This window comes from Lycium barbarum, chromosome 6 (assembly GCF_019175385.1).
Source record: "Lycium barbarum isolate Lr01 chromosome 6, ASM1917538v2, whole genome shotgun sequence".
Lineage (NCBI taxonomy): Eukaryota > Viridiplantae > Streptophyta > Magnoliopsida > Solanales > Solanaceae > Lycium > Lycium barbarum.
In genome coordinates this window covers 8969704-9039718 of record NC_083342.1, presented here as the reverse complement: position 1 = coordinate 9039718, position 70015 = coordinate 8969704, and the positions used below count along the sequence as shown (strand labels likewise).

The 70015-nt window shown below is 35.2% G+C and overlaps 1 protein-coding gene, 1 long non-coding RNA gene and 1 pseudogene across 3 annotated transcripts; 2 read left to right on the top strand and 1 right to left on the bottom strand.

The window, feature by feature from the left end:
- Positions 1 to 9943: 9943 nt before the first annotated feature.
- On the top strand, positions 9944 to 13874 carry LOC132600706 (probable amidase At4g34880; annotated as a pseudogene).
- A 5692-nt stretch (positions 13875 to 19566) lies between these two features.
- On the top strand, positions 19567 to 23305 carry LOC132600704 (uncharacterized). Of its 2 annotated transcripts, none has more exons than XR_009567292.1 (3): positions 19567 to 20129; positions 20940 to 21165; positions 22733 to 23305. It is a non-coding gene; the product is annotated as an uncharacterized LOC132600704 (long non-coding RNA). The 2 variants fall into 2 exon arrangements; XR_009567293.1 differs by lacking the exon at positions 22733 to 23305 and adding an exon at positions 22097 to 22235 and having other exon boundaries at positions 19568 to 20129.
- On the bottom strand, positions 22033 to 24372 carry LOC132600703 (inactive protein RESTRICTED TEV MOVEMENT 2-like). The gene is made up of 2 exons (XM_060314031.1): positions 23706 to 24372; positions 22033 to 22846 (listed from the first exon to the last, which is right to left on the bottom strand). Exons 1-2 carry the CDS (start codon positions 23818 to 23820, stop codon positions 22206 to 22208), a joined length of 756 nt encoding a protein of 251 aa, XP_060170014.1. The 5' UTR covers positions 23821 to 24372; the 3' UTR covers positions 22033 to 22205.
- Between the last annotated feature and the right edge of the window lie 45643 nt (positions 24373 to 70015).

Here is a 70015-nt window from a genome sequence, read left to right as displayed (position 1 = left end):
ACTAAACGTACTAATTCATTAGGATTTATCTAAACTAAGAAAATGAAACAAACAAAGAGTTAGTTACATAATACAAATTAAATGCACAAAAATAAATAGAGGAGTAGATAATTTAAATGGGCTGAGCCCATTTTGGATCTGCTACGATTTGTTTGATGCTGTTGCTATTGGGCTTAGCCCAAAAATTCCTTTTTATTTTGATGTGGATGTAGATTGACCCGAGAGGAGGTAATGTTGGGCCTTGACCCAACACCGAATGCGAAAAAGGAGACAAGTCCCTCGGACTCGTATGCGATGGTCATGCAAAAAAAAAAAATAATAATAAAGGAAAAGGATTAGTATACACTCAACGAATAAGATAAAACATGTAAAATATAAACTCAAAATAGATCAGTAGATGATACATAATATGTATATTTTAAATATACTTCATGTATACATAGGTATATGAATTCACTGCTTCAACAGCATTAGAGTGTTTATAACATAATAAGGCATGCAATTTGCCCAGCTGTGCAGTGGGCATCGCAAGAACAACTACACAATACACCAAGGCAAATAGTATCTACACAGCAATAGAAGTTAACTTCACAAAAACTACCTAACCCAATACATGCTAAGGTACAGAAATTTGCCCAGCAGTGGCAGTGAACTTCACAGAATTAACTGAAAAATATGCTAAGATAGCAGAATCTGCAAAGCAGGGGCAATGGAATTCACAAACTGATCACAAAAATGCTTAAGACACAAAATCAGTGTAGCCAGGGCAGTAGCAAGGGTCTGCAGATTATGGGTAATTCCTGGATCATGCAATACCACACATGAGCATACAAACAGCAAAAAGCGAGGCGGGATGTTAAATCCCTTGGATAACCGGTCGCATAAAAGTTAAGAAAAAATGAAACTAAATTGTATTCATGTGTGATAGAATCAACAAACTCAATGTTTCCAACAACCTCAATTATACATGATAAGACACTCAAACAAAGCCACAATTTCCTAACTTGAAACAGGGCAAGCATTTAGCACATAAGACTCCGATGTTTTAGCCTTAAATAAACTGCCGAAGAGTCAAAACAAGTATAAAGTAGTTCAAACAACACGTAGGATCACACCACACCTTCAACTACTATTGATGTATCATAAACCATGAAGAAATCAGATAAGTGCACAGATACTAGTTAATCGTTTGAATTTGAGGCAGTTTTATGCTTAACTCCAGATTGACATAAGATAAGGGATATAGAATGTTTTGTTAAGAGACTAAGGCATATTATCTTAATATGAAACAACTCAATGCAATTTCTATATCAAATTGAATGAACATAAGCTTGAATAATCATACTAGAGTCTTTAAATGCTAACTCAAATTCATTTTTTACATGTGAGAACTTCATGCAATTGATTTGAAACCTTTTCAGCCCCTTTAAGCATGCCTCTACTCAAATGTCTAAATCATTTAGTATACAAATGACGAATTATACCGCACAACCTTATTCATGATTTCTTTAGGTCAACGGAACAAAGTGTGTGAAGGCCTTATTTTCATGAACCGAATAGAAAATTGAATGTCTCAACCCAAACTCTAATACATGACATTGAAACTAAATCCAAGACTGACTTGATTATCACATTTCTCATGGAGCAGAACTGAAACCAAAGTTACACCTTTAAAAATTGTCATCAGTTTGAAGTCTCAGCAGTAGCTCCCAACCATTTTAAAGTTACACCATATGCTAATATCTTGAATAGATATATATTACAACAATGACCCAATTTAAAATGGCAAAAGGGAAACAGGCTAATGTTTAAACTTAAACTAATACACACTCAACTAAGTAGATCAGATGAGCTTATGCCAATGCTAAACACTTATCAAAATTCTCATAGAACAAACAGGGACTTTAGTGTATGAACTCATATCCAGGGGCTTCAAACAATATAAAACAAAGGCTGGCATTTCTAGTGTAGATAGATGAGATTCAGAATATAGGTTTATGACTTAGTCCAACATGTTAGAAGCTCATTTTTTTTTTAATTACCAGCTGACCTTGACAACATATTTTAGTCAAATAAGGAAGGCAATTGCCATATTTTAAATTAGGTTACCATGACACAAATGACAAACAAGGCTCAAGTCAAACCAACCACTACAGAGGCACAAAATGTAAATATGCTCATGCTGAGCTAATATGAAAGAGACACCATACTGAAACAACATTCACTTTTATATTAAACTACTAAGCATCTAAATAAACATATACAATTGTATCAACAGGATTTCTGCTAAACTAGCACATGGAATAAGAATAAACCTAAACTAATATGTGATATCATATAAAGGCATAGCCAGGCAAAACCACAGGTCAATCTGATGCCCAACTAGCCAAAAGCTGGACATGTATAGCACAACTAAGCAGCTGAACTAATCTGTGACCAATCATTATTGAGCAGACAAACCATACTTAAGCTAAATAGCATAGGGCTAACCAAAACAAGACATAAAGTGAACCACTGCAGAACAACTAAAATGGTAAGCACATTCACATAATTAACAAACTACAAACTAATATATAGAACTAATCAAATGAAGACTAAATAATCAATGTAGACCTAACTAACACCTGATTAACTCGAATTGATGCAGAACATAGAGCTGAACAACTATGGTACTAGAAACGGGATTACCCTAGGCTTAATCATACATAATGCAACTGAAACCACTACGAACAGGAACTGAAACATAACTAACCGAACAAATCACATAAGTAGTTTAAAGCGCTCAAACAATTACCGAAAATTAACTAAGGGGAGGTGAATTACCTTCTTCGGGTGCAGCGAAGTGAGGCTTTGAGTCTCCGATCTACCTCGAAACACCACGAACTTCCGAGTTGGTATCACTTGGATTCGAAGCAGTAAAAAAAAAGGAAAAAAATGTCTGGTATGTTTTTTTTTTTCGATATTAATCGATATTATGACTGCTAAAAAACAAACTAACTCAGCGGCTGAAGAACTCAATATTACCTAGTTCTTGGGAAATTTCATGAATCCAAAAAAAATCCCCCCTTTAAGCAGATTAGGAAGCAAATATTTATAGGGGGTTAACTAGCGTTTTGCTTGTGAAGAAGAGAGAGAAGAGCGTGGGGGACATAGGGAAGTGGAAAGGAGCGGCGCGGGCAAACGGCGGTGGTGGGGACGAAGAGATGGTGGAGAGGCGCGGATCAGAGAGAAAAGGGGAAGGGGGAGGCGCTGTATGGAGGAAAAATGAGGGAAAGGGAAAGACGATTAGTGCAACTTAAAAAAAAAAAAGTAGATTGGGCCGGGTCGGGTGAAAATTAAAACAGGTATGGGCTGCTGATGTTGAATGAATAGTGGGCTGGGTATTAAAATGTAGGCTGAGTAGTGAATTAAAGTATGGACTGGTTTCACGAATTAGGCTTTAGCCCAAATAGTTTTAGGATTTAATTATGGACTGAATTAACACGGACTAAATATTACTTAATATAAAATATGTAATTATTAGTGCTTAGATAAAAAATAAAATGGCGCCGTAATAGCCGTGCAATAATATTTCGAAAATCCACAGTAAATAAACACTATTATTTAATTATGCGAAGATAAATGCGATGTGTGTGCGTAAGCTGGTAAAAATGTGCTGAAATGATAAAAATGTGAATTATAATAATATTGGTAACATAATAATAATAATAATAATAATAATAATAATAATAATAATAATAATAATTAGTACTGTAATAGAATAGTGAAACGCCGGTATTGATAAGAAGCTAATAATTATAATAATTTTTTTTTTAATTTTCCAAAAAATATTAGAAGCGCAAATAGGTATTTCGGAGGAGAGGCGGGACAAAATTGGGTGTCAACAGCCGCTTGATAACCGGGTTTATATTTATATTCTTGTAAAACTCTAGCTATTTCTGCTAAGTAGGCTAAAATTCCGGGTCTATCGTCATTTGAATACCCCCACATTTGAACCCGTTTGCTCTCCCCAAACATCCATATGTTTCTTTCTCATATGACCATTTAGTGTACCCGTTCCACCATCCTTACTAGTTTCTTGCTTAAAAGTAAATATTTGTCCACATAGGGTACATTTAGCTGTTTGGCTTTCCCTATCCTTAGTCATAAATTTTCAAATTTTAGCGGTTGACTTACGAGTTCTAGGCGGTTTGTCTTGTGTATGTGATTGTGCAGGACATGTATCTCCTATGGGATTTTCGGGGGGTTGTGTTTCATCATCATCATCAATTTCATTAAAAGTATCGGTATAATGTTGTTGCATTGCCTCATGACCTAAAAGTGGATTATTTCCACCAATATCAATACCTAAGTTAGGCGTTTCTTCCACAAATGTTTCCTCATTAAGCCCACGCCTAACAATACCACTACTACCGGCACCACGTCTAAATCTCTTCGCCATTATTAAATAGAATTAATTTAAATCACACTCAAATAAATCACAAGAAAATGAATTGCAACAAATTAAATTGCTAGAATTAAATTGCGTAAATTAAATTGCGAAAAATAAAGATAGAGTTGGAACGAAGGTACCAAATTGCCGGACTAATTTCCAACAAATTGAAGGCGACTATAATTGCAAATCCACCAAAGCTACTTCGGATTGTTGCAAAATCACCAACTCCACCAATAATATTATAATTGCAACTATAAAGCATGCATGAGAGCCCAATCAAAAGCCGCAACTATATCGGAGCGACGTAAGGTCAGTAGCTTCCGATTATATTATGGATCAATCATCATCGTTTATCCCACCTTGAAGGAACAAGGGTCATAAGGTGAGATTACCAACAACAAAGGAAACTAAGAAATTGTAAAGTAAGCTCAATCATCTCATAATAATATAAAGCTCATGCACTTGGAAATCTCTATGAATAAAATCATCTAATAATAACATGAAATCCGTATGCCTTGGAGCTTAGATAAATAAATCCCTCATAATCATCGTCATGGTTATCATAAAAAAAAATTATTCATCTTTAGCATCATAAAAACTTTAAGAGTCATGAACCTCTAAGATTCTTGGAAATAAGGATTTTTATGGAATTCATGCATGGGTTGGTAGGAAAAGAATCATGCCTTTAGAAGCTCAATAACATCATAAGGATCATGAGATTCATGGACTTCTAGAATTTGTGGAACCAAGGATATTATGGGTACGACACAAAGGTTTATAACAAAAGGATCATGCCTTTAGAAAGAAAGGGACTAGCCTTAACATACCTGAAGGCTTATTTCTCGACTTTCCAACTTACTCCTTGTCTTGAAATTTACTTAACATCATTTGCAATCCCATAATCTACATATAAAACAATTCACACTATTATTAGACTCATCCTCACATGTTCGTCTTAAGCCTTTAATTTGAATCCATTTAGAATCTGCCGAGATTCGGGCAGCATCTCCCCTGTATATATGCCTAGCCCGAAATCACAATACCAACAACCAACAACAACAACAACCATACCAACATCAACAACAATATCATCAATATTCTACAAGATAAATATGCACAATTTCATCCAAAACTTTCTTCAAACCTCAATCCATACGCCAACAATGCCAACACAATAATTATAACTCTTATTCTCGTAAATATTCCTAAATCAATATTAATAAAAAGAGATTCATACCTTACTTTTGCTAGAATGGCAAAATATTCAATGTTTACTTGAATCCAAGTCAACTCCAACACAAAACAAAACTATAATCGCGACTATACGTTAACCGGACCTCGATTAATATTCCGTCACTTAAAAATTATGTAAAATCCTTACTTTGTGGTGTATATAAGCTCTCCTATGTTGGCTGAGCTTTCTAGAATATTTGGGAAATTTATTACGGAGAAAAAGATTTATTTTAGCCCTTATATAGTGGATTAGAGTCGGTTGGCACTGTAGCACAGTAGGAACGTGCGACACTGTGCGTTCGCACAGTACTGTCCCCTGCTCTGCCTTCCTAACTTGTAACGTCCATAATTCTCTACTCTGACGTCGTATCGATGAGCGGTTTGTTGCATTGGAGACTAGACTTCATGAACTTCAATTTAGGCTTTTGCTTTGCTTCAAAACTCCTAATATACTAAAAGTTATTCTTCCTCAAAGTTGGGCCAAAATTGCTCCTCATATTGTTCTCCAAAATTTCAAAAACTTAATTCCCTTAATTTACTTGCTCTCCAATCCTCCCATAGCTTACTATATGAACTTAAACCCTTATAACCAAAAAAAAAATTAGTGCACATGTTCTCGTATATCTTTGAAAGTAACTCCAGTAGCCAGACCTAAAACATCCAATACTTATAAATCTTAACGTACCGAACTACGGGGTGTATCATCCTCATCCCCTTAAAAAACATTCGTCCTCGAATGTTGAAGTAAAGTTCGCTTTGAGGTGGATGTCAATGTTCTTACCTGTATTTGCTAGTATTTACTTTACTTACGTGTAATCTGACTTGCTAATGAAGACTGGACCTAGTGGAATTGCTCCACTTATCCTTCTTTTTTCCTAGCAAAATTTTATGCTCGTACTCAAGGTCGCTAACTCTTCGTGCTTAGTCATTCTCGTTATCTCTTCACCTCCATTGTCTACACTTTTGTTACATACTTTTATCCAATTTTTGATCCCACCTTCATTTTATTCAGGGATTCTTGTTCTCTCTCTTTAGAAAATGAGTTTCCATGGTGCTTCATGTCAAATAGAACCAATTTAGTATTACATACTTCGTATTTTGCATCAATTGGTTTTATTACTACATCTTTATGTCATGAACCTTGGAGGGATTAACTTCTTAATACCTCATGTGTGCCAATGTGATTCATGATTGTATTGATGTGTGGTTGTACCACAAATTTGTCCATCCTTGGCATGTATGTGTGGTTATTACTTTGTGTACTAACCCTCAATTCTTGAGGAGTATGTTTTCGTATGTCTTCCCTTGGATTTTGATAGGATCTAATTCGAGGACGAATCCTTTTGAAGAAGGGGAGGATGATATGATCCTACTTAGCAGACTTCATTTCAAGACTTACATTTAAGGACGAGATATGAGACATCAAGCTCTACAAGCTACATGGAAGATGAGGAAGTCGTTTGAGGCCTTTGGAGGCTCCTACAAGCCACACAAGTTGGCTTATGACATATGGAAGGTAGCTTGGGCAAGAAAAAAAGCCAACACTCAAAAGTGGCTAGATGTGCAAAGGGGTAGAAATGCAAAAGTGGCCAAACATGCAAAGAAGTGACATACATGCAAATGGTCGCAATTGCAAGCTTTGAGGATTGGATGATGGCTATTTGTGCAAGGGAGAGACATTTCGGATTCCAAGCTAACATCCAACTAGCCAAACAAGGCCCTTACCTCATTAAGGGCAAATATGTAATAGCTAGCTTTCTTCTAATTTCTGGGAATATAAGTATTAGACTTAGCCTTCATTTTACATTTAGATTTGATGATGAATATTTGAGGGATACTCATATTTTGAGTGATAGATTGTTAGGTAGATTCTAGGGTTATTTTAGTCAATATAATGGTGGAATCTATTGTTGGTTTGTGAACCTTTTATTTCCAATGAATTCATAAAGATTGTTCATTTGTGAATTTCAAGTGAACTTCTTGCCTTGATTCATATTGCTTTGGTTCTTGTAGATTCGAGTTCATAGTAGAAGGATTTAGTTTTAATATATCTAGGTTTGTTTATAGAATTCTACCATTCGGGTCAAGTATTTATCTCTATTTCTCATCCCTTTTCTTCGTATCCTTTTGTTTTTCCGCGTTTGAATTGATTTGGCTTCATCCCCAAATCGATAACGCAAGAAGTTCACTTGAAATCCACAAATGAACAATCTTCATGAATTCATTGGAAATAAAAGGTTCACAAACCAACAATGGATTCCATCATCATATTAACTAAAATAACCCTAGAATCTACCTAACAATCTATCATTCAAAATATGAGTATCTTTCAAATATTCATCATCAAAATCTAAATGTAAAATGAAGGCTAAGTCTAATACTTAGCCCCCGTTTGGCCATAAGAATTATTCACTTTATTCCAGAATTTTTTTTTTGGTGTCTATGGACAAACGGGGCCTTATACTCCTAGAAACATATTTGCCCTTAATGAGGCAAGAGCCTTGTTTGGCTAGTTGGATGTTGGCTTGGAATCCGAAATGTCTCTCCCTTGCATAAATAGCCATCATCCAATCCTCAAAGCCTGCAATTGCGACCATTTGCATGTATGTCCCTTCTTCGCATGTTTGGCCACTTTTGCATTTCTACCCCTTTGCACATCTAGCTACTTTTGAGTGTTGGCTTTCTTTCTTGCCCAAGCTACCTTCCATTTGTCATAAGCCATCTTGTGTGGCTTGTAGGAGCCTCCAAAGGCCTCAAATGACTTCCTCATCTTCCATGTAGCTTGTAGAGCTTGATGTTTCATATCTCGTCCTTGAATGTACGTCTTGAAATGAAGTATGTTAAGGAGGATCATATCAACTACGAATACCAGACACGGGGCGAGAAATAAAAAAAATGCATCTAAAATAGATCTACTCCTCAGCAGTTTGGCATATAGATAGCCCAATGGCATATTTATGTAAGTTTCCCAAAGATAATAAGACAAAAATGGCTGGTCATTTGCACTTATGTTTGTGTTGGTCTTTTTTCGCGGGACATAAGTTTATATTTTCGCATCATAATATGCCACGAGTTATGCCCCACGATCTTAAAGAACTTATATATCTATAAAGGGTCCATCTGAAAAACGGTAAAGGGACTGTTTACAAGTGATTTATTATTGCTCAAGTACCTCACTTTTCTATAATGGGTATTTCCTTGTTTACTATTAAGACTGAATCATGATTTGTGCTAGGAAAAGTAACCAACAACATCTATTGCATTAAACTGTAAATGTGACTGTTGAATATTCAATTTCTTATCTTAGCAATTAGAATGTAGACTTACCAATTATGATAATTGCAATTAATCAAATCTTCCAGGTTGGTTACTCTGTTTGAATCCTATACCCGCCTAATCAGTGGAATATTTTTCACCGGAATAGAAGACAGGTCCAAACCCATTTATAAAATGAGACTAGTGTTCAGTCTTGCAATAATAAAATAACAAAAAGTGTTGAACAGCTAAAAGAGACGGGGAATATGTTTTTGATTTTTTATTTGTCATGTGCAACACATTCTTGTCCACATTAAAAAAAGTTTGATAGTGATTAGTGGACCAACAAAGGCGTTTGGACTTTCTAGGAAAGTAGTGGTCTTCCTTTGACATCTATAACATCTTGTTTCCCATCAGTCAATGCTCCTCATAAACGATATTTTGATTCATATTATATGTCTTTTACCATTTTCGCACTCTTTAAAAATAACATTTAATAGCTTTACTCATAAGAGTATTTGTCAAAACCAACCTTTATCATTCCCTTAAACGTCTCACTTAATTAACACTCCACTTATTGGAGCGTTGTGGGTAAATTTGAAATAAGAAAAAAAAGTAAATGACTTCTTATTTTCTAAAACGTCGAACACTTGGAACTAATGTAGTTGTCAAAATGACTAATATTTAGGATCAGAAGGAGTATATCCCCTTGAGCCTAGGGTCTACCAGAAACAACCTCTCTATCTCTCCAAGGTAGGGATAAGGTCTGCGTACACTCTACCCTCCCCAGACCCTACTTGTGAATCACACTGGGTATGTTGTAGAAGGTATATCCCCTAGGACTAAGGTGTCTGACACCCCTAGAATTTAAACTTGTGACCTAAAATAATTTTTAAACCCCCTTTATCACTATACTATACTAGAATTTTTTCTTATGTCAAGGGTCGGGACTCAACAATTCATATATAACCAAAAAAATTTGTTTTTATCCTCAATGAGTATAACTTTATGGGCAGCTCTAAACATGTTATATTTACCTTATGTGCCTAATATAAAATCAGCTACACACTAAGCATATACCTTCATCACTTTGACCAAAAAAATGTCAATTCTTTCCATTCTCTTCATTTTTCTGTGCATCATAATGTCCAACTTCGGTGTAAATACTAAGGCAAAAACATTCTCATTCAAAGAAACAACTATTGATGATATTCATATAGCTTTCAAGCAAAACAGACTGACTTCTAGACAACTTGTTGAGTTCTATCTAAGTGAAATTTAGAGAGCTAATCCAATTCTAAAAGGAATCATAGAAGTGAATCCAGATGCACTCTTTCTTGCAGATAAAGCTGATAAAGAACGAAAAGAGAAAACGCGCAAATCAGTATCTCTTTCCAGGCTACATGGTATCCCAATTCTTGTCAAGGACAACATTGCAACAAAAGATAAGCTTAACACAACAGCAGGATCATTAGCACTTGTTGGATCCATTGTGCCACAAGATGCTGGTGTGGTCAAGAAGTTGAGGAAAGCTGGTGCTATTATACTTGGCAAGGCAACTATGACTGAATGGGCTGCTTTCAGATCTTCGAACTTGCCTAATGGTTGGAATGGTAGACTTGGCCAAGCTCTGGTAAGTCATCATTGATTTGTCAGAGGTGGTAAATGTGCGAGTTGGGTCAAATTTGGGCGAGTCAAATGCGTCTAATGAATAAACATGTCATCATGAGCCAAATAACGGGTCATAAACTAGTCTGCGTAACATGACCTAATTAACTTTCTTCTCCTTTTTTATTTTGATTTTTTGAAAAAGAAATATATGAAGACAATTTTTTCCCCCTTAAATTGTTAGTTAAGTTGTTGCAAAAATGAGGATTCATATAGCCGACTCCAATTTTTTTGGGATTGAGGCGTAGTTGTTGTATTAGTTAAGTTCTTGCAAATTAAACCTGAATAAATTCTGATCTTCAAATTTGACTATGATGAAACCTGTTTGGGTTTGGGTTCTATTTTGACCTGCTGGGGTTACACTATTTTCATCCAGTAGTTTGATGGATTGTTTCAGAGTTCAACCACTTAGGTCAAGTCAACAAAATGTATCATGACTCAACTTGTTAAACTTGGATAGATTAAGCAGGTTGGCAAAAAAAAGATTGATTTTGCCACCTCTATGACTAGTTCTTAAAAGTAGTAACATGAGCAGCGAGGATTCATATAGCCCACCTTAACTTGTTTGGGATAGAGGAATAGTTGTTATCGTTATTGTGTGATTCGTTAAATGCAAAAAGATAGGAATGAAACAGGAACAAAGATTCAAAGTAGTATACAATTTGACTAAAAAGAGTTTAATATTTTGGTGTTTTTACAGGATCCTTATGTAGCAAGTGCTGATCCATCAGGATCAAGCACTGGTTCTGCAACATCAGTAGCAGCAAACATGGCAGCAATAGCACTGGGAACAGAAACAGCAGGCTCCATTCTATCTCCATCAAGTGCTAATTCAGTTGTTGGAATCAAACCAACTGTTGGCCTCACAAGCAGGGCAGGTGTTATCCCAATATCACATAGGCAAGACACTGTCGGGTGCGTAAATCTTCTGAATGTTTTTCTCCCTAGTAGTACTCCCGTCCAGTATATATGTGTCAAAGTTTGACTCTGCAAGTATTTTAAGAAAGAAAGGAAAGCCCAAGTATTAATTATAACATGACCTTGACTAACAACTATAGATTGGTTGATAGCCATAGTGTTGATAGCTAAAGCAGTAAACCAGATACGTACTATAGGCCGAGCAGCTAGGAAGATGTATAACGAACGAGAGTTGTTGAAACCAGCACAGATCAATCGGCTAATATAACCATGAGTGGCTACAATATTATAAGTTTCTTCCTCTTGACATAATATGTAACCTTCATTAACATATTCATTTCTATGGTTGGCTTTTGAAAGTTGTGGTGTTAAACATGTAATAATATTTGTGTGGCTAGAAAAGCTTATTAAGGGAAAAAAAGGAAGTTTAGAGTTAACTCCCAAATGTAGAAACATGTCTTTCTTTTTGGAACAGACTAATATGGAAATAGTGTCACATAAACCGGAACAGAGGGAGTAACTCTATTTTCTCTTTGCGAAACTATTTAATGCCATATTTTCAAACAAGTAGTGAAAATTTGACTGCACAAAATGGGATACTTGTTTTTAGTACTAAATCCTGAATTTAGGCATTGTAGGTTCTGAATTAAGAGAGTGAGTTGTGCAACGTACGTCTGCTTATACTTGTTTTTCACACATATCTATAAGGTTAGTCTCCGAAGCTCTATATTCTGACAAATTTCGCGAACCAGCAGTTGGGGCCTTTAATCTTTGGGGATCTAAAACTAAGGCTTTACCACTGAGCCGGCGCTGATTATAGATGCAAAGATGCAAAGAACTCGATAACAAAGATGAATGTAAAAGCCATTGAAATTTTTTTTCACACAATGTTTTTTTCTTTTGTTCTTTTGCATAGAACAGGCCAATCTGCAGGACAGTAACTGATGCTGTCGAGGTTCTTGATGCCATCGTTGGCTTAGATCAAGATGACTTGCCAGCAACTAAAAAGGCTTCTGCTTACATTCCACATGGAGGGTACCGGCAATTTCTTAAGGCTGATGGGCTCAAATACAAAAGACTGGGAATTTCAAAGCACCTTTTTGGTTTCAATGATATCAAAGTTTACCAACGCCATTTTAACACCTTAAGGTAATCTTTTTGTTTGCACCTGCATTTCTATAGTTTAATTTTACTTAGTATCCTAATAGAGATGAACTATTTTTCTGAAATAAAACTATTTGAAGGCAAAAAGGAGCAGTGTTAGTTGACAACCTGGAAGTATCTGACGTCGACTTGGTCGAAGATGCTATTTTTGTTGCTCAAAACATAGCACTACTTGCTGAATTCAAGATGGACCTAAATGCATATCTGAAAAAGTTAGTCCACACTGGCGTCCAATCATTGGCTGATGTTATAGCCTTCAACAAGATTTCAGCTTCGGTAAGTTGAGATCAGTTATACGGATCGTCATAACCATTCCCTCATATTCAGGCCAAAGTCATTCCAATACTATTTGTTCATAGATAATTGGTAAATAATATGTTCATATTGGTTTGCAGTACATTATTGAAGGAACTAAAAGCTTTCACTTGTTAATTGAAATTAGCTGAACTACGTATATCACTAGAAGTAGAACGAAATATATTTGTTTTCATTCTTTTTAGTGATATTTACACAAATAGCTGGCCAGATTCACTGTTTACTGTTACTTGCCGGTATACATAGATTATACACTGATTATACATGGTTATACACATATTATACATGGATTATACATATATTATAATCCACTGGCTATATTTAGTTTAAGAGGTTGGGTGGGCAGCTATTTAAGTTAGTTTTCCTTCTTTCTTTTTATATATCATTGCAGGAAAAAGTCAAAGAATATGGTCAAGATCTGATGTTGGATGCTGAGAAGACGAATGGAATAGGGAAATTGGAAAGGGAGGCATTGAGGAACATAACAAAAGCATGCAAATACGGGTTCGAGAAGACGATGAAAGATAATAAGTTAGATGCGTGGATGTCACCTGGTGCGGACATTGCTAGTCTTATTGCTATCGGAGGTTATCCAGGGATCAATGTACCTGCTGGTTATGATAAAAGTGGAGTTCCGTTCGGGATTTCATTCGTAGGACTAAAGGGTTCTGAGCCAACACTCATTGAGATTGCATATGGCTTTGAAAAAGCAACTCGTTTCAGGAAGCCCCCTCCTTCACATCCTCGATAGGAATCACATATATTCCATTCAATCTAGAATGTGGCCACATTCAATATGATGTGTTAATTATTAAGTATAAAAATTCCAAAACAAAATGTTGTCAGACGAAAATAATCATATAGTAACGTCGATGAACTTTTTATATCTTCGAACCACAAAAGTTAATGTCTAGCAAGATTCATACCTTCTCGAATTATTATGTTATCCACCTTCTCTTAATCCGTCAAAAACACTAGTTGTCTGATGGAAATGTGATTCTTCTATCGTGCTGACAACACATGTTCCTGATGCTCATGTATTTAGTAACTTGTCACAATTTCTTATTTTACTGAATGTTATGCCTAAAGAAATTCTTGTTTAGCCTCTATCATGGCATGATAGTTAGTCATGGGTACCGAAGAAGCAATGTCACTCGATCATTATCAAACTGACTGCAAGCTTTTTTTGTCCGTAAAAATCCCACCAGAGTGCCTTCTACTTCTAATAGGCCATGAACTAGATCAGAATCATTCTCAACGAGTTCAAACTTTGATCGTTAGATTTAAAGGAATAATCCAAGATTTGTGCTAGGAAAAGTAAGCACGAACATCTATTGCATTAAAGTTGAAATTCGACCGTTGAATATTCATTTTCTTATCTTAGCAAGTAACGTGTAACATGATAATTCACAAGGAGAATAGACTTACAAATAATGAAAGTGTTGAATAACAAAAAAAAATAAAAAAAATAAAAAGAAAAGAAAAGGGAATCTGCTTTTGAATTGCTTGTCATGTCCAACACATTCTTATCCTGAAAAACATTATTAGAAGTTTGATGGTGGACCAGCAAATGCATTTGGCTATTTTTGGGGAAGTAGTGGTTGTTCTTTGACATCTATAACATCTTCTTTTCCAATTGACTAAAAAAATCACAAAACACTCCATTATTAGAAGTTTGATGGTGGACCAGCAAATGCATTTGGCTATTTTTGGGGAAGTAGTGGTTGTTCTTTGACATCTATAACATCTTCTTTTCCAATTGACTAAAAAAATCACAAAACATTCCATGCTACTACATACTCCCTCAGTTTCAATTTATATGAATCTATTTGACTGGACACGACATTTAGGAAAGAGGAAAGACTTTTAAAACTTGTGGTTCAAAATAAGCCTTGAAAATTTATGTGGTTGTAAATAATTCATAAAGTGAATTTGTTTCCAAGAAAGAGGTCATTCATTTTGGCACAGACTAAAAAGGAAATAGGTTCAAATAAATTGAAACAGAGGGAGTATTATATTTGATTCATATTTTATGTCTTTTACTATTTTTGCACACCCTTTAACAAAGACATTTAATCGCTTTACTCGTAAGAGTATTTTGTCTAAACGAACTCTTATCCTCTCCCTACGTCTTACTTGATTAACACTCCATTAATTAGAATAGTAAAAGTTAAACTTGGAAGAAAAAAAAGTAAATAACTTTCTTATGTTTTAAACGTCAAGTGTCTGGAACAAATTTAATTTTTCAAAAATGACTAGTATTTGGTATTGGAAAGAGTATATCTATGCGGGTAATGTATCCATTTCACGTGTCTAATATAAAATCAGTTTGTTAAACCTTCTAATATTTCGAACAGGAAGGAGTATATCTTTATAGGCAGCTCTAAACACGTACCCACTTTTCTATAAATTAGTTATCGAACAAGTGTATTGCACGTGTATACCATAATAATCGATATAAACTTTTTAAAATAATACAAATAATGTTAATACAAGTGTCCAATAAGTAACGAACAAATTAGGAAGAGAAAAGTCGAAGTTCAATCTGATGAATGGTGAGCCTATTTCAGGGGAGAAAGAAGCTAAGTGTTTATTTAGTAATACCATTTTCTAATTACTTTGATCACTATTATACACAGACTCAGTCGACGAATTTGTATGACCTCTTCTTATTTAGTTCTTTCTTATCAAATTGTCACGACCCAAATGGAGGGCCATGACGGGCACCCGGAGCTAGCCCACCGGGCACCTCTCGTCATACTTCCCTAATCATATCTAGGTGAGCCACATGGCTAACTCACAATTCCTATGAATCAATAATACAAGTCTTATCGGGCAAGGACACTTTTATATCAACGTCATCAAATATGCCCATTTACATATACACAAGCCGACGAGGCTAACAAAATGATATACACAATACGAGCCGACAAGGCTAAGAGCCATCTAGCTATACACAACTGTCTACGAGCCTCTAAGATGAGTATGTAACATCATATAGACGGGACAGGGCCCTGCCATGCCCATATGTATATACACAATAGAATAGTACCAACAACTGCAGCTCTGAATTAAATGGAGCTCCTCTAAGCAGTCACTGGATAAGCAACCTAAGGATCAAATCTATCTCCCTGTCCACCTGCGGGCATGACACAACGTCCACAAATAAAAGGACGTCAGTAAGAATAATGTACTGAGTGTGTAAGGCATAATTAATAACATAACAAAGATATGAAAGATAACATTAGATAGAAAAGCCATGAGATAGGAGGACCATTTATACTTCTAGCGACGTTCATCATATTTACTTACCCTTTCTTTAACGAAAACCTTCCATTCCATACACATACATATATAGTAGTACTATACCCGACCATAGAGGTTCGGTGTCTCACATACCCCACCATGACAAGGCTCAGTGTTATACATACCCGGCCCTACCAAGGCTCAGTGTTATCCGTACCCAACTGCAGTGGTGCGCGCGCAATAGATATCATATCCGGGCACATAATGTCGGTGTTACATACTGGCCATATATATATATATATATATATATATATATACATACATACATACATACATATACAACTAGGAGTACATACGTTGTGTCAACATCATTATCGTCAATATATTTTCCCTTGGAGGATCAACAATATCATGAGAGTATCAAGAACCATGAGCTTTTGTGAGTCTAGGAATAAAATCATCATGGAAGATATTGTGGATTTCACATGAAGGGATACATCAATGGGATCATGCCTTAAGAAAGAAGGGTTAGCCTTACATACCTTTATGTCTTCTTAACTACATAACGTTCACTGCCAAAGCTTGAGAAATCTACATTTAGAAGGATTCATACCACGGTTAAGCCTTAAAGACACTCTTAAGTTCAAGCTAAAATAATTCATGAGCTAATGAAAATTGGGCAGCATTTCCCCTATTTCATCGACTCCCACCATATTGCCAAAACAACTTCCAAACAACTATAATAGCTCCACCATATCATAATCAAGTAGTCATATTCCATTTAGTTTCCAAATTCATTCTCATATTCAACTTATATTGATAGCTTCACGCCAACCCTTTGCACAATTGTATACAATACTTCCTTATCATCATTATTACCCTTCATAACAAGATTATACTCACAACATCCTAACAATGATAACCCAAGTTAAGTTACTACTCAAAATATCATGAAATCTACATTTGAACTTCATCTTCTACTTTCTTCCTTCACCCAAGTTTTTCAACAACTAAGCATGCTTAATATCATGAAATAAACATGAAAACTAAACTTTTATCACATAGGGATGAGCTTTGGATCAAGCTACCAACTTGAATGAAACCCTAGCTTCAACACCCAAGGTATGCTTGAATCCTACAAACCCTAGTGAGTCTCCCAACACTTGAATACCTTGATTCTTGCTATTTGATCTTTGATTTCTCTTGGGTTTGAATGGAATATACTTGGAAGAAGGTTCTAGAGCTTTTAAGAGTTTGGGGATAGTGGGAAATGAAAAATAAGACAAGGGTCGTCCATATATAAAAGAGAAAGACCTGATTATACGGTCCGTACAATTTTATACGGTTCGTATAAATATTCGTATAATCCCACCTTGGATTCACCCTTCTCTGGAAGGGTTCTACGGACAAGTATACGGGCCGTATAACTTATACGATCCGTATAAGTGACCGTAAAATCCATATTTTTTCTCCGAAACTTTCTCTCGTCGATTCGTTCAAGCTCCAATCCTTATGGAACCTCATTGACACTTATATAACACTTCATTAACCATCTAAGAGGCCCTATAGCTCCTCCTCAAGACATTACTAAATAAATATTAGCTCAATTATTGCGAAAACCTTTCCAAACACGTCTTGGGTTTCACTTCCTTTGACGAACTTAGTTCTATCGATTCATATGACTTCAAAATCTTGTGGTACGCTCTTAAGCTGTCAGATACTCTCCTTAATCTCATAAGGACTTCATGTTCATCTTAGGCTCGCGTTAGCCCACTCACAATACAACAATCCGGAATCTCCGAAGTGTAACACAAATATTCACTTTCACAATTTTTATGTTGATATTTCAATTACACACAATTTGAATATGAATATGAACAACGTCGAGCATGATAAAAAATTCTTCAGATCTTAAAGTTTGTAACAAATATTTTGTAGTACTATTAAATAGGTTTAAGTTATATACACTAATAATTTAACTATTTTTATTATCATATTAAGTGAACGTACTCAATTTTTAGATTATCCTATTGTTGACAATACATAACAGGAAATTAAAATATTTGGAAAGGAAAATTAAGAAAAGACTCAAATAAGATATGAAAATTAAAGGGAGATAGGATATTTTAACACTGACTAACCAGAAAGGTAAAACCGATTTGATCTTTTAGGAAACATATTTGATTTTGGCTCGATCGACACAACTTGCGGAGCTGCTTTTGAAAGACAATATTTCTTTTCTAGCTAGTTGATAAAATCTGGTTCCTCAACCTTGAGTTAATAATTGACGACTTGGATATATATAGTTATATAACAAAAAATGGAGTAGAAAATCATGAAAAAAGGCAGCAATATTTGATTGTGCAGGAAAAAGACCGACCTTGTCATTCTGGATGTAATTCTTATAAAACTATTTAGTGGAATCACTTGCAAGATCAAGGCAACAAACTAAAATTACTGTAGAAAATTTTAGTGGACATAACTTGTAAGAATGCTGCAGAAACACAGTTTAAAACGGTTAGTTGCGTAAGGAAAAACATAAGGAAAATAATTATTTCACCTGCAACAGATGTTGATGAGCAGCTTCACTATACAATAATTTTTTAAGGGAAAAAGCAATAAAAAATTAAATAATGAAATGATCTAAACATGTGCATCTTATAAAGTGGTAGAAAGAATATCAAAAGACAATATGGGTGGAAGACAAAGGAACAAAGTTAAAGATAAGACGTGCAAAGATTTACGTTAAGCAAAAAAATTTAACTGTTAACCACATTCAATTAGCTACTATTATTTAACATTACATAGGAGGTTAATGTTTAGTGATGAACGGCAAAGGCCAGGTGCCACGTTCATACTTCTTATAATTAAACAATTTATTATTATTTTTATTAAATGGATATGAATTAAAATATTACTATTTAATAATTAGATGTTTTATTACATTTTGATTTATTGCGGGGGTAAAATTGTAATCTAACTTTGAAGGTTAAAGCTTTCTACTTTTAGTATTATATGATGATATGATATGATATGATATGATGATGATGATATGATATGATATGATACATACAAAGGCAACTCGATGCACGAAGAATCTTGCGTTTGCACAGGATTCAGGGTGGGTACGGTCCTCCCTTGCATCAGCGAAGGATCATACCCCAAGGGAGCTAGGGTGTACTGTACATAGTCTACCCTCACGTAGTAAGTATTAGTAGTTGATTCCCTAACTCGAACACGTGACATGTAGGTCACAGGGGACAACTTTACCGTTGTTCCGGGCCTTCCCTATCCAACTTTATGTGCCTAATATAAAATCAGCTACACACTAAGCAAATATCCTCAATCACTTTGGAAAAAAAAAAGTTTGTTCTTGCCATTCTCTTCATTTCTCTGTGCATGATATTATCCAACTTCAGTGTCAATATTGAGGCAAAAAATTCTCATTCAAAGAAACAATTATTGATGATATTCATATAGCTTTCAAGCAAAACAGACTGATTTCAAGACAACTTGTTGAGTTCTATCTAAATGAAATTCATAGAGCTAATCCAATTCTAAAAGGAACCATAGAAGTGAATCCAGATGCACTCTTTCTTGCAGATAAAGCTGATCAAGATCAAGAACGAAAAGCGAAAACGCATGAATCACTGTCCAGCAGGCTACATGGTGTCCCAGTTCTTGTCAAGGACCACATTGCAACAAAGGATAAGCTTGACACAACAGCAGGATCATTAGCACTTGTTGGATCCCTGGTGCCACAAGATGCTGGTGTGGTCAAGAAGTTGAGAAAAGCTGGTGCCATCATACTGGCAAGGCAACTATGACTGAGTGGGCTGCTTTCAGGTCTGATAAGTTGCCTAATGGTTGGAATGGAAGATTTAGCCAAGCTCTGGTGAGTCATATGTTAATCATGTATAGTATATATACTGATTCGTCAGAGGTAGTAAATGTGCGGGTTGGGTCGAATTTGAGCGAATCAGATGGGTCAAATCAATAAATAGGTCACGATTAGCCAAATAACGGGTCAAACACTAATCCGCCTAACATGATCTAACTTTCTCTCCTAAAAATATGTAGGCTAATGTTTTTTTGTCCTAAAATCGTTTGTTAAGTTCTTGCTTAGTTGGAGAAGTGAGGATTCATATAGACGACTGCAACTTGTTTGGAATTGAGGCATAGTTAGTGTTGCATTAGATAAGTTCTTGCAAACTTATATAATTTCCGGTCTTCAAATTTGATTATAATGAAATCTTTCTGGGTTTGTGTTCAGTTTTGACCCATCGGGTTACACTATTTCGATCCGTTTTTGACCCAGTAGTTTGATGGATGTTTCGGGTTCAACCACTTAGGTCAAGTCAAAAACGGGTCATAACTCAAATTGTTAAACTTGGATAGTTGAGCAGGTTAGTAAACGAAAGATTGATTTTGCCACTTTGATTAGCTAAGATGCAAAATATAGGAATGAACGAGAAACAAAGCTTTAAAGTAGTATATAATTTGACTAAAAATTGTATACTACTTTAAGTTGGAGCAATCGTAAAGTTGGCTCTGTGTAGGTCACATGTTCGAGCCACGGAATCAGCCACCGATGCTTGCGTCATGGTAGGACTTACATCACACCCCCTCGACGTTTCGTGCACCGGGCTCATTTTTATTTACAATTTGACTAAAAAGAGTTTAATAGTTTGGTGTTTTTGCTCAGGTTTTTACAGAATCCTCATGTAGCAAGTGCTGATCCATCAGGATCAAGCACTGGTTCTGCAACATCAGTAGCAGCAAACATGGCAGCAATATCACTGGGGACAGAAACTGCAGGCTCTATTCTATCTCCATCTGGTGCTAATTCAGTTGTTGGAGTCAAACCAACTGTTGGCCACACAAGCAGGGCAGGTTGTTGTCCCATTTTCACATAAGCAAGACACTGTTAGGTATGTAAAAATTAAATCTTCGGAATGATTTTCTCCCTAGTAGTACGCCCCGCTTATGTGATATAGTTTGACTTGACACGGAGTTTAAGAAAGAAACAAGACTTTTGAAACTTTTGATCTTAAAGTACATATGCTATAATATTATGTGTGGCATTTAAACCTGACCTGGCCAAAGTGATTTTGCCATATTGTGAGACCCTCATCGCTATAAACCCTTAAGAGTACTACATTAGTGTAATAGTGTCAACAGGTCTGGGAGCGATTCGGGTTTTCCTTTTGGTTTTGGGATTATTTAAGTCCATGTGGACTGCCTATATATGCCAAATCAAGAGTTGGATGCCGGAAAATTCATAAAACCTACCATCTTCTCATAATCCATCAAAAACAATAGTAGTCTGATGGAATTGTGATTCCTCTATCCACTAAAAAACAACAAATTCTGTAGATAAACAATAAAATCCTTCGTTAATCCTACATAGCGACAGATTATCAGAAAATTCTGTTAGCTACTAGAAATTTAGCACGCATTACAGACGGATTAGTGACGAAGTTCGTAGCTAATTCCAATTCTTTTTGTATTGATCGTGCTCACTATTCCCAACTGTAACACATCTTCCTGATGCTCATGCAGTTAGTAACTTCTCCCAAATTCTTAACTTACTGAATGTTATGCATAAAGATTTCTTGTTTAGTGGCGTGATAGTTAGTCATCAAATACAGATATATTCTGCTTATTGATCTCATTTCTCGTTAGTATAGTCTTTCTGCTTAATCTTGAGTTGACCCTTTTCCTAGGACATGAATTCAGTTTTTTTCCCTTGCTTTCTTGTTAATAATAAGCACAGATCAGACATATATCAGAACACCTTAGTATAAGTCATATTTTATTCATATGAACTTTTGAATCGAATGTTTCATGTATACAATTCAGCAATGCTATGAGAAAGGGGAGTAGTCAGTGAGTTCTTCATTCAGACTGACATGAGCTGGGAGGAATGCAAATATCCCAACTTATAGTTTTAGATTAATGGACGAAAAGCTTAATTCGTGAACTTTGTAATGGCGGACTTCATCATATGGCTGACATAGAGGCCAATTCCAAGAACCAAAAGAGCAATCAGACTCATATTCATCACTTTCCTTGGCATCTTCAGCTTCTCAGCCAGCGCTGCAATTCCTCCCATGTTTGCATCATTTTCAAGTTTAGACTCATAATTTTGTCTATTTCTATCTTGTGCTGTGCTATTAGTGGCAGTTTTCTCAGCAGGTAATTTTTCTTGAAGATCTTTAGCTTCTTTTGTGTTTGGTTCTTCTATTTCCGGCTTGTCAGCATTAGCCTGCTGCTTAGGCAATTCTTTTGTTGTTGTTGTTGTTGTTGTTGCTTGTTCTTCGTCTTTCTTTTGAGGTTGTGGCTCGTCTGCTGGTTTTTTGGGCTGTTGAGGATTGGTGGTTGGCGTTGCCTGATCGTTTTTATCTGATGAAGTTATCAGTTTTGGTTGTTTAACATAAAGAATGCCATTTTCAAACTTTGCACTGATTTTTGTTTTGTCGCAATTTTCTGAAACAGGGAAGTCTTTCTGGAACCTAAGCGATTTGTTCTGCCCAACAACTGGCCTTTGTCCACTGATCTTCAGAATTCCTGTTCTGGTCAGTTGAACCCTCACTTGTTCCTTTTTGAAACCTGCAGAATTTTCGATGTTACTGTATTAACGTCAAACATGGCCCATGAATATGTCAAAAGGCCGTAAATAATCTACTCTTAAATGCTATGTTGCTCGAACTCTTCAAAACGATCGCCGGGTGTGTGTCAGATCCTCGAAAAACTATGCATTTTTGGAGGATTCGACGCGAGTGCAACAGAATTTTGAAGGGTCTAAGCAACATAGCTGAAATGTGACATTTCCGTCCTATTGTGACATCTGAATTGTTGTGATGTTCCCATGAAAATAATGACATTGTGTTGAGGACCCAAAAGTTTCTATTGCTCATACTCTTCAAAAATGCTACAAGGTATGTATCAGATCCTCCAATATTAGTGCATTTTCGGGAGACCCGACACAGGTGTGGCAACATTTTTGAAGAGTCAAGCAACATAGCATAAAGTATCTGCATTCCTTTTTTTTTTTTTTTTTTTTTCTTTTTCAAATATTACATAAAAAAGGTTATTGTATGATTCTCATTTCCTTGTTGTGATCTAATTTTAGAGAGTTACACTATGATTCTCATGTCTTAAAGTCACATAAACTTTACCCACAACAGGAAATTCAACCATATCTTACAACTTATGTTGCTCTGACTATTAAAAAATGTCGACTAGTGCGCGTTGGATCCTCCAAAAGTAGTCTAATTTTGGAGGATCCCATACATCTACGACAACAGTTTTTGGAGAGTCCGAGCAATATAACTTACGACGACAAGAAACTCTCAAGGAAATGGACCTCGAGGTCTGACTCAAACTCAAAAGCTAAAAGTCACTCAAAACACGATATAAGGAGGCAACAACTAATTCCCTCTAAAAAATAACAGTAAAAGAACATCACCTGTGAGATTAAGTAGAAGAGTATCAGAGTCTTGTTCTTGCACCAACTCTGTTGTTGGCACAAAATCTTCATAAACTTGTGTTGGTACAGCAGCTGCAGCTCCCTTTGAATCCATTGTTTTCTCGGTTTCTTTTGCTAATATGAGAATTTGTATGTGTTATAAAGGCTCTTTTCTTGTTTTTTGAGTTGTTTGTAGAGAAGATATTGAATATAATGGTTATATATACACACACAAAATAAAAATTGAGAAGAAACTTTTCTTGAGATGCTTAAGAGGCTGTTTTCTTTCAATTTAGATATACCTTAACTTATTTTCATGCCTTTCTTTTGTCTATAGACCCTTTTCTTTTGGTTATATCTAGAGTTTTCTTCTTGAATAGGTAACCAAATATGTGAGAAACTACTGTAATATCAAAGATAGTACTACTAATAAAAAGACTAATTTACTTAGCATAACTCGTACTTTGATTTGATTAAAAATGCTTGTGAGGGATTCAGCGTTTTTGATACTTGCACAATATATATTGAAAAAGATGAATAAATTCACAATTAAGTAAAGGATTGAACTACGTAAAAAGACAGATTCCTTATAAGCTATGAATCCACCAATTCCAAAATTCAGGATTATATAAGAAAGAGTTGTTATGACTAGTCCCCCCCCCCCCCCCCCCCCCCTGTTTTGCTTAGGAAGCAAAAATAGATAACCAAAGGAACCGGCTCCTAAAAAGAGTATATATATATATATATAAAAGGATTTGAAATTAAAATACGTCATAACTATTTGATAAATGATGTAAATATAGTTTTTTCCCTGGATAATTGTACTTTTGGTTCTTCAATTATTGATAAATTCAATTTAAATCACTTTACTACTTAAATTGTGATGAAAACTTCATAAGCACTGCTTAGAAAAATCATGAAATTTATGATTTATTTTTGAGAATTTGTGGTTTATCTAATTCTACATTTACTTATGGGGTGCATTTATCTATTGAAGAGTTTTTGTATTTTTTTTATTTTGATTGGTGTAATTCTCTTATTGAAGATGTTATTTTACTTGTGCAAATTCATTTTCTAATATAAATAAGAGATGCAAGTCCCTTGGTGAAAATGTTGATTTTACTTCTGTTGTTAATGAGTGTGATTCCTTGTTTAAGATGCTAATTATATTCGTTTCTTGATTTTTGAGATATAATTTTCATATTTGCAAATAAAAAAACCCTATTAAGTTGACCCGAATAAACTAAAAAGAGATGGATCCGATCCAAATACACGTTCTTAACAAAATGTTCCACCTTCAAATCCTAGATCCGCCTCTGCCTGTCACCATTGTTATTTTCCGACCTTTCTTGTACTTTGGCCTTAGAGTTGTTAGGGTGATTCTTTGATTTGGGTTTTGGGGTTTTGGCCCACCATAAACAGTGTTTTCTGGAACATTACTCAAGAATTGAACTTTCCTAAAGGGTATTTGTAGTTTTTTCTCAATGAAGAAGAAATGGTTCTTGAAATTGAAGGAAAAAACACCATTTTTTGAGTAAAGGGTATGTTTTGGATTAGCCCTTTTTTTAGTATGTACTAGGATATCAATGGATGTTATGTATATCTATACAAAATAAATAAATAATAGTGAAAACAGCCCTTTTTTTGCGCTAACCAACGATGACCAGAAAACTATCAAACATGTAGGGTATGTTTGGTACGACAGAAAATGTTTTTCAAGAAAATATTTTTTCAAAAAATAAACGATTTTCTTACTCAGTTGAAAAATGTTATTTTATGAGGTTTTTGAACTCGCGTTACTTCTTGCGGTGGGGGGGGGGGGGGGGGGGGGGATGCTTTGGTATGTTTTTACCGATTCGGAAAATGTTTTCCCTTCTCCTATTTTGAGAAAAATATTTTTCAAGGTATTTAACGCAATCAAACAAGGGAAAATAAAAAGATATTTTTCGAATTTCTATCACTACCAAACACACCCATTGAGAGTTTGGGAATTTCTGAGACAAGTTCGATTTTAAACTGTTGTTCCAGCGTTGGTGAAGTTGTTTATATCTATAGGCAGTTTGATATGGAGATTGAGTATACCAATGTGAGTTTTTTTTCCTCTTTCAAAAGAAGATGCGAGATTTTCAAGATTTTTGGAGAGGATATTAAGGCCCCGTTTGTCCATAGATACAAAAAAAAATCATTTTTTTTTGGATTTTTGGAGTTGGAGTTGGAGTTGTGTTTGGCCATAATTTTTAAAATTGTAGTTTTTGGTGAAATGTAGTTGTAAAAAAGTGAATCTTTTTTGAAAAACAAGTTGAGTTTTTGGTATTCCAGAATACAACTTCAAGTTGTATTCGGAATTTTCATGGCCAAACGCTGATTCCGGAAAAAAGTGAAAAAAATTTCCGGAATAAAGTGAATAATTCTTATGGCCAAATGGGGGCTAAGATTATACTCATATTAAAATAAGTCATTTAAGAAAAGATATTCTTGTCATCTTCAGGAGTTAGATTAATGATTATTTGGATAAACTTAGGGTGTATTTGGTATGCCGGAAAATGTTTTTTGGGGAGTTAAGTGATTTTTTCTACTCATTTTATTATGTGTTGGTACGTAAATCGGAAAATGTCATTTTAAGATCATTTGCATATATTCAAAGCAAAAGCACTATAAAGTTTTTAAATTTAGTGCAACTTTTGGTGGTATGAAGTAGGGGTTGACAGGTGGGGGTAGAGTGGGGGGTGGGTGTTGGGTAGTGGGGTGTAGGGTAGGTGGTGGAAGGGTGAAGCATGGGGGTGGGGGTGGGTGGTAGGTGGAGGTTGGGAGTGGAGTTGGTGGGGGGGGGGGGGGGGTTGAACGGGGGCGGTGGGGGTGGTGTGGTGTGGTGAGTGGAGGTTGTGTTGACATCGAAAAAAATTAGGGCGTCATGCAGAAGCCGATAATTGCAAGCCTAGAACGAGGATAAATCAGACGATAAAGAAAAACATACTAAAAGAGGCATAATATTCTAATTAAATGGTTTGATCAATTGATCTACATATAAAAAACTCATATAAAAGCATAAAAACTGTTGAGAGAAAAATCTTCCCCTAAACAAAATTTTCATTGTGTTATTGTATGAAAAGAAAGATCTTCTATTTATAGAAGTCTAAAACTTTTCCTCTAAGAAAAGGATATATGTGGTAGAATCATTTTTCACAAAGAAAATCTTTTCCATCAGGAATTTTTTTTGAAGTAAAACACAATTATAGTAAAATTCAAATAAAGTAGGAAATTTAAGACAAACCCTAACAGGTTAGGGGGTGGCGTTGATTTGGAAGATGGAGGGGTGGGTTGGGGAAGGTGTTGTTGATGCGTTTATATTAATCAGAAGGGAAAAGGCTCAAAAATACCCCTGACCTATTCGAAATAGGTCACTTATACCTTTCGTTAGTTTTTCGGGTCAAAAATACCCTCGGCGTTACCAGACGAGGCCACAAATACCCCTCTGGTTAATGGCCTTCCACTGAATCCGATGTGGCAGTACCACGTGGAAAAAATTATCCACGTGGACGGCCACATCAACTTTTTGAATCGTTCAAGGGTATTTTTGACCCAACACAAAATTAAAAAAAGTTTTGATTTTTTTTTTGTTTTTACACCAGCGCCCCTCCCAAAAAAATACATAACTTCTTTTCAAGATTTTTTTTTTGGGATGGGGGGTGGGTGGGTGGTGCAAAAAATAAAAAACAATTTTTTTTTAAAACAAAATTAATTTTTTTCGGTAGGTGAGGGGAGTAAGAAACCAAAAAAAAAAAAAAAAAAAAAACTTCTTTTGAATTTTTTTTTTTTGGTGGGGGGAGGGGGAACCAAAAACAAAAACTTTTCAAAACTTTTTTTTTTAAAACCAATTTTTTTTTTGAAACTGTTTTTTTTTTTTTTTTGATTTCTTACTTCACCCACCCACCCAAAAAAATTAATTTTGTTTTAAAAAAAGGTTTATGTTTTTGATTTTTTTCACCATCCACCCACCCACCACCTAAAAAAAAAAATTCTTGAAAAGAAGTTATGTATTTCTTTTTTTTTTTTGGGAACAAAAAAAAAATAGCAATTATTTTTTGTGGGGGTGGGGAATGGGTGGCTGGTGAAAAAACAAAAATAATATCAAAACTTTTTTTTAAAAATTTCAAAACTTTTGTTAATTTTTTTTTGTTGGGGGGGGGGGGGGGGTTTCAAAAATACCCCTGAACTATTCAAAAGGCTGATGTGGCCATCCACGTGGATAATTGTTTCCACGTGGCACTGCCACATCAGATTCAGTGGAAGGTCGTTAACCAGAGGGGTATTTGTGGCCTCGTTTTGTAACGGCGAGGGTATTTTTGACCCGAAAAATTAATGGAGGGTATAAGTGACCTATTTCGAATAGTTCAGGGGTATTTTTGACCCTTTTCCTTAATCAGAAAAATATTTTCTCCTATTTTAAGGAAAACATCTTTCAAGATATTTAATGCAACGAAATAAGAAAAAATAGAAAAATCTTTTGTGTAAAACATTTTCTGTCATGTCAACACACCCTTATAGTACGTCGGTTTGCTTTACTCCTTTCTTTTTTTTTTTTAAAATAATTTTGGTGTCCGACTGTCCGAGTCAACTCGAGTACATCTTGACTAATTTTATGGAGGACTTGCTATAAATCTTCCACCAGCTAAAGTATAGGGTAAGTTTGTCTACAAGGTTCCGAAAAAAAAAAAGACCTAATGTTTTTACCCATCTAAACATTAAACTTAGTAAATTGATTTGTTCTGTTAATACGCATTTTTTGCTTATTTTCATGTTTAGTGAACACCAAAAGTGTGGCCATAAATTGAAATTGACCAAAATTGGTAAGTTGGTCCAGTGGTCCTTCATTGCGTTTTAAGTAATTTTAATGTGATCGAAATTTTTACTGTTTTTATCTAATACTTTTTGTATTCCTTTTCAAAATAAACCCACAACTCCCTATTCATTCCATTTTAATAATCGTCATTCTCATTGTAAAGATGCATTTTTTAACTTATAAACGAAATAATCAATCGGTGATCAATGGAAAGAAAATAGAGACACACTAACTTAGGAGAAAGTGTAACAAAAAAATAGTCTCCTTGTATTTGGATGAATCTGGACGGGAAATTTGCAGGAATGCCCTTATTTTGGCCTGGTCTTTAATTTTTGTCTCTCAAATTAGTGGTCTTTAAATTTTGCCCTTCGTCTAATATCATGAGGTTTGAGGTTCAAACCTTGGCTTAGTAAAAAAAATAAAAAAAATCGCAATGCAGAGTTTTGTAGCAAAGTTAGGCCTCAGACAAAATTTTGAATGCAAAACTCTACCTGCAGAGTTTTGTTTTGAATGCAAAACTTTATCTTAAGGTAGAGTTCAAAACTTGCTTGCAGGTGGAGTTTCTTTTGTTTCTGTAAAAAGAAAAAGTACTTTTCTTTCTAAAAGAGTTCTTTTCTTCCCAAAAGGTTGCATCATTTCAGGTTTAAGGATTAAAACATCCCTATAAATAGAGGAAAATCCTGAAAATATTTCTATCCTTAAATACTAAAAGTATCAATATTCTTCCTTAAGAAAATCTGCATAAGTTTAGTAACCGCAACATTAATTCTTGTGTGTCCAGAGATTTGTTTACATTATTTCTTGGCTTTGCTTCGTTCTATCCAGGGAGACTATTTGTAAGGGATAAATATTCTCTTTGGAAAGCGATCCAAGAAAGGTACACGGCTGAAGTATATCTAGATTTTTCACCACAAACACACATTTTTTCTAACAATCAAAGAGAATTATTTAAGACATTTACTTCATGATCCCTTGAAGTTTTGCTCGTTCGCGCTCTTTTAAAGAGCATAGACTGCTGTAGTTGGTGAAGAATAGTTATAGGCTTTTGCAATGATTGCTTAAGAAAAGTGATGCCATAATTTGTCATCAAAGCACCAATATTTGGTACATCAAGAAAATTATCTTTGTCAATCCAAGATTAGAAAGAGCGTAGTAGTAAAAGGTATGATGAAAAGGCCGTGTCCGCTGAAATTCTTTACTTAGGGAAACAACAAATTGAGTTCCCTATGATAAATAGGATCAAATCAAAAGCAACTACTAAATTAAGATGAAAGCAGCAAATATCAGGTTCTTCTTTCTTAACTTCACTCATTTTTATTTATGAATTTCTACCTTTCTTTCTGCGAAAGGAAAAAAGAAGAAGCACTTTTTCCTTTTGCAGAAAGAAAAGTACTATTTCTTTTTGAGTGTTAAGGTAAAATTCAATCATTTTGATTGTAATCTTGTTTCTACACCGTATGATCCATGTTTTAAATTGGAAAGAAATGGCGGAAGGCCAATTGCTCAACTTGAGTATGCTAAGTTGATCGGGTGCTTGATGTACGGTATGACTAGTACGAGACCCGACATTTCATATGCAACAGGTAAGTTGAGTAGATATACTTGCAATCCGAGTGAGCGTCATTGGCATACTATAAGAAGTATCTCAAGAAAACGCTAGATTATGGCATCTGTTACAGTGGTGATCCCGCTGTACCAGAAGGCTATTCAAATGCAAGTTGGATTACTGATCAAGAGGATTATTCCTCAACAAGTGGATGAGTATACCTGTTTGGTGGGGGTGCGATATCTTGGGGATCTAAGAAGCAAACGTGTCTTACTAATTCAACTATGGCTGCAGAATTTGTAGCCTTGTCATCCGCTTCTAAAGAAGGGGAATGGTTGAGAAATTTGCTTTTTGATATTCCATTATGCCCTAAGCCCATGCCACCGATTTCTATCCATTGTGATAGTGAGGTCACTTTAGCCCGAGCGTACAATCATATATATAATGGAAAGTCTAGGCATATAGGGCTTAGACACAGTTATATATATCAATTAATTAAAGATGGAGTGATCACGGTTGACTATGCACGTTCACTTAATAATCTTGTCGACCCATTAACTAAGGGATTAGCAAGAGACTTGGTGTTGAAAACATCAAGGAGGATGGGGTAAAACTTATGAAGAAAGATCATTAAGGGTGAAGCCTCAACTTGATGCTTGATACAACGTCCAGTCTCAAGTTCAATGAGTGACAACATTCTTTATTGGTTGATAGCACTTGGTATTACCGTCCCAAAGTAAGTGCTTTGTCCTGCAATTTGTTAAAAAGAGGTTGAGTTTATAAATTATTAATAGAGCTTTTGGTGGGTGCTCTTGCAGGAGCACATTATTAAGGGTCTACCTATGTGGATGCGAAGTGGGCCGCTTCAAGAAACTCGGGTTTGGTTTCTATGAATTCGCGAGAGGATTGGAACACAAGGCCTTATGGTGTTGGTTATAAAGGAATAATGCAATAGAATTCATGTGTGAGATACATCTTATTTTACAATATAGTGGTCAGCTCAAAAGACTTGTCTTAACTGACTATTCAGTTTAATAGAAATTGTATTCCGCTAATGTAAAATTCAATCGCCAGATACTTTAATTATGCATGGATTCACTTGTCTCTTAATTTCTAAAGGAAGTATTGGGTTGTTATTTTCACTTGAAAATGGCAGGGAATTGTTGGAATTTTTAAGAGAAAATAAAAAGATTAGGGCAAAAAAAAGTACTTTTCTTTTCTGCAAAAAAACAAAAAGTATTTTTCTTTCTGAAAGAGTACTTTTCTTTCTAAAACAATGCATCTCTTCCTAAAAGGTTGCATCATTTCAGGTTTAAGGATTAAAACATCCCTATAAATAGAGGCAAATCCTGGAAATATTTCTATCCTAAGAAATACTAAAAGTATCAATATTCTTCCTTAAGAAAATGTGCATATGTTTAGTGACTGCAGCATTAATTCTTGTGTGTTCGAGATTTGTTTACATTATTTCTTGGCTTTGCTTCATTCTATCCTGGGGGAGTATTTGTAAGGGACAAATAATTCTCTTTGGAAAGTGATCCAAGAAATGTACACGTCTTGAAGTATATCCAGATTTCTCACCACAAACACACATTTTTTCTAACAAATTCTGTCTGCAGGTAGAGTTTTGTTTTGAATGCAAAAATCTACCTTAAGGTAGAGTTCAAAACTCTACCTGCAGGGAGAGTTTTGCATTCAAATTTTTGCCTGCAGGTAGAGTTTTCCATTGAAAATTCTGCCTGAGGTATAATTTTGCATGCAAAACTCTGCCTTGCGAATCCAAACCTTTGCCTTGCGAATTTTTTTTTTTTTTTTTACTAACCTGGGGTTCGAACCACGAACCTTGAGGTATTAGGCGAAAGACAAAAATTAAAGACCACCAATTTGAGGGTCAAAAATTAAAGACCAGTGCTTTTAAAGGGCAATCCGCACAAAAAAATGAATCGGGATATAGTCAGGCTCCATACTGATATGATCCTACTTAGCACACTTCATTTCAAGACGTACATTCAAGGACGAGATATGAGACATCAAGCTCTACAAGCTACATGGAAGATGAGGAAGTCGTTTGAGGCCTTTGGAGGCTCCTACAAGCCACACAAGATGGCTTATGACATATAGAAGGTAGCTTGGGCAAGGCTTGGGCAAGAAAGAAAGCCGACACTCAAAGTGGCTGGATGTGCAAAGGGGTAGAAATGCAAAAGTGGCCAAACATGCAAAGAAGGGACATACATGCAAATGGTCGCAATTGCAAGCTTTGAGGATTGGAGGATGGCTATTTGTGCAAGGGAGAGACATTTTGGATTCCAAGCCAGCATCCAACTAGCCAAACAAGGCCCTTGCCTCATTAAGGGCAAATATGTAATAGCTAGCTTTCTTCTAAAATTGTCCTCGTCCTCTTCGTCTGAAATCGTCCTCTTCATCTGAATCAATCTGCACAAAAGAGATTCAAACACGATCTTTCCTAGACTTTGACTCTATCGCACGATCTAAAATGAGAAGGAAGGTCGATCATTCCTAAATGCCCCCCAACCTCTTGTTTATAAGTGTGGCGCGCTTCACACCCATAAACAAGACTCTATTGGAAACGGTCTGTAGACAACCCTAGATCGGAACTGCTCTGATACCAATTTGTCACACCTCAACGAGGGGTATGACGGGTTGCGACCCATCGCCCGGGAACCACTTGACTTAACAGTTACCTTGAACAACATATAACATAACTCAAAGAATATCTGCACGTAGAAAGGGCTGATAACGTCCAAATTCACTCCTCAAAGAGAACAGTCGTATGCAATATAATTTACCTAACTATGAGTCAGGGTCGATCCCACAGGGAGCAATATACTAGGCAATTTAAACAAGTAAGGAATTATCGCTTCCTAAGCTACGCCAAACACTTGATAATATATTGGTTTTTGATTTAAAAACTAACAAAGTTAAAACTAATCTAGAACGCAAGTAAAATGATCAATGACCACAAGAATGGATACAAAGGAAACTACGCTCAAGTAACGATCCAATGTATTTCATGATTTACAAATAATGGTGACTTCATATTAGTTAGCCTTAGATAATGACTCTAAATTAGCTTCTTCCGAAGACTAACTAGACTACCTAATTGAATATCCCTAAAGAAATTCGGAGCATTAAGAGCACCCGAATATGGCTACAAATGGTGTCGCCTATCCCTAGGTCTATTTCCATTAGATGAGGGTTAACGCCCCAAATTCTTGTTAATTATTCTTTCGCAATCTCGAGTTTGCCTCTTCCAAGTTTAAACCGAAATAAATGGGCGAGTCCTAGGGTTAGCAATTCCCTTAAGAAACATTAAAGAACAAGAATAGTTAAAATAACATTAACTCACTTCTATTAATTATAAAATCATTCAACACATAAGCAAAACAAGAGATTCAATCCAAACTTAAACAATGTATACTTCCATAAACAAGGTTAAAGTATTGAAATGAAATATTACACGCATAAATATTCAATAAATAGCAGGAGATGAAGAAATGGGTAAATAATTTCTCATTGGGCGCCTCCAAATCTTCTCTTCCAAAGTGTGAGGATGAAACCCTAGCTCCAAAGCTCTCCAAGACTTGTGTTGAAATGCCAAAGATGCCAATATTTTCTCTCTTATCTTCCTTTTATAGTCCCACAATTTTGCAATAAAAAATATGTCCAAGCAGCCACTGATTTTCGGAGTTTGCAACTCTGTCCTGTTTTTGCAAAACTGTGTAGTTTTTGTCCAATTTGGCCTCTTTTTGACTTTATTTTCACTTGGTTTCTTCCGATCACATAAAACCTATAAAATAGATGTAAACGATATTAAATGCACTATTTTCTCAATCAAACATAGCAAAAATATAAGATTAAAGAAGATATAAGTTGGTAAAATACCAACTTATCAAGGGCCCAACATAAAAATATCCGATAATCCAACATATATGTGCATATGCGAACCAACAAGATCGCTACGACATCACGAGTATCATAGAGCCAGCAAGGCTACATAACTTGCTAACTACATACAAATGTCTACAGACCTCTATGGAAATATAAACTGTAGGAAGGACGGGACAAGGCCTCGTTATGCTCATATGTACAAATCAAAATATCATACAACGAGACTGTGGCTCCGGGTTAAGAAGAGCGCACTAACTGCAGCTGAACGAAAATCCTACTGCACAGGGCTGCTCGCCTGACTACGTGAATATGCGGGCATGAACGCAGCGTCCCAAAAAAAAAGGATATCAATACGAATAATATACTGAGTATGTAAGACAAGAATAGCAATATAACAACACAGGAAAAGTAATATGAAATCAATGAGATATAACCTCTATGTTTGAATGCCTCTGGAGGCGGATATCATGCAAGCTTAACTTTTTAAAAAATATTTCTATACAAATACATAGTATCATCATCATAACGTACCCGACCCTTTCGGGACTTGGTGTGTAAATAGTATCATACCCGGCCATTAAGGCTCGGTGTTATCATCATTAGCCCGCGTTCGGGCCTCCCGCGTCCCGGCCTCCCGCGTCTGAGGCAATATCATAACATGCCCACTGCAGTGGTGTGCACATATATGTGCGATTCCTGGCCGACTATAGCGCGGTGCGGTGTAAGAAAATACATGCATATATATAAAGCATGCATGAGAGCCCAATCAAAAGCCACAACTATATCGGAGCGATGTAAGGTCGGTAGCCTCCGATTATATTATGGATCAATAATCATCGTTATCCCACCTTGAAGGAACAAGGGTCATAAGGTGAGATTACCAACAACGAAGGAAACTAAGAAATTGTAAAGTAAGCTCAATCATCTCATAATAATATAAAGCTCATGTACTTGGAAATCTCTATGAATAAAATCATCTAATAATAACATGCAATCCGTATGCCTTGGAGCTTTGATAAATAAATCCCTCATAATCATCGTCATGGTTATCATAAAAAAAAATTATTCATCTTTAGCATCATAAAAACTTTAAAAGTCATGAACCTCTAAGATTCTTGGAAATGAGGATTTTTATGAAATTCATGCATGGGTTGGTAGGAAAAGAATCATGCCTTTAGAAGCTCAATAACATCATAAGGATCATTAGATTCGTGGACTTCTAGCATTTTTGGAACCAAGGATATTATAGGTATGACACAAAGGTTTATAAAAAAAGGATCATGCCTTTAGAAAGAAAGGGACTAGCCTTAACATACCTGGAGGCTTATTTCTCGACTTTCCAACTTACTCCCTATCTTGAAATTTACTTAATATTGTTCGCAATCCCGTAATCTACATATAAAATAATTCACACTAATATTAGACTCATCCTCACATGTTCTTCTTAAGCCTTTAATTCGAATCCATTTAGAATCTGCCGAAATTCGAGCAACATCTCCCCGGTATATATGCCTAGCCCAAAATCACAATACCAATAACCAATAACAACAACAACCATACCAACATCAACAATAATATCATCAAGATTCTACAAGATAAATATGCACAATTTCATCTAAAGCTTTCTTCAAACCTCAATCCATACGCCAACAATACCAACACAATAATTATAACTCTCATTCTCATAAATATTCCTAAATCAATATTAATAAAAAGAGATTCATACCTTACTTTTGCTACAATAGAAAAATCTTCAATGTTTACTTGAATCCAAGTCAACTCCAACACAAAACAAACTATAATCGCGACTATACATTACCCGGACCTCGATTAATACTCCGTCACTTAAAAATTATGTAAAATCCTTACTTTGTGGTGTATATAAGCTCTCCTATGTTGGCTGAGCTTCTAGAATATTTGGGAAATTTATTATGGAAAAAAGATTTATTTTAGCCCTTATATAGTGGATTAGAGTCGGTTGGGACTGTAGCACAGTTGGAACAAGCAACACTGTGCGTTCGTGCAGTACAGTCTCCTGCTCTGCCTGCCTAACTTGTAACGTCCATAATTCTCTACTCCGACGTCATATCGATGAACGGTTTGTTGCGTTGGAGACTAGTCTTCATGAACTTCAATTTAGGCATTTGATTTGCTTCAAAACTCCTAGTATACTAAAATATACTCTTCCTCAAAGTTGGGCCAAAATTGCCCCTCATACTGTTCTCCAAAATTTCAAAAACTTAATTCCCTTAATTTACTTGCTCTCCAATCCTCCCATAGCTTACTATATGAACTTAAACCCTCATAACCAAAAAAAATTGGTGCACATGTTCTCGTATATCCTTGAAAGTAACTCCAGTATCCAGACCCAAAAAAATTGGTGCACATATTCTCGTATAAATCTTAACGTACCAAACTACGGGGTGTAACATCCTCCTCCCCTTCAAAAGCATTCGTCCTTGAATGTTGAAGTAGAGTTTTCTTTGAGGTGGATGTCAATGTTCTTACCTGTATTTGCTGGTATTTACTTTACTTACGTGTAATCTGACTTGCTCACTAAGACTGGACCTATTGGAATTGCTCCACTTATCCTTCTTTTTTCCTGGCAAAATTTTATGCTCGTACTCAAGGTTGCTAACTCTTCGCGCTTACTCATTCTCGTTATCTCTTCACCTCCATTGTCTACACTTTTGTTACATACTTTTATCCAATTTTTGATCCCACCTTCATTTTATTTAGGGATTCTTTTTCTCTCCGATCTCTTCGTATCCTTCTTACGCTTCACCGATATCCCATACCTTCGTCTTCTTGGAGTTCAACTTATTATTATTGCTTCAATCAGTCTTAAAGTTTCTAATCCTTAGTCCGACTAATAAATTGGGGTGAATTTGGAGGTTTGCTGAAGATTAACTAAGGTTCCTTGTCATGCAGCGAATGCAACTTGTTTCACTCTTTACTTTGTCTGTAGCCTTCATTCATCCCTTTCCAATAAGAGCCATTATTTTGCTTGTCCCATGAGGTTCCACTGTCACCAGCTTGTCCCGATCAAATTCGATATCCTTTGATTATTCCCTTTAGGGTTTTCCTTTTTCCTTTGACGTTCGCCCGACTCTCACTTAATAAGTTTTTTCCATAGTCTGACGCACTTACCTGCCGTTTCGATTTGTCAATCAAGTGGATATCTTAATTTCTTAACTATCCATCTCTTCAATTTATATCCTTGAACCCCTTTCTTGCGGTCTTATCTCCGACTACTTCCATGACTTCCCCTTCTGTTGACTTAGCCCAACCTGTTTCATAGGTCTTTATTCCTCTGCTAGTGGACAACTTTCTTATTTAGTTGCGGTACTTTTCCTTGCTTGCTTCTCTGGTACTATTTTAGATTATCCCTCTTAGTACTGATCGATTTTATATATACCATATAGTTTCCTTTGAGTTTCTTGGCCAGACTCCTTAATTCCTTACAATCTCATCATAGTTCCATCTGTGATAACGCCTAAATGATTTGCATTAGCTTTTTCCTTACTATCGTCTTATTACTCTTGATGTTTACTTTACCTCAGATTGCTCATCCAATGTACATTGAGTAGCCGAGAAATTTATATTCAAATTGGACTCAATCAACCAGACTTCTTTCCATAATCCATCCATAGCAACAACCGCAACACAATACCTTATACATTTGTATGCGACACTTTCTCATCATTATTATTGTCTTTCATAGCAAGATTACCTTCATATCATACTAACAATCACAACTTAAGCCAATTTATGAATCAAATATCTTCAAATTCGTATTTGGAACTCTTCCTCCAATTTCCTTTCGTCGAATCTTAGCATAATTAACTCATAAACATGGAATTAGAATAAAATCTTATTTAATCACAACCTTCTATAATTATTCCCCATTGTTAAAACTTTTATCTCCTCTTTTACTAGAATTTCCTTTTTAGTGATCCAGGTTGTCCCTTATACTCATCCCTGGTCATCATGCCGTCCTTTTTCTTCTTTTATTACCTTGTGGCGGACTTCACTGCATATTTAAATGTAACTCATATTTTCTCCGGTGAGAGCGATTCGAACCATAGGTTGGAAACACAATGTACTTTATTGATAAAACTTATTCTTTTTGTTTGTTAATTCTTCTTCATCTTATCATGCTTCTTGTTCCATCTTTGTTTCATATGTATATCTGTATATATATGTATATATATATATATATATATATATACATATGTATATATGTATATATATGTATGTATATATATATATATATATATATATATATATATATATATATATATATATATATATATATATATGTATATATATATATATATATATATATATATATATATATGTATATATATGTATGTATATATGTATATGTATATATATATATATATATATATATATATATGTATATATATTTGGTAGCCATCTGGCTGACATTAGCGGTCCTTTAACTCTTTTATTCCATACAATATCGGAATTTTCCTTCATTGTCTGGTTTAACTCATTCCCTTTTTACTAGCTGAACATTTGCACTAAGTTAAGGATTTACACATATTGAAGACACCTCAGACCACTTCTTCATTTCATAATTATTAATCCTCTAGGCTAATGAATTAATAGTGACATCAAAGTTTGTCGGGGTCTTTACACGATGCTCTTTCAGCCGTAATCTTCATTCCCGACTACTTTTGTTTACTAAGATCCTTGAGATTCTGGTTTCTTTTAATTCCCGATTCACATCTATGCTATACTATTCTTTCCCACGATTCATCCTTTCATTAGCTTAACCTATATTGTCTCATAGTCCTTAATAGTTTGCGTCACAGTTCTGCATCATAGTTCTTCAAATTTTCTTGCCAATTCTTGTGCTTATCATGAAATGTTCGCAAAGTGTACTCTTTTCATCTTCTACCTTCTTCCAACCCTTACGATATTACAACTTTCCCGTATTCATACACATCCCTCGTACATTCTTCCAATTTCCTTTATGACCAAATTTCTGTACTTCTTACCAAGACTCTTATCTCCGATTATCGGTGTTTTACCTCTTGCTAGATTTATTAGCTTATTATCATTCCTCTTGTCCTTGATGGTTACATAACTTCTTCTGGCCAATCCATTAGTCTACTTTTCTTACTATCTCTCTTAGAACCTTGCTTAACTTTTCTTGCTCATAAAGCACTCTTCTCCACCTTGCCATTTTACCGCATTGGCCCCGGAATTCGTAAAATACTCTATTAGAAATACAAATCCTTTCCATTTCTAAGATCGTCTCTTAGGGGAGTGGTTTGTTCATTTCCTAGGTGAACGTATCAATATGACTTCATATTTATCCTCTCGGATGTACCTTAAGAGTCGAAATTCCCTTGGCATTTTTCGTAAAATTTGATTTCTCCATCTCGGATTACATCCATACCCATCCTCATTATACTTCAACCTTATTTTTCCAGATCTGTTTCCAGGGTCTTCACATTTGTCTTTTATCACATTTTGCCATCCTCTCTCCTTTCTGCTTACTTACTTTAAAAATTTACCCAAACGGCTTTTCATCTTTACCAACGACTTAATCCTTTTTCTCAGGAATTCCGCTTAACCCTTACTAGCAATATACTTCCCTTACTCATGCTTCTTCTCTCCTCATGATATCATAATCTTATTGCTCTTATATATATATATATACATATTCCTCTTTCCCCAGTATTATTATATCATAATTACTTTACTTTAATATCTAGGGAAGGACAATATCGACCTATCCTGTAGCACTTGCTACCTTAACTTCAATAACCAACTTGATCCGTACCTTTAGTGTCTCATAAGATAATCATAAGACTCCTCTATTTTGGGTTGTCAAATGACCTTCACCACATTAGCTAAAAAGATTTTGATACCTTTCCTTAAAGGAATCTCATCCATCCTTTTTATTACAGTCTGGTCTTTGTCACTTATCCTTGAACATCTATTTGAAGTTCTAAAAGAAACCCGAATAAAACTCTATAATATATTTTTCCCTCGATTGGAAAAGTCCTTAACTTCAGTGATTGGGTAAATACTATCATAACCTCTGAAATTTCCTATCGTCCAGAAAATTGCCGCAGTCATAAATCAACACTCGTGACTGCTTTTTCATCCCTACTTCTGAGGTTGCTAGCGATAACAAAATGTCTTGGTCACAATTATCCATAATTACTTTAGTGATCCACTTCTTCAAAATTTTCATTTACCAACAATCAGGTAATATCCCATAATAATCACATATAACATAAGAAGTGTTAATAAAAGGACCCATGTACCTGTAGTCGGCCCGTCCCGATCCCGGTCTGGGGACTGTATAGTGAAACATCCCCTTCGTTAGCTCCCCGCCATCTACTAATCTGCTCCTCCTCATCTTCTCCGTCATAGTCCATAGGATACGAATGCTCTGGCCCTTCATGATTAACCGAAGTCCAAGATAGAGGACTAGGGCACACTGTAACGCTCACGCTAGTATCTGCTCTAACAAAATGCTCCATTATAAGAGAAACTGGAGGAGCCAAATCTGGTGCAACCTCAGGAACCTTTTGTTCCACTGGGGTCTCGTGTGAACCTTCAGACGGGTCCGTCTCATAACTGTCCTCTGATGGATCCTCCTCTACATGGGTCACAGACTCTGGGGGAGTCGTCTCAATGTCCTCGGAAGGATCGGTCTCTATAGACTAACTAAGGCTCCTCCTAATCTGTCTCGGGGTGATGCTGGTCCGGAATCTACCCTGGGGGCCTTCCTTGCACCCCCATCATCTGAAATCGTCCTCTTCATCTGAATCAATATGCACAAAAGAGAGTCAGATACGATCTTTTCTAAACATTGGCTCTATCGCACGATATAAGATGAGAAGGAAGGTCGATCATTCCTAAATGCCCCGTAGCCTCGTGTTTATAAGTGTGGCGCACTTCACACCTATAAACAAGACTCTACTGGAAACGGTCTATAGACAACCCTAAGACGGAACTGCTCTGATACCAATTTGTCACACCCCAACGAGGGGCATGACGGGATCCAACCCATAGGGTGGAACCACCTGACTTAATAGTTACCTTGAACAACATATAACATAACTCAAAGAATACCTGCCCGCAGAAAGGGCCCAACATAAAAATATCCGGTAATCCAACATATATGTGCATATGCGAACCAACTAGGTCGCTACAACATTATGAGTATCATAGAGCCGGCAAGGCTACATAACTTGCTAACTACGTACAAATGTCTACAGACCTCTATGGAAATATAAATTGTAGGAAAGACGAGACAAGGCCTCGTCATGCTCATATGTACAAATCAAAATATCATACCAAGAGACTGCGGCTCCGGGTTAAGTGGAGCGCACTAACTGCAGCTGAAAGAAAATCCTACTGCACTAGGCTGCTCGCTTGACTACTTGAACCTGCGGGCATGAACGCAGCGTCCCAAACAAAAAGACCTCAGTACGAATAATGTGCTGAGTATGTAAGATAAGAATAACAATATAACAAAACGGGAAAAGTAATATGAAATCAATGAGAGATAACCTATATGTCTGAATGCTTCTGGAGGCAGATATCATGCAAACTTAACTTTTTAAAAAAATATTTTTTATCATTATCATACCGTACCCAGCCCTTTCGGGACTCGGTGTGTAAATAGTATTACACCCAGCCATTAAGACTCGGTGTTATCATTATTAGCCCGCGTCTGGGGCGATATCATAACATGCCCACTGCAGTGGTGTGCACATCTACGTGCTATGCCCGACTGACTATAGTGCGACGCGGTGTGAGAAAATACATACATATATATAAAGCATGCATGAGACCCAAATCAAAAGCCACAACTATATCGGAGTGACGTAAGGTCAGTAGCCTCCAATTATATTATGGATCAATCATCATCGTTTATCCCATCTTGAAGGAACAAGGGTCATAAGGTGAGATTACTAACAACAAAGGAAACTAAGAAATTGTAAAGTAAGCTCAATCATCTCATAATAATATAAAGCTCATGTACTTGGAAATCTCTATGAATAAAATCATCTAATAATAACATGAAATCCGTATGCCTTGGAGCTTTGATAAATAAATCCCTCATAATCATCGTCATGGTTATCATAAAAAAAATTATTCATCTTTAGCATCATAAAAACTTTAAGAGTCATGAACCTCTAAGATTCTTGGAAATGAAGATTTTTATGGAATTCATGCATGGGTTGGTAGGAAAAGAATCATGCCTTTAGAAGCTCAATAACATCATAAGGATCATGAGATTCGTGGACTTCTAGCATTTTTGGAACCAAGGATATTATAGGTATGACACAAAGGTTTATAAAAAAAGGATCATGCCTTTAGAAAGAAAGGGACTAGCCTTAACATACCTGGAGGCTTATTTCTCGACTTTCCAACTTACTCCCTATCTTGAAATTTACTTAAGATTGTTCGCAATCCCGTAATATACATATAAAATAATTCACACTATTATTAGACTCATCCTCACATGTTCGTCTTAAGCCTTTAATTCGAATCCATTTAGAATCTGCCGAATTTCGGGCAGCATCTCCCCGGTATATATGCCTAGCCCGAAATCACAATACCAATAACCAATAACAACAAAAAACATACCAACATCAAAAACAATATCATCACGATTCTACAAGATAAATATGCACAATTTCATCCAAAACTTTCTTCAAACCTCAATCCATACGCCAACAATACCAACGCAATAATTATAACTCTCATTCTCGTAAATATTCCTAAATCAATATTAATAAAAAGAGATTCATACCTTAATTTTGCTAGAATCGCAAAATATTCAATGTTTACTTGAATCCAAGTCAACTCCAACACAAAACAAAACTATAATCGCGACTATACGTCACCCGAACCTCGATTAATGCTCCACCACTTGAAAATTATGTAAAATACTTACTTTGTAGTGTATATAAGCTCTCCTATGTTGGCTGAGCTTTCTAGAATATTTGGGAAAGTTATTATGGAGAAAAAGATGGATTTTATCCCTTATATAGTGGATTAGAGTCGGTTGGCACTGTAGCACTGTAGCAACGCGCGACACTGTGCGTTCGCGCAGTACATTCCCTTGCTCTACCTGCCTAACTTGTAATGTCCATAATTCTCTACTCCGACGTCGTATCGACGTGCAGTTTGTTGCGTTGGAGACTAGACCTCATGAACTTCAATTTAGGCTTTTGTTTGCTTCAAAACTCCTCATATACTTAAAGATATTCTTCCTCAAAGTTGGGCCAAAATTGCCCCTCATATTTTTCTCCAAAATTCCAAAAACTTAATTCCCTTAATTTACTTGCTCTCCAATCCTCCCATAGCTTACTATATGAACTTAAACCCTCGTAACAAAAAAAAATTGGTGCACATGTTCTTGTATATCCTTGAAAGTAACTCCAATATCCAGACCTAAAACATCCAACACTTATAAATCTTAACGTACGAAACTACGGGGTTTAACAAACTTCTTGCCTTGATTCATATTGCTTTGGTTTTTGTGGATTCGAGTTCATATTAGAAGGATTTAGGTTTAATATACTTAGGTTTGTCCATAAAATTCTACCATTCGGGTCAAGTATTTATCTCTATTTCTCATCCCTTTTCTTCGTATCCTTTAGTTTTTCCGCGTTTGAATTGATTTGGTTTCATCCCCAAATCGATAACGCAAGGAGTTCACTTGAAATCCACAAATGAACAATCATCATGAATTCATTGGAAATAAAAGGTTCACAAACCAACATTGGATTCCACCATCATATTGACTAAAATTACCCTAGAATCTACCTAACAATCTATCATTCAAAATATGAGTATCTTTCAAATATTCATCATCAAAATCTAAATGTAAAATGAAGGCTAAGTCTAATACTTAGCCCCCGTTTAGCCATAAGAATTATTCACTTTATTGCGGTTTTTTTTTTTTTACTTTTTTTCGGAATTAGCATTTGGCCATGAAAATTCCAAATACATCTTGAAGTTGTATACTGGAATACCAAAAACTCAAAAAAACTTGTTTTTCAAAAAAAAAAAAATCACTTTTTTAAAACTACATTTCACCAAAAACTATAATTTCAAAAACTATGGCCAAACACAACTCCAATTCCAAAATTAAAAAAAAAAAGTGATTTTTTTTTTTTGTGTCTATGGACAAACGGGGCCTTATACTCCTAGAAATTAGAAGAAAGCTAGCTATTACATATTTGCCCTTAATGAGGCAAGGGTCTTGTTTGGCTAGTTGGATGTTGGCTTGGAATCCGAAATGTCTCTCCCTTGCACAAATAGCCATCATCCAATCCTCAAAGCTTGCAATTGCGACCATTTGCATGTATGTCCCTTCTTCGCATGTTTGGCCACTTTTGCATTTCTACCCTTTTGCACATCTAGCCACTTTTGAGTGTTGGCTTTCTTTCTTGCCCAAGTCTTGCCCAAGCTACCTTCCATTTGTCATAAGCCATCTTGTGTGGCTTGTAGGAGCCTCCAAAGGCCTCAAATGACTTCCTCATCTTCCATGTAGCTTGTAGAGCTTGATGTCTCATATCTCGTCCTTGAATGTACGTCTTGAAATGAAGTGTGCTAAGTAGGATCATATCAACTACAAATACCAGACACGGGGCGAGAAACAAAAAAAAATGCATCTAAAGTAGATCTACTCCTCAGCAGTTTGGCACGTAGATAGCCCAATGGCATATTTATGTAAGTTTCCCAAAGATAATAAGACAAAAATGGCCGGTCATTTGCACTTATGTTTGTGTTCGTCTTTCATGTTTGCCTCTCATAATAAATAATTTTTTCGCAGGACATAAGTTTATTTTTGCATCATAATATCTCACGAGTTATGCCTCACGATCTTAAAAAACTTATATATCTATAAAGGGTCTATCTGAAAAACGGTAAAGGGACTGTTTACAAGTAATTTATTATTGCTCAAGTACCTCACTTTTCTATAATGGGTATTTCCTTGTTTACTATTAAGACTGAATCATGATTTGTGCTAGGAAAAGTAACCAACAACATCTATTGCATTAAACTGTAAATGTGGCTGTTGAATACCAATTATGATAATTGCAATTAATCAAATCTTCCAGGTTGGTTACTCTGTTTGAATCCTATCCCCGCCTAATCAGTGGAATATTCTTCACCGAAATAGAAGACAGGTCCAAACCCATTTATAAAATGAGACTAGTGTTCAGTCTTGCAATAATAAAATAACAAAAGTGTTGAACAGCTAAAAGAGACCGGGAATATGTTTTTGATTTTTTATTTGTCATGTGCAACACATTCTTGGCCACATTAAAAAAAGTTTGATGGTGATTAGTAGACCAACAAAGGCGTTTGGACTTTCTAGGAAAGTAGTGGTCTTCCTTTGACATCATAACATCTTGTTTCCCATCAGTCAATGCTCCTCATAAACGATATTTTGATTCATAATGTTAATCCCCTTTTAACCGGGTCAAAGCGGAGTATAACATATTGATGATTCTTAAATATTTAATTCAAGGAGTCGCCACCTAATTATTTTAACGATGAATTAAGACACTTATTTTAACTAAATAAATACCTAAAATAAACTCTAATTTTAAAGGTCTTACTAACCTAATAAATTCTAGGTAAGGATTTTGAATATCCTAATGAAAAGGTCTTAGGCATCCATTAGAATCCGTTAGATACGATTACCGACCAAACTTAGATTAATTATTCTAACGTCAGAATGTTCAAGAAAATAATGTTTGAGGAAAACAAGTTACTAATATTATTATAAGAAAATAATGTTTGAGGAAAAAGGTTTTCACAAGTCCTTTTTTTTTTTTTTTTTTTTTTTTAATGATGACCAAACAGAGATAGAATTGACTTAAGCCTTCGTTGTTTCTAATTAAGCCTTCATTGTTGTAAAAACAAATCTTAACTGCTTAAAAATTTCATGGAATGAAAATGATATTGAAAAGAAGCTATAGGCTTATAATATGGCAAAGTTTCCCAATCAGTTCTCTTCTTGAACGTAACCAAAAAAAAAACTGAAAAATAGAGATTCTAATCCACCTGCTGCAAAGCCACGATTTTTTAACAGTAAAATAATATTTACGAAAGTATACAAGTTAAAATAGTGCACGTCATGTAGTAAGTAAAACACTGCTGCTTCCAAGTTTAGCAAATGGCCGAGTAAATAACTATCCCAATAAACTATCTTTTACTTTAGATTATGAAGACAGGTTTTGCATTCTATAGCGTGATATAAATACTTAATATTTAGAGCAGTAGTCCTAAATGATAAAACTATTTCCTATAAATCATAAGTTCCCCACACCATTCAAAACAGGGACATATCCAAAGCACGAGTGAATTAGCAATCACAGGGAAAGATGAGATAAAATGAAAAGAATAAAGATGCCATAAGCGGTCCCAAGCAATTTCGCTCGTTTCCTTGCGGGTTCAAGAATATGAGATGTATTGACTCCATGCACGAGTATGGTAATAGCACCGAGTCTCATTTTGAAACTCCGTTTTGAGAGAGTCCCGATTTGTGACCCCCATTTGCTCCAAAGTGTACATGTGAAAGAAGGGGAGATAAAGATTAGCATAAGGTTCAACACATGACAAACTCAAAATGCTTCAAGAGGAGGCATATCAGGAAGGAAATCCTCAAAACATTTTGAAGACATTCAAATGGTCATATTCAAAATGAAGAAAGCCAAATTCAACACTGATTTTATACATCAAAAACCATATAGACTCTAAATTCCAAAGGGACTCCATAATGCACAAAATAGATGCTTAAAGCAGTTATTAAAGTTAATATCAAATTTTAGTAGTGTCATGAAAATCATAGTAGAGGCAGAATAGCTTCATTATCTTATCATATTAAGATGCCATGTGCACTATATCTCTTAATTATTGGGGCCATATTTTATAATGGAACAAGCTCTAATATGTTCTCACAGCAAACAATAAAACATTCTAAGGCCAACATGAACAGCCAAATTATTTTATATTCCGCAAGTTTGGACAAAAATCTAAAGATAACGGATTTCTAACACAGCAAACAAGAAGTTCGTCTTCAAATGACTGCCTTGTTTGATAGAGGCTTATTTCTTTATAAAATATAAATCATAACAGTCAGATAGGATCGAGTAGGAGTTTTAAGTTACTTTCATTTTTTTTCCGCAAAGCATATCCAAAACATCTCTAGAAACGTAGTAATTTGAAGCTAATGTGAGCAAACCAAGTTAACTCACAACCAATGATCTTTAGAGAGACAAGTTTAATCTGATACTAGAGATCCCGAACATGACAATGATTTACGCACGAGAGAAAATTATGCAGTTTGGTTATAGCATGCTAAAGATGTGAGAAACATATTTCACTCATACTTCACTACTTCTAAACAGACAAACATAAGGAGAAATGTTGCTGAGAACAAAGCAAATTCCCCGACAACATGCTTGCATTCAGAAAATCATAAATGGGAAACAAGACAAGGTTCTTTCCAAGGACTTTAACGAAATTCAAAGTGGAACACATAATGGATTAAAGGTATGAGCTGGACACTGAATTGATCTGGGTGACATATCAACTAGACATGTAAAGGAGAACAACTTTTAAAATGTATTTGATGCCTTAACCCTAACATAAACAATTGAAGCTCAAACTTTAAACATATGAATTTGATACATAATCTAATGGTAAGTTTAGATCACCTAAACTCTGGTTTTAAAGGACAGTTTTTTAAAGAAAACATCCTAATCTCATACTGGTTAAAAGAGAAACTGATTAAAGAGAATAGATTTCCAAGTTAAAGTATTAATTGCCAGTTTTGTTATTTATATGAATATGAACATGCCTTTGAAGCCAGTACCTCATTAACTCCTAGCACGAATTCAAAATTCAAACATAATACAAATTAATCTCGCATTAAGGCAGCAAGCAATAGCTAAAGCACATTAATCCTTTAAGAAATACATATCTTGAATTTAATCCCACAACACAATAGAAACAGGGAAAAATTTGAAGATCTATAGGACTGTTATTACTCTGAAAGATTTATTCACTCAGCTTACCCATGATAGCAGGCCCCTACTTTACTTTAAACCATTATTAGTTGTCTTAAAAGGTCACCTTTATTCATTAAGATATAACGGAACAACTTATGGGAGAAAAACATCTATCCTTTTCACTTTGATGACATTTATAAGCATCTGATGAAACTTAACATGCTTGAAACATTTTGGGAAGAACAGGCCTCAAGGATTTCAAATAACGAATCAAACTAGAAAGGGCTATTAAACTATCACATCCCCTATTTCAACAAGATTTCCTTCAAGCTGTTTCAAATTACAATTTAAACTAGGAAACATACTATTAACCAAATTATGAGCAACTTCCGAGAAAATGCCTCTAACTACAAAAGGGAAACTTAAATTTACTCATGCTCTTTTTTTTTTTCCAGAAATCTTTAACACTCAAGGTAATCATATTATTAAAAGATAGAGGCCTATTTTAATGACAAGCAGAAGTTTAAACATCAATCCTACATCAGTTTAACTAAATGGAAATAGGAGAGAAAAGCTTATTAAAATTGTGACTACATTCGTATATATTAAAACTGGACATGATGGTGATAGCAATTATCCAAAACACATTTTTTACACCCAAATGAATTGAGGCAGCTAATAGCGAGCAAATACAGGATTGTAACAAGCAAAATGCTAAAATAATAAAATGCTAAAAAATAATGAGAAGATTACTAATTTAGGTTAATTCCTACATTTTGGACTGTAAGACGACCTATAGAGAGAACCACAAAAGGAGCTGTAGATATCTAATAACAACAATCTGAAAACAGGACTAAAAAGTGAGGGAAGAGGTTTGAAGATATGATTCAAATAACACTTAGCTTATACTTTGAGTTAATCCTCTTAAACTAATTCATTTTTGAACAGACAAAGGGTAACAAAACTGTAAATGGTTCATACTTCGCAAGTTCGATGAAAAGAGAAATAAGCTCAATAAAGGCACAAAAGATATATGCATTCACATAAAATCGAAACAAAGCTACGACTAACTCATATTCCTATTGAAATTAGACAACTAAACCTTAACTAACATTCTGGAATCTACATAAAACAAACTAAAAAAAATAAATTAAACACAAAGAACAGAACTGAAGCAAAAGGAGAAGGAGAATTACTGACCTTTTTTGAGTGCAGCGAACAAGGGCGTAAATCTCGGGCCACAACGTCTACAACCTTGACTAGAGCGAAGGTAAAATGCCTCTGTTTTGGTTAAGCAACCAACAGAAGCAAGAAGCAGCTAGATTTTCTTTAAGGGAAATCTTTTGGAGGGTAGAACTGTGAGTATTAGTGTAAGAAAATGGGTGCTCCCAAAAAGTTTTTTTTTTTTTTCAAAACGAGTAGCAAAGCTAGTATTTATAGTGATGCACTAGGGTTTTTGTTAGGCGTGGGATTTCAAAAGTCTCCGATTTGCTTTTCAAAAAAATAGTCCTTTGAAGATCAGTCCAGATCATGACAGAAAAAGCTGAAGAAATCTCTGTCATCAGATTCAATATTTAAAATGTGGACGTTATATCACCAAAGGAATAGAAAGGGTTCTGATAGATGTTGAAACCAGTCAAAGTTTGCAAGGAAATGGGGTGAACAACCTCTGTCCGTGGCTATAGAAAGGAGAAGTTTTCAGCCAAAAATGGAGATGAAGAGAGAGAGAGAGAGAGAGAGCAGCTGATGGTTGTTTTATGAAAGTGTTTGCAACCCTAGCTGATTTTTGGACGAAAACGGGTCGGGTCGGTTTAAAAGAATAGTGGGCTGCATATTGGACCTATTTTTTAAGAAATGTTCAGATGGGCCATTTATTTGGCCGAATGGGCTACTTATTTTGGGTTATTATTGACCAAATTAGGATCATATTTTATATGAATTGGGCTAGTATGAAGCCTATTTATCTTTGACTTAATATGCTTTCGTCCTTATAGTATTTGGGCTCCTAAATTAAGATGAAAGACACTCCTTTAGTTAATTATACATTAACGCGTGCTAAAGTATTACCTAATATGAAAATATATTTATTAGTACTCAAACAAAATTATACGATATCGTAATAGCCGCGCGATAATATTTTTTAAAGTTTAAAAGTAAGTAAATGCTATCGTCTAAATATATAAAATAAATGCGATGCGTAAGATGTTAAAAGCGATGCAATATAATGAAAATAATCATAATAATAATAATAATAATAATAATAATAATAATAATAATAATAATAATAATAATAATAATAGCAACAGTAATAACGGTAATAAAAATGATAATAGCTAATGACTATAGTAAGATAATGAAAAACGACGATATTAATAGAAAACTAATAATTGTAATAAAGTATAAATAACTATTCTTAAGTTGTCAAAAATATTAGAAGCGCGAATAAATATTTTGGAAGAAAGGTGGGACAAAATTGGGTGTCAACAACTTGTCCCTCTTTGGCCGGTAATGATGAAAGAATTTTCGGGCAAAGACGTTGACTTAGTAGCCTATTTTGTCCCGACTAAAAGAATTTGGGAGACTATAACGGTAAAAGAAAATTTGAGAGAATTGCAGTCGAACTCCGGTCTCCGAGTTGCCTACATATCCCGGGTTGCACGAGAATCAGGGCGTGTGCAGTTCTGGGATAGCTACGACACCTGCGAATAACGAGTCATGATTGGTGCGAATCTTTGAAAAATATTGTCCCAGTGTCGATTTATAATGACACTGGGTATTATGATTGCGAAAATATATCGAACTTGACAATTTTGAAATATGAATACGTGTGAACTCGATGATCGGATTATGGATGTAAGCGGAATATTTGGGGGGTAGCGACGAGCGTTCGAGGTAGACCCTTGACCTTTGTCAGGAAGTCTGATTATCCTTCCCAACAAATTGCCCCAGTTCACTGCCGAAGAAATAGTTCCACATTGCGCTAAAGCTCCTGCGAAATTTGAGCTAGATAAAAAGTTAATAAATAAATATTGAAGGTAAAGTGATGTAAAATAAACACATGAAAATGACACATCTCGAGTGTTAACTTATGAGAATGCGGCCATGTGAGCTGCAATGATTTAATAAAATGATAGCCTTAGCTAAGGCTAATGCAAATGAGGTTTTGGGCCGATGATTCATGAGAATGATGCCTTTGGCGATGATTAATAAAAATGAGGCCTCAAACCGGATATAAATATAAGGCTATTTAAGCCGAATGATTTGTGAAAATGAGGCTTTCTAAGCCGACATAATGAGGTTTTCTTTAAAACCCAATGATTGATGAAAATGAGGTTTTCCAAACCAACATGATTCATGGTGTAAAGCATTTATGCAGTGAATTTTAAAGCATTTGTACGGTGCATGTGCATTTGAAAGCATTTGTGCAGTGCGTGTGCAGTGTTTCTTAAATCAGGCATGCAAAGCATTTGAAAGCAATTATACAATGCATGTGCAGTGCATTTGAAAGCAGTAGTGCAATATATGTGCAGTGCATTTGAAAGCATTTATGCAGAGCGTTTGAAAGCGGTAGTGCAATGCATGTGCAGTACATTTGAAAGCGGTAGTGCAATACATGTGCAGTGCATTTGAAAGCATTTATGCAGAGCATTTGAAAGCAGTAGTGCGATGTATGTGCAGTGCATTTGAAAGCATTTATGCAGAGAATTTGAAAGCGGTAGTGCTATGTGTGTACAATGCATTTGAAAACAGTAGTGCGATTCATGTGAAGTGCGTTTGAAAGCATTTACGTAGAGCATTTGAAAGCAGTTAGAAAATATTTGTGCATCGATACATTTGAAAATCTTTGTAAGACTTAAGCATTAATTTATCGCAAATCTCGAGAATTATTGACACTTGAGAGGCATAATTTCTCCTAAATGTTATAAGAAAACTCAAACCGTTCGACACATAGTCCTTGCAAGGCCGAAACATTACATATTTTCAGTTTCCGCAATTTTGAAAACCTGCACTCAAAGAAAATTTGTAAGTTTCGGGGAAGGTTGATTCGCGTTGACTTTGAAGATCTAGTTCTTGATGCTTCGTGCTTCCAGCTTTGTCTGGACTTATAACCTCCGCCTATTTCTAAGTCTTGGCCAATTAATAAAACATTTGATTAAAAAGAATCATATTATTTCAAAATGAAATATGCATAAATTTAGGGTACATATGTATATAGTGATAAATAATTTCTGCTGAACTTTGAACCGTGACACGTTGTAAAACAAAGCGAACGTCCTTTCTCCAAAGTCCTTCCTTTATCTGATGATTCTGTTGACCATATACTCTTTCATGTCTCTCGATGTCATTTTGCAATGACGCCCTTAAAAATTGTCCCAGTTTCTGGCATAGGGGGGATATTGAACTTTTAACATGATGAGACCGAGCCTTATACAGGCTGCCTACGTATCCCATCAAGGGAATCAGGTCCAGTGTAGTTCAAGAAATACAAGGCAAAAATAAAATTGAGATTTTCTAATAATATGACCGAAGCCTACGTATGCCGCCTACGTATCCCACCACGGGAATCAGGTCAGGCGTAGTTCATGTTACAAACAAACGAAAATTTTAAAAATTTCTATCTTAAAGAGACCAAACCCGATAGAGGTTTCTTACGTATCCCACCGAGGGAACGTAGTTTTCATTACATAGAAAGACATTACATATAAAATAAACGAAAAGCTCCTAAAGGTAATATCTTTTGACGGCATCTGCATTGATAGCTTTTGGCTATATTTCGCCATCCATTTCTACTAGAATTAGTGCTCTTCCAGTCAGTACTCGGTGAACCATGTAAGGCCCTTGCCAGTTAGGTGCAAATTTTCCCTTAGCTTTATTTTGGTGTAGGAATATGTGTTTCAACACCAATTTCCCCGGTTTGAATTGTCTCGGTCTTACCTTCTTGTTGAAAGCTTTGGCCATTCTGTTCTGATAAAGTTGTCCATGACAAACTGCATTCATCCTCTTTTCATCAATGAGCATCAATTGTTCATATCGATTTTGTATCCACTTGGCATCACTCAACTCAGCTTCTTGGATAATTCTTAAGGATGGTATCTCTACCTCTGCAGGTAACACAGCCTCTGTTCCATAGACCAAAAGATAAGGCGTTGCCCCAGTTGAAGTTCTAACAGTGGTGCGATAACCGAGAAGGGCCAATGGCAATTTTTCGTGCCAATGTCTGTAATTATCAATTATCTTCCGCAATATTCTCTTGATGTTTTTGTTGGCTGCTTCAACTGCTCCATTCATCTGAGGTTTGTATGGGGTGGAATTGCGGTGAGTAATCTTAAATATTTTGCAAATCTCACGCATCAGACCACTATTAAGATTAGCTCCATTATCTGTTATAATTGACTCAGGGATTCCGAATCGACAAATGATGTTATTGCGAACAAAGTTTACCACTACCTTCTTCGTCACTAACTAGTACGAAGATGCTTCTACCTATTTTGTGAAGTAGTCGATGGCTACCAAAATGAACCTATGTCCATTTGACGCGGCAGGCTCGATAGGACCAATGACATCCATGCCCTAAGCTGCGAATGGCCAAGGAGAACTCGTCACATTTAACTCATTTGGTGGGACTCGAATCAAATCGCCATGAATTTGACATTGGTGACACTTTTGCACAAAACGAATGCAGTCTGTTTCCATAGTCATCCAGAAATAGCCAGCTCGTAGAATTTTCTTAGCCAGAGTAAAACGATTCATATGAGGCCCACATGTACCGCCATACACTTCTTCAATCAACTTGACCGCTTCTTTGGCATCAACACACCTTAACAATCCTAAAACTAGAGTCCTCCTATAAAAGATTTCTCCATCTAGAGTCCTCCTGCAACTTGTTTGGGATTGAGGCATAGTTGGTGTTGCATTAGATAAGTTCTTGCAAACTTATATAATTTTCGGTCTTCTTATGATGAAATCTTTCTGGGTTTGTGTTCCGTTTGACCCGTCGAGTTACTCTATTTCGATCTGTTTTTGACCCAATAGTTTGATGGATGTTTCGGGTTCAACCACTTAGTTCAAGTCAAAAACGGCTCATAACTCAAATAGTTAAACTTGGATAGTTGAGCAGGTTAGTAAAAGATAGATTGATTTTGCCACCTCTTTGATTAGCCAAGATGCAAAATACAGGAATGAACGGGAAACAAAGCTTTAAAGTAGTATATAATTTGACTAAATATTGTATACTACTTTAAGTTGGAGCAATCGTAAAGTTGATTCTGTATAGGTCACATGTTCGAGCAGCGGAATTAGCCACCGATGCTTGTGTCACGGTAGGACTTACATCACACACCCTCGACGCGTCGTGCACCGGGCTGCATTATTTTAATAATTTGTCTAAAAAGAGTTTAATAGTTTGGTGTTTTTGCTCATGTTTTTGCAGAATCCTTATGTAGCAAGTGCTGATCCATCAGGATTGTTGACACCCAATTTTGTCCCTCTTTTATTTAATTTACTCGGGTTTCTAAATTTACTGAGGAGCTAAATACTTTATTTTCACTACTATTATTGACGCTACATTTTATTTTCAACATTACGAGCATTACTTTATCACAAATTTTAAATGTTCGTCGTCGTTTCATTTTCGGGTGTGGAATCGTTAAATTAATTACAAGACAACATTTTTGCAAAATCTTTATTTCTTCTACATATTAATTATTAATTACATAGTATATGTTGTACTGGTTATCAAATCTGAAACCCAAAAAAATAATTAAATAGAGGAGGAAGAATCAACAATTTCAGTCAAATAAATGACCCAAACTATCAGTCCATACTTTAATTCAACCAACCCACAACCAAAATTCACACAAAACGGACCAGCCCACATTCCCCTACCCAAAATAATTCAGCCCACTACCCTTTATCCTGTCCAAGCCCATCCCTTAATTTTTTAAAACCTGAACCCTAATCCCTTTCTTCTTCTTTCTCTCTTCTTCTTCATCCGCCGCTCCTCCTTCACCTCACGCTCCCTCCACTCACTTCTGTTCCCCACCACGTCTGTCTCTCCACTTCCCCGTGTCCCCCCACGCCTCTGTCACCCACTCATCTCTGTCCCCCCACGCTCCATCTCTCCTTTCTTAAACCCTAATCACAACCCTATAAAAGGGAATGGTTCAGTATCTTGAGGAGGGGGGATTTTTGATATTTTTAAGATTTGATTTAGTGTTTAGGGACACACACCATCTTCCAACCATAGTTTTCATTTTTCCGGTGAACTTTAGCCGAATATTACTCTAAATCACTATATTTTCATACAATCGAAATTTTGGGTTTAATCGAAGCATCGTTTGTTCGTCGTCTTCGAGTAGATTCGAGACCCCATAGCCTGTTCACTGCACCCACAAAAGGTCAGTATTTTTTTTATATCTTCGAATCTAAAGTTTCTGATATGTTTGTATATGTTCTGTCGACTGTTTAGTATTTCCAATTGGTTTTCTTGATTCTGCATTTCTGTGCTATTTAGAGTTCAACACGGCTTAATCGATTTTATAAGCGTCGTGGCTTTACTCTGTTTTGGTCTGTGAATTACGAAGCATGATTTATTCTGATTATTGAGCAGTTGGAGTGGTTTTACATGTAATATTATGAGACTTATTGTTTCAGTCGTTAGTTTCTATTTTAGTTCGAAATCTTAGCTCATTTCTGCAATTTTGTGTTGGTTGTGTAGTCTCTTTGTTTTCCTGTTGTTCGTTTGATGTTTGGGAGTTGTTAGGATAGAACATTAGTTGCTAAATGAACTTGGAAGATGTATGCTGTAATTTGGGTGTTAGACTGAATTTCCAGGATTTAGAATCTATTTTAAGTTGAATATACATAGGATATACAGTGGGTTATCAAGGTAAGAAGGAGATATACATTCGATATACATCTGATATACACACTGTGGTGGGTATATCTTAGGTATATTGTGTATGTGATTAAGACAGATCAGCACTGAATCATCTCCATAATTGTCTTTCATTTGTAAGTTTAAGTTTCCTGTTTTGGTTGGCTTGATGTTATGTCTAGTGCCACTTTACTGACCTCAGATAGATTAGTCTATTAATAGACCCTTTATATATTTGTCTGATTGGTTTGGCCTGGTTTAGTTGCTGCCTCAACCTCACCTGAGTTAAGATAAATTTACCTAATCATTGGCATTCCTATAAATTCTATTTAAAGTGGACATTGTCCAATTATGTATTCATTAGAAGCTGTTTAGTCCATATGCCTTAATAACTCTGCACTTGATTCATGTTTGTGTTCTAGACTGTTGATTCAAAGTAAGATATTTGCTTGGCTACTTTGACTATCTCTAATATGTATTTAATTATAAGAAGGTTCATGTGGTAGTGGTTTGTATATATTATTTAACTTTATCCTATGTTGAAATATTGTTTGGTTGTGTTAGTCACAGGTGTCATTCTTATTTAATATAGATAAGTGAGATTAGACATTAGCATGTTTGTATCTATTTGCTCAGTATAGTCCCATGATATGAATGGTAATCTTGTTTGGGTTTCAATTTGAATCTTATACATGTCCACATGCTGTTTGGTCTTAGTCCTTGCATTGCCCTTCATGATGTGTGATCTTTTAAGGCCATTAGTTGTTTCTTTTCAAAATTTGTAATTGATTGGTTTAGAGTAGAGTATGATCCTTTCATTCTACTCCGTAGCCTAAAAGCATTCTCAGATACACTCTTGCTGTATTTCTAATTATTCAAGCCTCCACTATGTTTTTAAATAAGACTAAGCATAAAACTGCCTCAAACACAAATGATTAACCAATAACTGTGCACTTATCTGATTTTTGGTGGTTTGTGATATATCAATAATGGTCCTGGCTGCATCTGTGAACTACCCTGTAATTGCTAGTGCTACAACCTGCTTGTGAAACAGAACCAAAGTAGAGTTAAGTCGACCAAATCTCATAATCGAGTTCAAACTAGTGTGTTAAAATCATTGAAATCAAGTATCTTCTAATGATGCTCTAAGTCAATATTTCTCCTTCCAAACTCACGCCTGTGGAATCGCCACATCTTTAGATTTTTGTGGCCTATCCTTAAGTCAATATGAGAATACAAATGATTTAAGTAGTTTGGCTCCTTTATAGTCCTTCGATAAATATGAATCGAATCCTCTCCTTGTTCGACATTTCGCGAAGTGTGCTTAGTTGTTTTAAGTTGGCAGTTTCAAGGGTATTCGAATATGCTTGAGCATCTCATATCCCTCCTAGTTAATGTAGACAGTGCCTGTTGGTTTGTTGAGTTTATGACTAGAATTACGATCCATATGTCTCTATGGTCCTTTATTAACATTTAGAAGTTATTTTCATTGGGTATGAAGGCATTTTATAAAAAAAATAGCAAAGATCTTTCACATTCTGTGTTCTGTTCGGATCCGGTAAACCCCATCTAGGTAAGATTTAAACAAATAAACCCGCTTTAGTAAATTCGGGTGAAAGGTCTATACGTATTGGTTTTGTTTAAAGTACAAACGTTTCCTTTAATACAAGAAGGAATTTGTTTCTGTCAAGTCCAAGCACATTTGCTTATGATTAGTTGAAGATCCTTCTGTCCCAGATACGGAATGCCATTCAATCTCTTCTCCCATTCAACTGCTCGTGTGCTGTTAAAAGGAGAGCAGGGGGACGTAACATAACATTTGGCAGAATAAAAGTAGAAATCACTATTGATTACATGCTTATGTTTACCAGTAAAAATGCAACTGGTGTTTTTTCTTTTGAATCACACAAGTGGTGGCTGTCTACTGCCCATTTTATCTTTGTTTTACCTATCATCAGTTCAGTTAGCTTCTGTTTTTGGACCGAATACAATTCCTTTTCATTTTCACTACAAGTGTTCAGAATTTTATGTGCCTGCTTTATGCTACATCTATCATAGTTGCTTCTTTTTCTGGTTGTTTATTTAAAAGATATTGATATACTAATCATATAGTTGAATGCCATTGGCCTGTCTTGAATTTGCATTACATATGTCCTATTTTATTTATTGGGATATACACTAATCCTTCTCTTTTATTTTACGCATGACTATCGCATACAAGTCCAAGCGACTCATCATCTCCCGCATTCGGTGTTGGGCTAAAACCCAACGCAATTTCTTTTTCAAGTCAGCCAACCTACAGCCAAACAAGGAAATAAAATTTGGGCCAAAGCCCAATCAATGTGAACAGCAACAGTAGCGGACAACAACATTCTTTAATGGGCTGAGCCCATTTGCATCATTCCTATTCCTCTATTTTTTTTTTATGTGCATTTAACGTGTATTGTATGATTAACATTGTGTTTGCTAATTTAGATAAACTTTAGTAACATTAAGGGTTTTAGTTTAGTTATGGGTAGTTAATTCCACAAATTACATTCACTCCTATTTTTAAAACTACTTATACAGTATCTATAACATTTATTTAGAGTAATTGATTTTTAAATAGCATGACTATATATTTGAGTTAAAAGAATCAACATTTACTCTTTTTATCTTAGAAAACTTTGAAATACACATTCGTTAAAATATTAATATTAATCTTGAAATAACTTTACAAATACATTTTAATTTGCTAGTTGGCGTAATTCATATTCAGAATACGTATGAACATCACTCATTCCATTTCTTTTGGTTTATTTATAATTAAACTCTTTTTATTAAATCACTATTTTTTCTACAAGTTTTTTACTTTAAATAACATTTTACTTCTGTCTAAAATTTTAGCAATACTTTAAAGAAATTTTCTTAAATATTTTATAATACTATTATTTACACTTAGCCTAATTAATTGCAAGTCCGGTCGGTTAACCATTGTTAATGAGTCTTAAAGGATGCCTAATACCTTCTCTTTAGACTAATTGAACCCTTACCTAGAATCATTTGGTTTCGTAGACTTTAAAATAAAAATCAACTTTAGATAAATCACTTTAATAAACTTTAGGTGTCCTAATTCACCATAAATAATTAGGTGGCGACTCCTTAATTTAACATAAACAAAAAAACAGGAATCACCAATATGTTGTACTCCTACTCCAACCCGGTTAAAATGGGGTATAACAAGGATCAAGCACTGGTTCTGCAACATCAGTAGCAGCAAACATGGCAGCAATAGCACTAGGGACGGAAACTATAGTCTCTATTCTATCTATTAGTGCGAAAACGATAAAAATACAGTAATTAACGTGGTTCGGATCGATGTGATCCTAGTCCAGGGAAAACAACTGGCACTTTATTAATATAAAGAGAGAAAATAAGTTCCAAGATTGGATCCTCTTAGGTTCTATGTTCTGTCGTACTTAATAAATCCTAGTTAGCATGTATTTATACTACTAGGTTTAATATTTTCTTAGAAAGGATCTAAATTCTAATAACACTCGAAAACCAACAAAAAAAAAGTTTCCTTTATTTCTTTCCTCGTTTGAGTAGGAATTGGCTTGAATATCTTCTCAACTTCACAATCTCCACCTTGAGATGAATTTCGAGCTTCTATATGAATGTTATTCAGTCCAATGTCTCTAAGCCTACGTGAGCTAACTCCGTGTAGGAAACAAGAGACACTAACCGAAACCTTGTACATACTAGTAACTCTACCTTGCCCTGCCGTTCTCCATCCTGATGCATCAGTTGATGCGAACTCCTGCCAGATTCATACAATGACTGAACTTGACAAGAGGAACCACCTTAGTTAACATTTCCGCTGCATTGTCCTTTGAGTCAACCTTCAAGACCTTAACTGTGCCTTGTTCAACAACATCACGAATAAAATGGAATTTGATATCAATGTATTTGGTGCGATCATGAAATCTCTGATTTTTTTATCCAGTGAATAGCACTCTGGCTATCACATTTTAGAGTTGGTTTATGTTGAATCCTGTTATACCCCATTTAAACGGGTTAAAGTAGGAGTACAATATATTGGTGATCCCTATTTGTTTTATTTAAGGAGTCGCCACCTAATTAGTTTAACGGGTGAATTAGGACACCTAATTTATTAACTAAGGTAAAGCCTAACTAAACCTCCGTTAATGGTTTGCTTAATTTATGATTCTAGGTAAGGGTTCTAGATTATCCTAAAGGGAAGGGGTTAGACATCCTTTAGAATCCGTTAATAACGGTTACCGTCCAAACTTAGGTTAATTATTTAAGGCAAAAGATGCAAATATAGCATTTAATTTTAAGAAAAGGGCTTGTAAATATTGATAAGGTTTTAAAGAAAAATATAATAATGCTATTTGAAATAATATATATAAATGTTGCCAAGGCTTTAAATAAAAATGATATTTAAAATAAGACTTGTAGAAAATATAATAATTTGCATAAAAGAAGACTTCAAATGCTATTTGAAATAGGACTTATAAATGTTGCTAAGACTTTAAATAATAATGCTAATTTAAAATAAGACTTGCAGAAAATATAATAGTTTGCATATGAGTAAAAGAAAATGTGAGTTTGTGCAGCGTTTTTTATAAATGTTTGAAATAACTTAAATGGTGAGATATTAATTGATTTTTGCAGTTTAGGAAAATAGACAAGATGTGAGTTTTTTTTCTCCTTTTATTATCTAACTATACTTGGCTAAAAAGATGCATAATTGGGTAACTCTTGAAAAAAATGCATCTAAAGTAGATCTACTCCTCCGTAGTTTGGCACATAGTTAGCCCAATGGCATATTTATGTACGTTTCCCAAAGATAATAAGACAAAAATGGCCGGTCATTTGCACTTATGTTTGTGTTTTGTCTTTCATGTTTGCCCCTCGTAATAAATAATTTTTTCGCATGACATAAATTTATATTTTCGCATCATAATATCCCACGAGTTATGTCCCACGATCTTAAAGAAGTTATATATCTATAAAGGGTCCATATGAAAAACGGTAAAGGGACTGTTTACAAGTAATTTATTATTGCTCAAGTACCTCACTTTTCTATAATGGGTATTTCCTTGTTTACTATTAAGACTGAATCATGATTTGTGCTAGGAAAAGTAACCAACAACATCTATTGCATTAAACTGTAAATGTGACTGTTGAATATTCAATTTCTTATCTTAGCAATTAGAATGTAGACTTACCAATTATGATAATTGCAATTAATCAAATCTTCCAGGTTGGTTACTCTGTTTGAATCCTATCCCCGCCTAATCAGTGGAATATTCTTCACCGGAATAGAAGACAGGTCCAAACCCATTTATAAAATGAGACTAGTGTTCAGTCTTGCAATAATAAAATAACAGAAGTGTTGAACAGCTAAAAGAGACCGGGAATATGTTTTTGATTTTTTATTTGTCATGTGCAACACATTCTTGTCCACGTTAAAAAAAGTTTGATGGTGATTAGTGGACCAACAAAGGCGTTTGGACTTTCTAGGATAGTAGTGGTCTTCCTTTAAGAGTTCGGAGTCAAAATGACTTATTTTTGCAGTCATTAATCCAAAATAATATATTTTTTTTTTAGACCAAAATGTGTATTTCGTTGGATAAGTAACGAAATACCCACACAACACTGTTCCGGTGCCGAATGAATTACTTGCATTTCGCTACACATGTAGCGAAATGCAACAAATTTTTTTTTTTCTTTGCATTTCGTGAATCAATTCACGAAATAGGCTTATCCTAATTTTTTTTCTTCTTCGTGAATTAAATCAACCAAACTGATTTTTTTTTCTTTGCATTTCGTGAATCAATTCACGAAATAGTTTTTTTTTTCTATTTCGTGAATTAAATGAACGAAACTGATTTTTTTTTCTTTGTATTTCGTGAATCAATTCATGAAATAGGTTTTTTTTTTTCTATTTCGTGAATTAAATGAACGAAACTGATTTAATTTTTTCATTTCGTGAATTAATTCACGAAATAGGTTTAATTGTTTTTTTTTTGTATTTCGTGAATAAAAAAACGAAATAGGAAATTATATATTTTTTTTTTGCATTTTGTGTATTAAAAACGAAATAGGATAATTATTTTTTATTTCGTTCATATAAAAACGAAATTGGAATATATATATATATATATATATATATATATATATATATATATATATATATATATATATATATATATATATATATTTGTATTTCGTTGATACATGAACGAAAAAACGAAATAGGAAAATATAATTGTTTTTTTTTGGTATTTCGTTTATATAAAAATGAAATAGGAATTTTTTTTTTTTTTGTATTTCGTTTATGTTCCAACGAAATAGGAATTTTTTTTATTTCGTTTATATACCCTTTTTCTGCTCCCCACTTTTACCCTATATTATTTTACCTTATCCTCTCCATTCTCCCTTCTCCATTTTCCGTTCTTCCTCTACCTCCATTCTTTCTCTTCTTCCGTTCTTCATTCTTTTCTTTTTTTTCTACTAATTATATCACAAGGATTCCTCAACTTTTGCTCTATAATCTTCTTCAAATTGAGGTAATTTATTAATTTTATAAGTTTTTACATATATTTTTTGATTTAGTCATTATAAATTAGTTCACATTTATTTTTTTGATTTATTTTTATCTTATACTTAGTGTAGTAGACTATAATAAAGAAAACAAAAGTTACAAGTTTAATTAATAGATAATTGGTAATTTCAGTCGTTGCTTCAATTAAAAAAAGCTTTTAAAAAATGTTAGTAGAGTTTATTGGTCAACGAACTACAATTAAAATACTTAAAAAATCGTTGAAGCTACTGATTAAAAAGGTATAAATTTATATTATAAAATATTCTTTTAGTTAGTCATTTTCATAGAACAACAGTTAAAAAAAGATGAAGAAATTGTGAGGAAAGTAAGATTGTTAAATATAGCATAAAGATATTTGTATCATTTGTTGGGTCATTTTCTATGTTCAAATTGTGACTAGTCGTTGGAGATTATTTTCTGTTGATAAGCATGAAAATTTTTTAATTTCAAATTAAAAGTATAAGATCAAGAAACTGTGAGGAAGTTGGAGTTGTTTTTGAAGCTAATAGACAAAAATAACATGTCCTTTTTTTTTAATACCAAAATGGGTATTTCGTTGGATAACTGACGAAATACTATTCCGGTCCGTTAAAAAAAAAATATTTTCTTTGCATCCCCTCTCCAGTCATATGCTTTGTTTTAAATAGAAAAGAAGTAGTTATATATAAGATGAATACTATTATGGCAATTAATTATGAGCTTAACCAAAAGTTTAATTACATTTCGTTCACCACATAGGGAACTGCAATTATTTTTTGACAGTTGTACTCTTATTAATTTTTTTTTCTTTTCTCACGTGATAATATATCTTATAGTTTGACCTTTATTGACTTTCCTATTGAATATATAGTAAACAATTCTGTAATGTGTTGTCCATTATTCTAATAGCAGTGGCTTGGTGTTGCAATGTTATAGATATGGATCGCCCCAAAGTCACTGTACATCCAGGTCCAGAAAACTATGATTTATTAATACTCCAGCATGAGCATCGATCCCAGGCTGTGTGGGATGGAAAATTGACTGGAAAGAACGCGTGCTTAACTATACGTCGTGCGGATCATGAATTCTGGAATCACTTGAGGCAATACCCTTTACATAATCGCATCCTTAATTACTTTGAGAGGTGTGGATTTGGGGGAGTTTTAGCAGTAGGTAATGTGCAGTATGATGAAGGAATCATCACTGCACTTATTGCGAGATGGCGTCCAGAGACGCATACATTTCATATGCGGATTGGCGAATGTACCATCACGCTGCAGGATGTCGAGGTGTTATATGGCATTCCCTTGGATGGCCACCCATTGGTGCAGAGAAATGTTAAAAATATAACTAAATCAAGGTGGCAAGAATTGATGTACGACCTTACTGGTTGGTTGCCCGGAGAATAAGCCTTTATAGGTAATAGCTTGTTGGTAATAACACAATTATCTAATCATTTGGAAACTTTGATTGCCAATAATGATATTATTGATGAACACACTGATGAGGCTGAGGTACAAAAGAGGGTCAGGTTGTACCTGCTTTGGTTGATTGGTGGCAATATATTCCCTGATAATACTGGTTCAAAGCTTAGTTTACACTTTTTGCTTGACATAATAGACCTTGATGCAATAGGCGGGAAAGCTTGGGGAGTAGCAGCATTATCATACTTGTACAATTTTTTATGTCGTGCTTTGATGGCCAATAGCCGTGATGTTTGTGGATTTATTGCTTTGTTACAGGTACGTGAATTTCAATAATATATTGCTCTACTTCAGTAGAAATAAGAGATCAAGTAGCATTCTTATAACCACCATTACCCAAATTTTGAAAAATGAAATTAGGAATCGAAAGTCGAGCTTTATTATAAACACTTAATGTACCACTATATATAATGCAATCTGGATTATTAATATTTGTGTATAATTCTAAATGTCAGCTAACCATATTTCCTTGAGTTGTCACGCTAACAATTTAAAAGTATTGCTTGATACACGTTTAAATAGTCAACTTCTCTGCTATCTTTTAAATAATATTTTAGATTTCCTAGTGTTATAATTTGTATAATAAATCATTAAAAATTATAATATTGTCGAACAGCTTGCACAACAATATTAGCTCATTATCGGAACCCAACCATAACAACACAATTTTCATGTGTATTTTCAGATTAATTTATTTAATTCAAAAAATATTTATATAGTTAAATTTACTTATACAGGTTTGGGCTTGGGAGTGAATAATCCCGATGCAGCCATTACTTCGTCCCCCAAGAGTAAACGAACGAGATATTGCATTTGCGCAAAAGTGAACTCGTCGTGGAGTTCGTGAAAGCGAGACACGAGCTGTGCTAGTAGTTTGTAGGGATGTTGTAGACAACCTAACTGATGATCAGGTATTTTTCCTTTTAATTTTTTTTATAAGAAATGTGAAAAATATAACAACAATAGAGTTTTTATAAATTTGTTCATTTTTTGCTTAATCGTACTATGATAATGGGTTGATTTTGTTTTAATTTGTTATAGCTAATTTGCTACAACTTGCTACTTGTTGTGATATTTTTTAGATCCCATTTCTTCTTTTAGCATAATTAGTATTTTGTCTAGGTTTGTTTTAATGGCTAGAAGGTTACTAAAGTATTTTGTTTTGTTTTGTTTTATTTCCATCAAAATTCATTATGGAATTTTCAAGTTAGCCCGTTCTTGTTATGCTTTGGAACTGAATAAAAAAGAAAGTGCTCCTAGCAAGGATTTGGTCATGATACGCTTTCTACTATTGAGTATTTTTGATTCTTCATTTGCACGGTTTGGAAATGATGAAATTTTGTGTATTTAGAAGGAAGGAAATTGCTTGAATGTTCTAATCTTTACTTAACTGAAAATGCATAATGGATGTTTGTTGTAATGAGAAAATTTATAATTTGTATTATAAATTATAAATGACTGTATAATAATTTTGCTATCGTAGTTTGTGTGGGAGCCTTATACAGAGGCCATCAATGATGGACTTCCGGAGTGGTGCCGACGTGGTCAAGACCTTTGGATGGTACAGTTCCCACTCATTTGTGGGATCTACCGAGAGTGGCACATGGTGGGTCGGGTCAACAGACAATTTGGTAAGGAGCAGTCTGTTCCGGGACCAATCCCCCCACATAGACCATTTCATTTTTCACTGGACAAGCGATTCAAGATAAGTCAGGAGATGGGGGGAAAATTTGAGGAAGCTGAATATTTGTGGGAACGCCGTCGGAAACTAATAGTTGAAGCTCCATATACTACTGTAGCTCCCGGACCGGATTCTGAATATTTTAAATGGTACCGGAGGTACTCCCGCACCTTGATAGGAAATCCAGAACGTACCGTGGATAGGGGAGACCAACACCTCGCAGGGAGGCACGAAGCACTGGCACGTAACTTTTGGTGCATGTCAAGTTAAATAGACAGTTAATGATGTACTATATAGTTTTCTAACATTTGAGTAGAAACAAAATTACTGGTAGTACTAATTAATATATCTTGAAAAATAGTCTAAGAATTTGACTTACTACGCTCATCCAATGCCAGTATTCAGGCAAATTTACCATGAAAATCTTAACCTAGGTGCTTCGATTTTTATACTTTATCTCTTTCGTTATTTAGAAAAAAGACTGTATAATAATAAATTGACCATGATTATGAAAGTAATTTAATTATATTTTCTAACTAAATCATCATATAAAGGATTTGGAACCAATTTACATGCAAATACATGTGTATCATATGTATTAAATATTATAGTAATATTAATAACTATATCGTATATGATACACATTAATTTCTTTTTGCCAATCACTGGCTTTCTTACGTCACTGTTTGTTATATATTTTTTTGTAGGCTCGTGGAATTCATGGAGTTAGACATTTGGCTTACAGTGTTCAGGAAAGTCCGTCAGAGTGGCCTTCAGATTCTCAGGGTATGAATGCATTGATGCAAAGGTTTATTAACATGTCGATTGAGTCTCTGAATGCTGCTGCAATGGGGACGAGGTTGACATTTGATCTCGATTATATACCACCAACAGTTTATGTGGCACCGCCTAAGTTGCCAACTGATGAGTCGTGAAATTACGCGATATTCGACGCTAATTCCTTAAGCTTTTGTGACTCCTTAAGCACTTTTGTTGTTACTTTTTGTGTTTTTATGTTGTTTTGTAGGAAAAGATGCCCGGAGAGCATAAAAGAGCAAAATGGACCAAAATGGAACAAAATAGAGCAAAACAAGCCAAGTAGCTGAAATGAGTGATCGGAAGAAACCAAGTGAAAAGAAAGTCAAAAAGAGGTCAAACTGGACATTTTTGCAAAACTGGACAGTTTTGCAAAAACGGGACAGATTTGCAAAACTGTCAAAAGTGGACAGTTTTGCAAAAACGGGCAGAATTGCAAAAACAGAAATATGGGGGCAGATTTTGACATTTTTTGGACTTGAAAAAATTGGGGGAGCTACAAAAGAGAAGCTAGGGCAAAGCATTATCATCTTTGGTCATTTTGCAAGTTTTGGAGGCTAGGGTTTTTCTACAATATTGGAGGAGAAGATTGGAAGCACTTCAATGAGATATTTCTTAATCCTTTCTTCAAATCCTTGTTTTGTATTGCATATCTAAGTGTGTAGTAATTATTCCATTACTTGAATCTTGATTGTGAAACTATTCTTGATTAAAGTTTGGATTGAAACTCTTGTTTTGCTTATGTATTGAATGATTTTTATTGCTATTGAAGTGGGTCTTTGTTGATTTAATTAATCTCATTCTTGAATGTTTCCAAAGGGAGTAGCTAACCGTAGGACTCACCCATTTACTTAAATTGAGCTTGGAAGAGGAAATCTAGGTTGGGAAAGATTAATTAACAAGAATTTGGGTCATTAAACTCATCTAATAACTTGAGCTCAGAAGAGGATAGTTACTTGAGGTTAAATTGATTGTACCTAATATCACACTCTAAGGCTTGGAAAAGCTTAGAGTGAAATTCATTGATTTGGTTGGAAGACTTTCAATGAGATTTTAGATATCATTATCTATCAACACAAATCCGCTCTTAGTTGTAAAATCGTAAAATACGTTGGATCGTTACTTGAGTGTAATCTCCTATTATCCATGCTTGTGGCCATTGATCATTTTACTCGCTTTCTAGGTTAGTTTACATTTTCGCATTAGTTATAATTTTCTCAAACAAAAACCAAAATATTATCTATCGTTTGGCTTTAGCGTAGTTGGTGAAAGTTCCTTACTTTCTTAATCGCCTAGCACATTGTTCCCTGTGGGATCAACCCCGACTCATAGTTGGGTAAATATATTGCATACGACCGTGTACACTTTCTCTTTGAGGAGTGTATTTTGGACGTTACCAAAAATGGCGCCGTTGCCGGGGAACAATTTGGCGTATTTAGGTTAGTTTGGGATTTAAGCTTGCTTGCTTTGGTCAAAATTCGTAAATATTAGTGTAGTTGTTTTCTTTGCTTGATTTTATTTTTATATATAAAAAAAAAAAAAAAAAAAAAAACTGACCAGTTTTTGCAAAACTGCAAAACTGTCCAGTTCTGAAAAACTGTCCAGTTTTTGCTTCTGCGGGATCGTGCAAATGTACGTCGTGCTGGTAACCCACGGGGTCGAGGTCAAGTGGCGCACTAGCTTATTGATGACGATCAAGTTGACGATCTAGAGCCACACCCAGACCCGGTTCATTCATTCTGTTGTAATGTCGGCCCATCTATGACTGCTTCCTATCATCCACCTACGAATTTACCCACCTCATATCACCCATCCAGTCCACATGAACCACATACGAATTTACCTAGCCCATATTATCCGTCGATGGAATTTTCTGACCCATCTATGACTGCCCCAGAAGCTCCATGTCACTCATCTATGAATATACATAGCTCCCATTATCCGACCATGGATATATCTGGCCCATCTATGATTTGGTCGGAGGCTCCATATAACTCATTTAATATGGTCACTCCATAAGCATCATCAACATTAAAAGGTTTCACCCCATTTAGCAATTCCTCACAGCCTTGGAGCCAACAGGCTTTGGACAACCTCCTTTTCCAAGTTCCTCAGACTAGTACCTCATCTCGACCTCCAGCTAATTTTCCCTGTGATGGAAAGAGGCTCAGTTTTAATGTTGCATATGCACCTACGCCAGATGTTCAGGACTTAGAGGCACAAGTTCTTTTTGAATTTACATTTTTATATATATAATTTAAGTCTCGCATTAAAAATTAACTTTTATTTTGTATGATATTTATAGGGTGCGGAAGGGATGAATGAGGCGGTTCCTCCGCGCAGATCTCGTAGGGATCGCCGACCAACACAATGTGGCACTGGTGGGAGGAAAAGATGCACACGTAGGGATGCATGAGGAGCTTTAACAACTTATTTTGAAAATTTATTGTGTATCTATGGCTATTTAGACTTATATATGACTTATTATAGCGACATCTATTCCGTCAATATGAATTATGGTGTATTTCTGACTAATTAGACTTCTATATGAATTGTTTTTTTAATAAATACGAAAATTGCATGTGGGGTTTAGACCTTTCTACACCATGTATTTTTATATAAATAGTCTTCCATAATACCTTATTCATCTCACCACGCCAAAACAAACTCTTTAAAAATGTCATCGTGGAATCCATTCTTCTAGCAACGCGGGCCAATGACATATCACCCAGGTGACATTTTTGAGTCAATGGGTAGGAAGTGGGTTTTGGAACGTGAATTTGAGTACTCGCTTAATCCGAGTGAGCCCTACAATAGACAGTACATTAGCAAAATGAGGAGAGAATGGAACTACCGCCTGGATGAAGCTCATAATATTGAGACCGATTTAAGAAGTCGTGACCTGCATCGTCCAAGACGCCGTGCAATAGGCATGCCGCTCACATCACCCCAAGAACTGAATGTTGCATTGAACCGCATTCGCGAAGAAAATAATAGGATGCGTTTGCGATGGTTGCGTTTGGGGGGACACAGATTGGGGTTATATGTTACCCCTGATTGGAACTCAGACTGCGAAATGTCTGATGAAGATGATTTTCCATAAGCATTTTCTGTTGTTATGTCGGCTAGTTAAGTATTGTATTTGTACCTTTTTCATTTTTCAATGTTATTTCAATTTGTATTTTATGAGAAATGCTGTCGTATTCATCTTCATCTTCATCTTCCTCTCCATCTCGTCCATCTTCGTTATCGAGTGAGCGATTTCCCCGCTCCCATCCGAGAGCGTCGTAGTCCAAGCCCCACAGTTCATAGCGCCGTAATCCAACTCCGCTCTCCTTTATGTTTTTTTTTTAAACCATCCGCTGAAAAAAGGTTTTTTAGACATTAATGAAGTTAGTTAGATTGAGATACAGATAATCAAATACGATGAATATTGGTTGAAAGTTTATATTTTTTTGGATGAAGTAGTCCGATTATTTATAAATTGGATGAATGCAATTGTAAGAAAATGTTAGCTCTTGCAACAGCCAAGA

What these genes read in the sequence shown, in the direction of transcription:
- LOC132600703 (XM_060314031.1), bottom strand. Translation starts at nt 23,820, where the DNA reads ATGGATTCAAAGGGAGCTGCAGCTGCTGTACCAACACAAGTTTATGAA. An exon ending in TCTTCTACTTAATCTCACAG is followed by an intron (nt 22,847 to 23,705) that starts GTGATGTTCTTT and finishes AAAATTCTGCAG; the next exon opens with GTTTCAAAAAGGAACAAGTG.